This window comes from Rhamphochromis sp. 'chilingali' (genome assembly GCF_963969265.1).
Source record: "Rhamphochromis sp. 'chilingali' genome assembly, chromosome: 16".
NCBI classification, from domain to species: Eukaryota; Metazoa; Chordata; class Actinopteri; order Cichliformes; family Cichlidae; genus Rhamphochromis; species Rhamphochromis sp. 'chilingali'.
The window spans coordinates 5,644,918-5,716,613 of NC_137943.1; the positions used below are offsets into that span (position 1 = coordinate 5,644,918).

The window sequence follows — 71,696 nt, forward strand, 5'->3', positions numbered from 1 at the left end:
AAATTCATAATTATAATAAAGGTCAATCAAATGGACCAATATGGCAAGGCCATGATGATCCACTTGGTAAAATAAATCCGCTTGGCATCTTTCTTGGCCTTAAGACAACAATTCTGATGGCTAAAGATCCAAACGGGACACACACAAGTAAAAAACAAACAAAAAAAACAACAACAACTGGGCTCGTCAGGCTCTCTTCTTGGCTGCAGTGGTTATTATTATGTTTACATGCTTCCAGCTCCCGTTTTTGCTCGATGACAACTTGTACTTTTCGACTCTCCTTTTTCTCCCACCTCGCGTTCACAGACACATAACGAGTATGGCAGTCCATTCTCCCTGCAGCACGGACTACACTGCCCATGATGCTACATTCTGCATTCTGCTTATTAGCTTAGCACAACAACAACAAAAAAGGCGCTCTCTCACCCAGGAAACACGCAGAGTGAGAGCGTCACCCTGTAACCATGGCAACCGCAACGCTGCCGCCTGGAACTACTGTCAAACAAAACCGAAACAGTCCTGACCTGCCACAATATGAAACAGGAAAGTACCGTGTACTCCATTTATTTCAACAAAGTAACTGTTGTCGCGGACCACTGGAGGGCTCCACTCACACCCAGTTCTCAGGAAGTGTTGTTGCTGTGTTTTGGAGGGAAAAGTATTCAGTTGTGTGGTGATGAGTAATAAACCAGCAGTGTTAATCGAGAGCTCTCATGTCGTCTGTGTTTACCTCCACATTGGTGACCCCTGACTCGAACATGCTGCAGTCCGATGGTGGCACTGACTCCGCTCTGGATCCATCAGCAGCCGCCAGCCCTCTGCCTCCGGCTGCAGCTACGTTTGCTGTAGCGCTCGAGCTGCCGGACTTTTGGCTTCACGATCCAACGTCGTGGTTCGTGCACGTGGAGGCTCAGTTCGCCCTTCGTGGCATCTCGGCTGACGACACGAAATATCACCATGTGGTGGCTTCTTTCGACCCTCTAGCCATCCGTCGTGCATTGACTCTCCTCCGGGACCCACCCACCCAAGGGAAGTACGCCGCCCTTAAGGAGCTGCTTCTTCGGCGCTATGCCCTCTCCGACGCAGAGCGAGCAACTTAAAGAAGTCCAGACGCTTTTCTTTGCAAGCTCCTTTGACTACGAAGGATTATCACTCCCTGGCTGAGGACGCAGATCGTATTCTCCTGGCTACCCGCACTTTCCACGATCTCGACCTGGTTCCAGCCTCGCCGGCGGTGCCTTCCACTTCCCCGCTGACCTGCCCAGACGTATCCGATCCTTCGCTGACGGCAAAGATCGCGGCACAGCGACGCCACGGACGGGACCTCTGTTTCTACCATCAGCGTTTTGGCGCTAGAACGTGCCGCTGCCAGCTGCCTTGCACTTTTCCGACCCTGGGACACGGGCCCCGTCAGCGCGCTGTAGCGGCCACGACCGCTGGCGACAAAGAAAAACTGCTCTTCATAGAAGAAAAACTGCTCTTCATAGAAGACTTGCGCTCTGGGAGACGTTTCCTGGTCGACTCCGGCTCCCAGAAGAGCCTCCTTGCCCCGTCAGGAGCCGACAGTTTAGCAGTGGGCTGCGGACCGCAGCTTATTGCGGCTAATGACTCTCCCATCGCAACGTTCGGGGAAAGGTTCGTGACTGTTTATTTTCATGGTCAGGATTTCCAATGGACCTTTGTTGTTGCCGCTAGCTCTGTACCTATTTTGGGCGCCGATTTTCTTTGTGCCCACGGACTGCTGGTCGATGTCGCTAACAGACGCTTAATCGATGCCCTGTCTTTTTATTCAATACCCTGTTTCACTCGTGCCATCGAGCCCCTGAATCGGGCTAATTTAGTGACTTCAGGGAATGTTTTTCAGCGTTTGCTCTTGGAGTTCCCTTCACTGACTGTTCCTAATTTCTCGAACACGGCAATGAAGCATGGGGTTGAACATTATATACCGACGGTCGGTCCCCCGGTGTTTGCACGCGTGCGCTGCCTCGACCCCGCGAAACTCTCCGTCGCTCGGGAAGAGTTTGCTGCAATGGAGCGCCTCGGCATAGTGCAGCGCTCGAATAGTGCCTGGGCTTCTCCGCTACACATGGTGCCCAAGTCAGACGGTCAGTGGCAGCCGTGTGGGGATTTTCGCCGTTTGAATAATGTCACGGAGAACAACCGTTACCCCATTCCCCACATCCAGGATTTTTCCGCCCACCTCGTCGGCACCTCGATTTTTTCTAAAATTGACTTGGTGCGGGGGTATCACCAGGTTCCCGTGCGCGCCGAAGATTTCCCCAAAACTGCCGTTATTACCCCTTTCGGCCTGTTTGAATTTTTACGCATGCCATTCGGCCTGAAAGGCGCCGCCCAGACTTTTCAGCGGTTGATGGACTCTGTCTTGCGCGGGCTGCCTTTCGTCTTCGTGTACCTTGACGATATATTGGTGGCCAGCTGTTCTGAGAGTCAGCACGCGTCCCATCTACATCAGGTTTTCCAGCGCTTGGCGGCACACAGCCTGATCGTCAACCCCTCCAAGTGCCAGTTCGGCTTGCCGGTTCTGGATTTCTTGGGCCACCGCATTTCTGCTGATGGTGTGGTTCTGTTGCCAGACAAGGTTCGGGCTGTCTCGGCTTTTCCGCGTCCCGCGTCCATTAAAGCGCTGCAGAAGTTCTTGGGGATGGTCAATTTCTACAACCGCTTTCTCCCCAGAGCTGCGCACCTGCTGCAGCCTCTCTTGCTGCCTTGAAGGGTAAAAGAGCTAAGGACCCGATTGATTGGCTCCCTGAACGCATCCAGGCATTTTCTGGGGCCAAGACCGCGCTGGCTAACGCCGCCCTGCTGGCTCACGCCGCCCTGCTGGCTCACCCGTTTCCGTCAGCGGAGATTGCGTTGACCTCCGACGTGTTGGACGTGGCGTGGGCGCAGTGTTAGAACAGCGGGTCTCCGGTGTCTGGCAACCGCTCGCTTTTTTTAGTCGCACGCTTAGGGACAGTGAGCGCAAATATAGCGTTTTTGACAGGGAGTTGCTGGCCCTGCACCTCGCGACGCGGCATTTTCGTTTTTTTCTCGAGGGTTGGAGCTTCACCGTGTACGTCGATCATAAACCCTTGACATTTGCGATGTCCAAGGTCTCTGATCCGTGGAGCGGGCGCCAGCAGCGCCAGTTGGCAGCCATTTCCGAGTTCACAATTGACATTCAGCAGGTGGCTGGTAAGTCCAACTGCGTTGACTGTCTATCCCGCGTGCTGGTTTCTCCCGTTTATGTTGGCATAGACTTTGAGACTATGGCCGCTGACCAACAGGCCGACCCGGACGTCCTTGCCCTTCGGTCTGCGCAAACAGACCTGTGTGGAACGGCGGGCCTAGCCTGCTCTGTGACGTTTCCACCAGCCGTCCACGCCCTGTAGTTCCCCTTTCGTGGCGTCGTCGCGTTTTCGACTCCGTACACGCCCTCTCTCATCCAGGTGTCCGGGCCTCGGTCAAGCTGGTCAGCTCTATGTTTGTTTGGCCGGGCCTTCGTAAATCGGTGAAAGACTGGGCTGCCGCGTGCATCCCATGCCAACGTGCTAAGATCCATAGGCACACACAGGCGCCGCTCGAATCCTTCCGCGTTCCAGGGAGGCGTTTTGATCATGTACATGTGGATCTGGTTGGTCCTCTGCCGCAGTCACAAGGTTTCACGCACCTTTTGACTGTAGTGGACCGCACAACCCGCTGGCCCGAGGCAGTGCCTCTGGCATCCACTACAGCAGCAGCAGTGGCCAGGGCATTTTTGTCAACATGGGTTTCGCGTTTCGCGCCGACATCACCTCAGACAGGGGCCCCCAGTTCGTTTCCGAGCTTTGGTCTGCCATGGCTGACGGCCTGGGGGTCAAGGTCCACCGGACCACTGCGTACCACCCGCAGGCCAACGGGATGTGCGAACGTTTCCACCGGTTATGTGTGGCGGACCACTGGAGGGCTCCACTCACACCCAGTTCTCAGGAAGTGTTGTTGCTGTGTTTTGGAGGGAAAAGTATTCAGTTGTGTGGTGATGAGTAATAAACCAGCAGTGTTAATCGAGAGCTCTCGTGTCGTCTGTGTTTACCTCCACACTGTATTCTAAATACCACCTTTTTAAACGGTACATGTAACGGAATACAGTTACTCATATTTTGTATTTTAAATACGTAACGGCGGTACACGTATTCCGTTACTCCCCAACACTGTGTCTCTCTATATACTGGACTGTAGCGGAGATGACAATAAAGTTTTGTTTGACTTCAGCAGCGAGCAGGCGCACCGAGGAAAAACATCGGTGCAAATTATAAGTCTGTATCATAATGTCTGCTGTTTCTGTGTTTGTTGTTTTGTTTTTATTTTGTTTTATTTTGCCAGTTGGTTATTAGACGCCGCCCCTCTCCTCCCTGTGCCGCAAGCATATAAGCTGTGGGGCATGGCCACATATCCACATCCACAACTCCACAACTGGGGGGGAGGTGTCGTATGGATTATGTAATGGAGTAATATTATTTATTAGTGATTGAAGAACACAGAAAAAGAACAACCATAGGTTTCTCTTCAGCACTGTAGCCAGGATGACAAAAGGTTTGAGCTCTGTTGAACCAACCTTTAACCTTAACTAATAATGAGTTCATGAAAAAATTACCCATAACCATCTCACAGACGTAACACTGTGTACAGCTGCTTTAATACCATTGATATTTATTTACACTTTTTTTCTACAATTGATCTTCCTGAGTTAACTTCAGTAATTACTTCCTCCAAACCATCAACGTGTTACACCCCATTCCTACAAGACTGCTCAAAGAATTAATTAATGTTCCAATCTTAAATAGGGTCAACCTATCTCTATTAATCAAATAGGTAACATAGGCCTTCAAACTGGCAGTAATAAAAACCATTACTTAAAAAGCCATTACCTTTACACAGTGGTCTTAGCTAATTATAGGCCAATCTCCAACCTTCCTTTCACATCAAAAATTCTTGAAAGAGTAGTTTTCAAACAGCTAGCAGATCATCTGCAGAGGAATGGTTTATTTGAAGAGCTTCTGTCAGGTTTCAGAGCTCATCACAGCACAGAAACCGCTTTAGTGAAGGTTACAATTGATCTTCTTATGGCCTCTGACAGTGGACTCATCTCTGTGCTTGTCCTGCTAGACCTCAGTGCAGCGTTCGATACTGTCGACCATAATATGTCAACGTGATTAGAGCATGCTGTCAGTATTAAAGGCACCTCACTGCAGTGGTTTGAATCATATCTGTCTAATAGACTCTAATTTGTTCATGTAAATGGAGAGTACTCTTAACACACTAAGGTTAATTGTGGAATTACAATGGTTTCCTAACTAGGACCAGTTTTGTTTCTGTTATACATGCTTCCTTTAGGCAGTATCATTAGAAGGAATAGGATACAGTTTCACTGCTATGCATCTGATACCCAACTTTATCTGTCCATGAAGCCTGATAACACGCACCAAATGCAGCAATGTCTTAAAGACATAAATTACCTCAAATTTTCTGCTTTTAAATTCAGATAAAGTTGTAGTTTTTGTACTCCACACTAACAGTCTTAGAAATACAGTATCTAACCAGATGTTAACTTTGAGTAGCATTAACTTGGCCTCCAGTAACACTACGAAGAATCTTTGATCAGAATATGCACATATTAAAAAAATACGTAGGACTGCTTTCTTCAATTTTATCATCTTATCCATTCTTTCACCCTTAAAATAATCTCTAAACTTTTAACCTCTCATTCGCTTCCAACTTTTTTTCTTTTGCTTTTCCTTCTTTTTTTCTTTCTTAACCAAGTCCTATTTTGGTAGTCTCTTTTTTGTTTTCTTTGGTATAAATATAAATAACCTTTAAGTGAGTGTAATTGCAACCCAAAGATTTTGATCTCCATGAGAGCCCTTCTCTATCGTTCTTTTGTTTCTTTGTTTAAAGTTTTAGCTCAGTGGTATTTTAGAATGTGTATCTAGATACCACTGTTATCTTTAAACTAGACATTATGCATTGCATGTTTAAAGACTACTCTGTCAGAAGAGAGCATCCTTAGCATATGACTTCTACTGTGAGTGTGTGTCTATTTGTGTGGTCTCCTTGCTTTCAGGCGTTTAGAACAAGTCATTCAAAGTGGTACAGAACACACACACACTAACGCATTCACTCAGTTTGGCAAGTCTGTAGTGTATGTGTATGGGCGTCTTTCTTCTGCATCCTGCTCAGTGGTCACTTACCACACACACTCCACCACCACATCAACATGATGGTTATATAACTTTTGATGTCATCTCCACTGATGTTCCACTGAGTTTTAGTGGAATATTCCTGCTCAGAATTTATGCATTTGAAATCAGCTTGGACTTAATGTCATTCACTTATCTTTAACGTTTTTCAAACAATTTTTTTTTCTAAATTTCATTTCTTTCTTGTTACAACTTTGCTGTGCACACACATACTTTTTCAGCTGGTAAGACTGTAGAGCAGAGATAAAGAGCTGGCTGAAATGAACCAGATTGGAAGAACAGCGGCAGTGAGCAGTGCATCACCCTGTTTGTACCCATGTGTGTTTCTCTAACATGTAGCAGGTCTGATGTGTGTCCCGAGCATTTCCAGTTTGAAGTTCAACAGCATCTGGCCCAGGGTTTATTTTCCATCCTGTGTTCCTTCCAGTGGCTCTGCTGCTTCCAGGAAAATTTAATCATACCTCACAAATAATGCCCACAACAGGATACAGAGGCACACAGAGAAGGAGAAAAGTGAGTCAATGACACTGAAAAACGTTTGAATCGTTTTATTATAAATGTACAAACTCCTAGTTAAGCAGTCAAAATTCTTGCCCTTGTCCTATTTTGGTTGTAAAAAAAAAAAATACCCAGACAAGTTAAAAATTATTTTACCACTTCTATCAACAATGGGAAATACATTAAAAGGACAAACAATAAAAATTTTTATCACAAAGAAAATAACAGGCAATTACTTCAATACAAAATCTGAAAAAAAAAATCACTGGTTATACTGGTTACATGGGGCATATCATATGCAAATCTGCTTTCATTAAGCAAAGAATTTGAAAAGCTGTATTTGCTGTATTTGAGGCTGATTTGTGTAATTTTGACTCTGTGTAGATTAAAGAAAGTTCAAAATAAATTTAAACTTGTTGACCTATTTCTTGTTTTTTTTCTCTTTTAAGTCATTAAAGATGTATGTTGTACAATCATTCCACTCTGTAAAAAGAGCAGTTCAAAGACATCTTGAAAAGCCCCAAATTACCATAACATTCATGGTCATTATGAGTAAATATAAACCTCTGCCCAACTTACAGTCCCTTACTGTTTCCACATCCACTATAACCAAAACAATTGTTGCTTCTGATAAATCATTTTGCCCAGAAAAGGTTATAAGACCATTTCCAAACAAAATGAAGTCACTCTACGGTGAGAAAGATTATTGATGTGGAAAATATTCAAGACATTTGCCAATTGTCCCAGAAGTTAACATCCCAGCAATTCCCCCTAAGGTCAGATCATACAGTGCTCAGAGAAATTGCAACCAAAGAGCTACATCTCAGAACCTACAAGCCCTAATTAGTATGTTAAATGTTACAGTTCATGACAGTGAAATAAGAAAACAATTGAACTAGTATGGATTGTTTGAAACACTGCTGCCAGGAAAAAGTATCTTCTTCTTCATGTCACCCAAGATACAATACAATTCTGCTTTTCTTGTCTGCAAGTGCTGTGTCCGACAGTTACTGACTTAAGTGCGTGCACATCAGAGCAGCAACCCAGTGACCACACAGTGTTTAATTTATCCACAGTCTTTTCGAAACAAAACACAGACGGAATATCTGTTCAGTTTTCATATTTCTTCCATCCTCGGCTTTGTTTTGACTCACTGGACAAACTAAATTGCCAAATATTCATCTAACCATCTGCCCATTATTCTAAATAAGCAAAAATGACATCATACATCATCTGATGACCATTATCCCATGAGTACAGTTTCTTGTCCAGTGGACAATAAGCCAGCTGGGAGTTATGTGCATGCATGTTTGTGAACGCCAGGCTTGGCACTGTGTGCGTAAGCGTGTGAGTGTCAAATGCGTAGGTCACGTTTGCATAGCGACGCTCCATACTATCCACTGCATAAAGCACACCACATACCAAGAAGCTGTTACCGTAACGACCTCTTCTGAGACCTGTGCGAAAGGTCTGTATTGGCTGAAGGTCTCGAGGGTGGAGGTGGATTAGCAGGATAACTTCCTGGTGGAAGCCCTCTGTGTCCAAAGCAGGGTAAAGCAGCCACAGGCCGGACTCATCTACCGCAAACTCAACCTGCAAAATACACAAGCTCAAGTTTGTATGACTTTTGCATCTTAAAATAATTTTAGACTGCAATCTTTCAGGTTGTTGTTTTGGTTTTAGAACCTAGAATTTTACTGATCTATTCATTCCCACTGCAGTTATTCATCTGCAGCAGGCAGCTGTTTACATACTGTTCTTAGCTCTCCAGACAGCAGATTAAGGTAGATTAAGGTAGTCCTTGCTGGTGGAGATCAAAAACAGATTTAGAGAATCTTTAAAGAGATTTTAAAGAGTTTAAAGAGAGCCTGACTGGCTGACTTTTCTTTCTAACTACAGTTGAGGCCAAAATTATTAGCCCCCCAGGAATTTTGGAACATTTTGCTAAACTTTTGCCCAACGTTTGCAGCATTGATGAAACTTGATACATTCAAACATTCACCAGTGCGATTTAGTAGCTTTCGGTACATTTTGTAATATAAAATACCTTTTTAGGTTTGCTTCATATCAAATATAATAAAAAATGGGGAGGTCAAAAATATTAGCCCCATGTGAATGTTTGCTTTCAAAACGCCTAGAGTAATTAACCAGTCAGCTTTGAAACCACATCTGTGCAGTCAACTGGCTTCCTAACAACATTCAATTGGCATAAAAAGGGTTCAAGGAACAGGGCATGAGAAGAACTACTGTTACTGGCCATGCCAAAGATAAAGGAAATAATTCTGGAGCTCAGAAAAAAAGATAGTAGAGGCTCATGATAAGGGGGAAGGCTACATGCCATTTCCAAGCAATTCACAGTGTCTAGAACTGCTGTATGTTGCATCATTGCCAAGTCCAAGGAGACAAATTCTGTAAGAAACAAACCTGGCCGTGGCCGTAAGTTCAAGATTTCAAGAACCCTGGAGACGAAAATAGACACAGATGTCAGCAAGGAACACCTGCCAAGACGATTGTTACTGACCTGGCTTCTTCTGGAGTTGATGTTTCAAAGAACACAGTTGTGACGGCTATTTATCATGGTGAACTTCAGGGGCATCATCCCAGAAGAACACTTTTACTCAAAGAGCTGCACATCACAGTCCGACTGAGGTTTGCCAATGAACATTTGTAAGGTAAAGATCAGTTTTGGAAGTGCTTTGATCTGATGAGACTAAACTGGAACTGTTTCAGCACATAGTTGTTGCTTATGTTTGGCAAAGAAAGGCACAGGCCTTCAACCCCAGGAACACAGTTGGGAACATCCTGCTGTGAGGCTGTTTTCAGGCACAGGGAGCCTTGTTTGGTTGCATGGCATCATGAAAAAATAAATTATGTTGACATTTTGAAAGAGAAAATGCAGAAATCCGCTCATAGTCTAGGCTTAGGTTGTCGCTGGGTCTTCCAACAAGGCAATGACCCAAAGCATACATCAACATTAGTCCAACAGTTCCTCAAGGGTACCAAAACCAAGATCCTGGAGTGGCCCGCACAGAGCACAGACCTCAATCCTATTGAGAATCTGTGGCAAGTGCTCCAAGTGAATGTCCATGCTTGGAAACCATTCAATTTGGATGAGCTAGAACAATTTGCAATGGAGGAATGGGCCAAAATCCCTCAGAAGACCTGTGCAAACCTAGTAATGACCTACTCTAAGAAATTGTTGTCAGTTGTGGCTCAGAAAGGGTACAGTATATGACTATTAATGGCCATGGGGCTAATAATTTTGGATGTCTCATTTTTGCCCTTTCTTGTTTTAATTTGGTGTATCAATAAAATATCCTAATTAACCTTAGTGGACATTGTTGTTTTGGAAACAGATACACTATACAAAACAGAGACTTGTTGTTAATGGTCATTTTCACACTAAAATCGCACACACACATATAAACATCCACATTCCAACATATACACATCCACATTCCAATGTATGGAACATACACCCACTGATGTATATAAATAAAGACCAGGGCAGTGGCAGAGCGCGAGTGCCTGAGCCCTCACTCCCGTGCGGGTGCTCTGTGACTGCCCTTGCTGCAAGTAAAACTGTGTGTTTCTCCTCTCTGATTCTCAGCTGAAGAAGTGTCTTAGAATACATCTCTTGACAGAAACAAACCACAAAAGTGATCAGTTTAGTAATTTATAATGTTCCCACACATAATTTTAATGATGCTTGAAAGACTTCTAAATGTTCTTGTTTAAATCATTGAGTACTTCTTGGGCCGTTATTTAAAAATGAAAGTAATGAGTCTTACTTCAGTCTGTGTCTTGTGAATTTGCTCCTCCAGTAAAGCATCGTGCAGTGTGGTCCACGCAGCCACATATCTGTGCCTCAGGTCATATCTGATAACGTCCCTGCTGAAGGCTCGATTATAGTAGAAAGCTCCATTAAACACAACATGGCCTGTTCCAGTGAAACTGTAAGGTAGCTTGTATGAATTACTTGTCTGACCTGAACAGGAAGGACACACAGAAAATAGATATGCACAACCTTAATGATCATCAAACTAAGATATGTCCATCATGTAGAGAAAATATTTTACTGCAACTGATTGATTGATTGATTGATTGATTGATTGATTGATTGATCATACTTTATTCATCCCGAGGGAAATTGGGTTAATAAACATTGCAACGATTTTTACCTTAATTAATAACAGTATTTCAAATGGTTAAAAATTTATTTTGTTTTCTAATAACACTAATGTTGAGACTAGATTATTTTTGTTTATAATGTTATGCAATAAATCAGACTGTATTTTATATTTCATATTTGGTTTCACAATTATCCTCTCATTTGTACTGTCTTATAATTAAAAGACCCGCCTCCACACCCTTTAAAAAACAAACTTGTTTCCAGGCTGTGGATGATCTTTGTCTTTGTCAAGAAATTTTTTAAAACTATTTCAGCTTTTTAGAAACATCTTGGTTTCAAGCATCCAATGAAGAACAACAAATATGATTTTTGTCAAAGCCTTGTGATTAAGTAATCGTCATTAGGATATTGAGCTAAGTAATTGTCATTGTAAAATTTCCCCAAATTGAGAAGCCTTATTTTCTAAGGCAGAAAATCCCTGCAATATCCAGGAGAAGACAAATATTACATGCTCGTGCATCAAAATGATGTTCAGGCTAACTTTTCATCCAGATGCAAAGGCGAAGGCAGTTTTACATCACTGCAAAGGGACAGCTATGGTAGATGAATGCCCTTTCCTGAGCCTGGTTCTGCTGGAGGCCCCTTCTTGTTAAAATGGTGTTCTTCCTTCCCACCGTCACCAAATACTAGCTCATAATGAGCCGTATGCTCATCAGGGTTCTCTCTAATAGTGTCTATTACATGGGCCTTTCCTTACAATATGAAGCACTTGGAACAACTGTTGTTATCTACTGGCACTACACAAATAACCATTAATTTAAACTATTTTTACGTACTTTATGAAACCTCATTTAAAATGAAATTGGCAACCAAGATTTAGAGGATTAAATATAAAGATCATTTGATTGTTAAGTATCTAAACTTTAACTCCTAGACCTGGTAATATTGAAACACAGGTGCTAAAATGAATTTCACAAGTGTATAGCATTTTACCATACTCGTGTTCAGCTTGAAGGACCTGATTCTAATCCATGAATATTTTTCTAACACATCCATTGTGTGTGAAATATTGTTTCCTGTTTTTCTGGTTTTTTACTTTTACGGATCTTCATGTCACTGTTTGTTCTGTCGTTCAAATATGAAATGCATTTGTCAGTGGAATCTGTTCTGATTGCTAAAACATTGATAGAACTTTTATGAGATTAATTAGGGTACCTGACACTGTTTGAGATTAGAAGATAATTTTTTTCACAAACACAAACCTCTGTACCTAATTTGAAGGTGTCCATGTCTCGGAACTCCAGTAGGTTGTTGCCATAGTGACCACTAGTGAGGTAGATGACGTTCCCATGACCACGAGCATCTCTCATCCAGGCTCCATCACTAAGGCCATAAGTATTTTTCTGGACCGGTTCAGAGATGCTGGCTACTGTGTCCTTACACACTCCTGTAAAAATACACATTAGGTGTCAGTAAGGATACACCTACTACCAGATGAGGTATTACAATACGCCGATCAGCCAAAATGCTATAATTACACCTTTCTAGTAATTATTTTGTCTGTCTAATATCTATAAGACTAAACAGTTATGTTGAAAAGGGAAACTATTGATAGAGACCAAGACCACATTTTTTTATCAGGCTGGGAATCTGAAACTGAAGGCATTTTAACACAGGATTTTGTGAGATCTCCCTCAAGTGGCCACTGGAGCCCTGGAGGTTACCATTTCATTTTTATGAAATAATCAACATTATTAGCTTCATATGGAAATGAATAGGTTCATTAGTCTTACTCTACCTGGCTTTTTGGTAACCACTGGTTGGTCAGCGGGGCTCTCTGTCCAGCTGAGGCGGCTTTTGGTTCTTGAATGAGGCGCTGAGGTGGGAGCTGCACCAATAGGTGGAGTGATATTGGTGTCTGAGGGTGAAGTGGTATACTGGCTGACAGGCGCAGTGGGGTGAATAGCAGTTCTGGTAGTTAAGGATTTTTGGGTAGTTGCCGTTGGGTTTGGAGTTGTTGTGGAGGAGCGAACTGGTTGGGTTGCAGTTATGGTTTGTTGGCTGGTAGATGGGGGAGCTGTTGGTGGATGGGATGGTGAAGATCTGGTCAAAGGTATGTCTTTGAGGTCTGGCTTTATGGTAGTTTTTGAAGGCCTGTTAGGTGGCAGCTGCTCAGACACCTGCAAATCCACTGATGATTTTGTGGTTACAGAAGCTACAAGACAAGATAAAAGAAGAAAGGGCCTTTCTCTGTAATTTTTAAAATAAATTTTACCTTTGATTAAATTAAAAAAGCCTTTAGCACATAACTTGAAAGCATTGATTTTACAGATCAATGCAATAGACTTACTGTTCTGTGCTTTGCCTTTCTTATCCTCCTTGTAGCTCTCTTCCTCTGCCTTGTAAAAGGTCACACCCCTGATGACAACAGTGTTTTTGTCTTTCATTTGCTGCTTTGGCTCTGTCTTCTCTTTGATCGGCTTTCGTGTTTCTGTCTGATTCCTGATTGGGTTCTGTTCCTCCACACCATCTTGCTGGTGGTTTGTCTTCAGCTGGCTGTCATAATTCTTCTGTAACAGAAAATTCAGTCTCGTTTATAATGAAGAGGGACTATCTATGCATGATAGCAATCTTCTAGAAGAGTGCACAGCATAAAATCAGACAAGAGTTTGTCTTGACTTGTGATCTGTTAAGATGCAGATTTTCACAAGGTTTTTACCTGCTTGTGGGCGTAGGGAGCTGCTCCACTTTTAACTCTTGAGCGCTCATCATTCAGTTTCTTTTTTTTCGGCTGGATCTTTTTTTCTTTATCCTTTTCCCTCGCTCTTTCCTTTACACGTTCTTTCTCTCTCATTCTTTCAGTCAAATTTTGTGTGAATGCCTTGAGTTCAGAAAAAGACACATGCAGGGTCAACCAACTATTTCAGGTGACATCACTTTGCACTTAGTCTGGACTCTGTGAATATACAAATATATATTTTTAGAAGTCTGGATATTCAATTCAATTTTATTTATACAGCGCCAAATCACAACAGTCAAGACGACTATCTTACAATCAAGACGACTATCTTACAATCTATTATTGTAAGGTAGACCCTACAATAATAAATACAGAGAAAAACCCAACAATCATAGGACCCCATATGAGCAAGCACTTTAGCGACAGTGGGAAGGAAAAACTCCCTTTTAACAGGAAGAAACCTCCGGCAGAACCAGGCTCATGGAGGGGCGGGGCCATCTGCTGCCACTGGTTGGGGAGAGAGAAGTAAGACAGGATAAAAAGCATGCTGTGGAAGAGGGCCAGTGATTAATAACAGGTATGATTCAGTGCGGAGAGGTCTATTAAAACATAGTGAGTGAGAAAGGTGACTGAAGAAGAAATACTTAATGCATCATGGGAATCCACCAGCAGCCTACACCTATTGCAGCATAACTAAAGGAGGATTCAGGGTCACCTAATCCAGCCCTAACTATATGCATATCAAAAAGGAAAGTTTTAAGCCTAATCTTAAAAGTGGAGAGAGTGTGAGTATGAATGTTATCTGTCTCTCTGGTTCAGTCCTGTGTACCCTGCCTCTGACCCTAAACAAAATCACAGAAATATTTCTTTAATAGTAAAACTTCTATGGCTTAAAGACAATACCAACTATATATTTTTTTTCAATTAATTGTAAAAATAAGCTATTCCAGTATTGCAGTACAGCCATCCATGTAGGGGTATCATATTTCAAGGAAATGTCCAACAATCATATTTCTGATATTTAAAAAAAAAATGAATACATTTTGTTGATTTTTGCGGCTCACAGACAACAAACTTTACAAGTGTAAGTGAGTGACGGGCATTTGCCATCCTTCTTTTCCAGTGAGCTACTTGCAGCATTATAGTACAATAGTAGTGACACAGTCAAATGTAAACGCAAAAGTAGCCAACGTGTTTTCCTTGGAAATTTTAAGTAAAGGGAAATTGCAACAATGTCAAGAGTTTAGAGCACATAACTGGTATACTAGTATTGCCCTAAAGTATATGATATGGCACAGTTTAACATCCAAGCACAGTCAAAGAGCAAGCTGACAGAGGATATGAAGAAGCAAAAGTGTTTAGTTTTACTATTTGTTTGTGTTAGCAGGTCTGTCTACCTTTGCAAAGCTTCTGCATTAAAAATATATACATGCTCTACATAAGAGTATGTACTGTATACAAACTATCAGTTTTGATTTTTAATAGGTGATTTTTGGACAACATGTACTCACCTTCTCTATGTTGTCCACCCTGGTCAGTAGCTTGGTGGTAACAGAATGGAGCTTTAACAAGTCCATTCCATACAGAGAGACTTCCAACAAGTCAATGATAGTTGCCAGCTAAACAAAATCAAGAAATTGTTTTTTTTTTAAATTATTATTAGTTAAACATCTTCCTGCTCAAAACTAACTTAACAGTGTATCATCAGTAACCAGAACACATGTATATGTTTCTACCTTGATGTCATCTTTGCTCGCTTCCTGTAGTTTTTTAAACCTGTACTCTCCCTCGCAGGGATTGACAGCGGAAGGTGGAGCCATGCACACACACTTCTTGCAGTCTGTTCCTTTGGTAATTGTCTCTACAGTGTAAAAATCCCGAGATGGTGATTTTAGGTCACTTTCATGGACATGGCTGCAGTCGGATCGCTTAATTGGTCGAACAACACAGCGACACACACAGTCGGACCCTGAAGACACTGTTTTTACTTTGTCGTAATCTCCCAGCAACTGAAACAGAGGCAGAAAGTTGTCTTTCTCAGTATATTTTTTCCACAATATAGGCCAGATAGCAGGAAACCTGAATAAATAGTGAATGTAAAATTAATAGTATATTATACTATACTTATATTATAATTTATTTAGCAGAAATGCAGGAACTAAAATCAGAAAAAGAGTTGAAATGTCTGACGATATGCAGCTGCAACAGTGGTGAGCTGTGTGGAATGAAGACAGCTATAGGCATTTACAAACAGGCCCTCTTTGGTTTGGACCACTTACAGTTTGAGGATATTACATAACCAACCACCAGGGGGATGCAAACTTTTACCATAGTGTACACTCACACACACACACACACACACACACACACACACACACACACACACACACACACACACACACACACACACAGCTCTGGGCTTGATTTACCATGACAGTATGAGGTAAAAGGAAATTTCCCGTATAGTTAAACTTTTGGAATCGCTGTGTCAGAAACAACCCCTGAAATCCAACTCAAGATGGAAAACGAGAGGTTCAGGGTTCACTGTTTAAAGCAAAGTAAGTCCTAACAGCACAAGTGCTGTGGGATCTCATGTGGTTTTCCCTTGGTGAGGTAGATGGAAAGTTTTGCTGAGGTACTAACTGCTGTTACTCAGTTGAAGTCTCCTGGAAGAAGAATTAAGCAGGTCACAGGTCATGGATTGAAGTTTTAGTTTTTATAATTTGCATAAAAGAGCATGGCTTTGCAGAACTTTACTTCAGTTCAGTCAAATGTAAAAATAGGTCAAACAGCACATCATCTTGTGCTTTTAACTTTTAAAACGTTTTAAATTTGATAACTGCCTTAATTATTAAAACTAGGAATTTCTGTTCTCCAAACTCATTCGCAGTATGTGAATATACATAAACTTCTTTGTCAGTGTAGTTTAACATAGAATACAATTAATCATAAAAAGGCGCACATTATAGTTCACAAACCTGGCTTATTATATTCTCTTGGTTTTCCAGCTCGTCCTCCAGAGGCTCGACAGTGGGTTGGAACTGTGGAACTCTCCCCTGAGTGGCTTTCTCCGGGAACTGGTGACTACCCTCTGCTTTGCTTGTGGAGTTGGCATCTTTAATCGGCCTCAGCTCGTCGGTTTCAGCTAGCAGCATCTTCTCCCGAATGCTTCCGTCCACCGCCAGGCTTCTTACAGCACAGCAGAAAATCAGCAGTGAAAGTCCGCGCCACATTTCTGCACAGCAGCTAAGGATAAGAAGGACTCTGTATACAAACTAGTCTTTATCAGGTAGTTGTAGCCAAAAATTGCGGAGCAAGTACGAATGAATAAACACCCACGCATCAAACGGTGCAGTAAATTACTTCACTAGAAAGTAGGCTTATTGTCCGGGTAAAAACGAGTCCATAAAACGGTTTAGCTTGAAAAAAAAAGTACTCAAACTTAAAAAAGAAAGAAAGATCTCGTGTACTTGTTATTTTTTTTTATGAAGACTCGTATTAAAATAATTGTTGTAAAAGAAACGAATTAAAAGCTAAAATAATAATAATAATAATTTTTTAAAAAAGGTTGCTTTAACTCGGGTCAGTGTGACGTGTCGCCGGTGAGCTGAATGGCACCGACGGACCTCAACACCGGCCCCAATCAGAACTGGACTAACTGCGCTCGAGCCTGAGCCTGAAGTGGGAGTGGGACAGATGGGCGGGGAGGGAGAGGGGAGAGAGAGAGAGCAGAAAGGCTCCAGGTTGAACACTTAACATTACACACAGCTTACTGCAGCTTGCCAGCCAATCAAAGTAGCCTAACTGGGCACTGCAAAGGTCCCGAGCGGTTTATCATGTCACAACTGTTTTTGCTTTACCAGTAAACCTCACGGTATGTTCACGTTTAATAAGGTTCCCATTAAAACCGATGTCAAACAATTTTCTTACTATTAATGTCTCGAAATATACTACAAGGTATTTAGTTTAACCAGAATATCTGAAAACGGATCTGCTTATTGTAACAAAAACTATTAGAAATATAGAGACTTTTTTCAAATTATATTTTAATATTTATATAAAAATACGTCATATCGTATATGAAAAATTATACAAACAAGTTAAACTATTGTATCATTCCTAACTCTTTGTGTCTTTCATAAACACATGGCCATTAGAATGTCATCAAATATACACCCATCCGTTCACTTCCGCTTATCCATTTCAGGGTTGTGAGTTGGACTCACGAAAATGATGTGCATGATGAAAAGGCACTTTCGCTGTAGTAGGGAATTGTGCTTTTTGTGATTGTCTTCCATGTACATGCTGTTCAATGATGTTCATATTAAGTATGGACAAAATTCTAGGTCAGTGTTTGAAAAAGTAACCCCTATGAGCCACAAACTCATAAGACTGCAAACAAACTCTAAGTGTTCTGTACAAAAACCCAGTTATAAAGTACACCAAAAGCTGAAAGTTATGTTTTGTTGTGTTAGCTAAATATTGTGGAAATCACAGTGCTCATTAAAATGTGTTTAGAATTTGCAAATTGATGATGATTTATCTAAAAAATCATGTTGTCGCCTACATAAGCTGCCTTCATAGGTTGACGGTATTGGAATTGATTAAACTGGTCCTGTGTTTACTCCTTGTCAGAGTGTGAATAGCCTAGCTCTGGCTGAGCATAGAAGCCCCACCCTGGCTGAGCATAGACGCCCCACCCATTTGATTTAAAAGAGGAGGGGCTTAAAACAGCTTGTTTCAGACACTCTGCAACAAAGCCGGTAAAAGATGAAGAAGTTTATTTTTTAAAAGCTACTCCTTCACTGTCCAAGAATAAAGCCAAATTGAACTTTAAATAAACATAATACAAAATATAATCTTTAAGAGATTTAGTTAAATTTGCTATTATCTGGAAACTGTATATTTTGAAATGTAGAAGGTTAGGGTCTAGACTTTCATTGGTTGCTACAAAGGTACTTTTTTCATCTTAGTATATAAGGTTGACTTCAAAGTTTTACAGATTCAGCAGAGTTGAGAAAGGTTCAAATAATTATTACTTAAATAAGTTCATTTTTCCATTTGCCGTCTTGTTCTTTTGGTCACTACCCACAGTTCTAGCTCAGAGGTGGGGGCAGGAACATAGACTGATTAATAACGATCTCTCCGTGAACTGCCACAGATAACCCAAAGATGAGGGACTAAATGCTTGTTATCTTTTCTAACTTGTTCAATAAATGCATCACATAAAAAAATACTTATGTTGTTAGGTAAGGGTATTATGTTAAACATGTCACTCTTGTGCATACCAGCAGATGGCCTTGCAAGGATGGCTGTGACACTTGGGTACAATGTTAAAGTTGGTAGGGGCCGCAGTGACAGATTCCACCTCACATTTTGCTGGCCCCGCCCCACCTCACCACACACTGACTCACAGAGCACAGAGGAAATGAGTTGAGCAAAAGCCTCTTGACACATCAGAGCAGCTCATTCAGTTGACATGTGTTTCCTATGTGTGTTGTGCGCAGATCCTTAAATAACCCCAGTCACCTGTTCTTAACAACCTTCAAAAGAAAGAAAGTAGACATCATGGGAGCATCTTCCTCTGGCTTGCTGGATGAGGCCAAAATCAGCTACATCAAAGGTAACTAAGAAATCACTTTTCTTTTTCAGAGCAGCTCAGAAAAACTTGAATGTCAGTTTTCTAATCCTAAGAAATAGAAGGGAGAGAGTAAAAGTGAAACAGAACCTATAAATGTATGGGCACAATGATAGCAGCTACTTTGGCTTTGTAGTAGTCAAAGTAGTAGCAGTAATAAAAGCAATAGATGTGGTTATTGCAGCTGTATCAATGTAGTAGTAAATTTAAAAATAAACCAAACTGCTACTTTTGTTCGATTGCTTTTAGACAGCATAAATATATTTTTATTAGTCTTCTAGTTGCTAACTTTTAGCAAAAGGCTGACAGGAAACCTGGTTAGAGGTGCGGTGTGTTACAAGGGTCCCCGGAATAATGGGTTGACTGGGGAAATTGCGGTTATTTTGGGCTGGGTACCAGCCTTGACCACCAAGCTAAGAGTGTGACAGTAACCAAGCAAAGGACATTATGCTTTAAAGTCTAATTAAATTATATCTATTTTAATGAATATTTTAACTTTAATAGAAAAAAGTAACAAAACTGATGTGCTCTGTAAATGTTTTTGCTTATTTCTCCATGTGTACATTCCTATACATGTTATCAGCACAGTCACATCCTGTCACTAATCTCCCTTGCAAACTCAAATGTAATTACAGCTATTTCCAACTATTATATTATTATGGGTTGTCAGATCTCTGTCTATCTATGTGTGTCAGTATGTAAGATGAAAGTCAGGCTGGATAGTGGTCTCATACTGTAAACAAATGATTATGATCAATCTACACTGAAGACACCGGATTAAAAACCCGGAACCACAGTCAAAACCCACTTACACACCAGCGTACACAAGCAGGACTTTTGTTAAATTCGGCCACATGACAAATTACTTCACACCTGCACACTGTGGTATTGTTTATATTTGGCCTTTGTATATGTGTGAGGTAGTTGATATATCCTCTCACCCTTTTCAGACATGTACATTATTTCTTCAAATATGCCTGTCTTGTTTTACCTCTCCAAGATTACTTTTTACTTACCATTTATTACTGTTTTTTTTTCCCGCCGCCTGTCCCGTTTGGTTCTTTTGCCATCAGAATTATTGTCTGAAGGCCAAGAAAGATGCCCAACGGATTTACTATACCAAGTGGACCATGGACCAATACGGCCATTGGTATTATATATATATATATATATATATATATATATATATATATATATATATATATATATATATATATATATATATATATATATATATATATATATATATATACAGTGGGGCAAAAAAGTATTTAGTCAGCCACCGATTGTGCAAGTTCCCCCACCTAAAATGATGACAGAGGTCAGTAATTTGCACCAGAGGTACACTTCAACTGTGAGAGACAGAATGTGAAAAAAAAAATCCATGAATCCACATGGTAGGATTTGTAAAGAATTTATTCATAAATTAGGGTGGAAAATAAGTATTTGGTCAATAACAAAAATACAACTCAATACTTTGTAACATAACCTTTGTTGGCAATAACAGAGGTCAAACGTTTACTATAGGTCTTTACCAGGTTTGCACACACAGTAGCTGGTATTTTGGCCCATTCCTCCATGCAGATCTTCTCGAGAGCAGTGATGTTTTGGGGCTGTCGCCGAGCAACACGGACTTTCAACTCCCGCCACAGATTTTCTATGGGGTTGAGGTCTGGAGACTGGCTAGGCCACTCCAGGACTTTCAAATGCTTCTTATGGAGCCACTCCTTTGTTGCCCGGGCGGTGTGTTTTGGATCATTGTCATGTTGGAAGACCCAGCCTCGTTTCATCTTCAAAGTTCTCACTGATGGAAGGAGGTTTTGGCTCAAAATCTCACGATACATGGCCCCATTCATTCTGTCCTCAACACGGATCAGTCGTCCTGTCCCCTTGGCAGAAAAACAGCCCCATAGCATGATGTTTCCACCCCCATGCTTCACAGTAGGTATGGTGTTCTTGGGATGCAACTCAGTATTCTTCTTCCTCCAAACACGACGAGTTGAGTTTATACCAAAAAGTTCTACTTTGGTTTCATCTGACCACATGACATTCTCCCAATCCTCTGCTGTATCATCCATGTGCTCTCTGGCAAACTTCAGACGGGCCTGGACATGCACTGGCTTCAGCAGCGGAACACGTCTGGCACTGCGGGATTTGATTCCCTGCCGTTGTAGTGTGTTACTGATGGTGACCTTTGTTACTTTGGTCCCAGCTCTCTGCAGGTCATTCACCAGGTCCCCCCGTGTGGTTCTGGGATCTTTGCTCACCGTTCTCATGATCATTTTGACCCCACGGGATGAGATCTTGCGTGGAGCCCCAGATCGAGGGAGATTATCAGTGGTCTTGTATGTCTTCCATTTTCTGATGATTGCTCCCACAGTTGATTTTTTCACACCAAGCTGCTTGCCTATTGTAGATTCACTCTTCCCAGTCTGGTGCAGGTCTACAATACTTTTCCTGGTGTCCTTCGAAAGCTCTTTGGTCTTGGCCATGGCGGAGTTTGGAGTCTGACTGTTTGAGGCTGTGGACAGGTGTCTTTTATACAGATGATGAGTTCAAACAGGTGCCATTCATACAGGTAACGAGTGGGGGACAGAAAAGCTTCTTACAGAAGACGTTACAGGTCTGTGAGAGCCAGAGATTTTCCTTGTTTGAGGTGACCAAATACTTATTTTCCACCCTAATTTACGAATAAATTCTTTACAAATCCTACCATGTGGATTCATGGATTTTTTTTTCACATTCTGTCTCTCACAGTTGAAGTGTACCTCTGGTGCAAATTACTGACCTCTGTCATCATTTTAAGTGGGGGAACTTGCACAATCGGTGGCTGACTAAATACTTTTTTGCCCCACTGTATATATATATATATATATATATATATATATATAGGTAGATAGATCGATAATCTATGAGTATATAACAGTAAATACTAAATATTGAATATTATTGTGCAGCTTTAAGTGTTTTGTTAACTGCGTTAAATTAAAAAAAAATCTCCCTGGAGTCCAGTGCTAGGGCAATTTCTATACCTTACCTTACGGTTGTAAGTTTTTTGCTCAAAACATTAAAAAAAGGTTAGGGATGACTATCAAAACAGTGAGCTGACAGAGATATTGGAGTTATGTCAGCCTGATGTCTTAGTGGTCACACTGCTTTCCCATAAAAGTCACAATGAGAGACTTGCTGGGCTGGATTTGAATGGTGAATCGCCTTGTAACCATTTACAGCCATTCATGCAGTGCTGTGTTCTATGCCTTTAAGTGCTATCTAACTACAATGACATTCTCACCTGTGACCCTTTAACTCACGTAGTTATATTAATAAACGAGCATGCACAACATTATAATTCCACATGTATCTTGTGCATTTTATGCTCAGCTCAATAACATCAGGATTATTTTCAACAATATGTATATAACAGTGTGGTGTCTCGCTAACTCTTAATGAAATTTAAAATAACACTTACATTTGGTCCATGCCTGAATGTCAGACAGACTTTAACATGCTGAACAAGCTAGCTAAGTTATGTAGCCCATATCTGAAGCAGGCTATGAAAGACATTGGCCTAGCAATTTAAACATTTGTCAGTATAAAAATATTGACAAGTGCAGCTTTAATATGTACATTTCCATCCTTAAAACTAAATTTACCATTCCCAGTTACTCTGCACTTGCAATGGTTTCCTTCAGTGAAGGGTATGTATAAGTTCAAACACTCGTTTTGAAATTAGTTTTTAATATCATGGAGTTTTTAATATCTGTGTAACAATGCACACAGAGAGGAAAACTATGCTGATTACTGTTATAAAAGAATACACATGTAAATATGTGTCATTATGAAAAAGATTGTTCTAAACAAGTTTGAGTAACATCAAACATTATAATAATCCCAACAACAAGCTGTGTTTCTGTATGCATCCAGGACTGGTTGATGGTACATTCCAGAGCTTCAGTGACTTTTACCGTCAGCAGTACTCTGTAGCCTACCTTGGACACTTACACCAGGAGGTGGAGCCTAAGAGAGAGGGGAGGGGGTTATTGCTTACACGGAGGGTAAGAGTTAAATCTTTTCAAACTCAATTCGACTACATATATATTTATGCATGTTGATGCAGCTGGAAAATTGGTCTAAATTTCTAATTATGTTAAAGTTTAACCAGTGTGTGCTTGTGTGTTTGTGCACTGTACAGCCTCAGTATGCTCCTGAGGAGGTGCTGTATGAAGGGAGCATTAAGTTCTCCAACTGGGATGAGCAGCTAAAGAAATGCAGAGAGAGATACATAATTCTGCGAAGAGACTACAAAGCAGAGATACATGATAGCATGGAGGTAACACACAGATTAATACGCTCACACACAGCACGTGAAATTTGCAGTCTAAATGATTTGCATCCTGTGATGAACATTGCTATCTGTGATTCCAATTTTTAGACTTTCAACCGTGGATGTGTGGCTAAGATGGTCCTCCAGCTGACGGGGGCAATTGTTTTCACCAAAGATGACGAATCAAGAGCTCACCTTGAGAAAACCTGTGCCGGAATATTGAATGGTATTTTAGATGTGCAACAGCATGACTGATACTACTCATAGTTTGTCTTCCCAATGAAGATATGATCTGCTTTAACTCAGCATCTCTGAAGTCAGTTAATGAAAATGAAACGACTGTCAGTAGGGAAATGCTCCATGATGAGGGTATGAGTACAGCAAACTGAGTAACACTACAAACGTAATCATTTTAGTACAGATAATTATTTATATATGTAGAACACCTCACACAAGACAACAACTTGATAACAAGCAGGTTTTAATAAAGAAGTGTAACCTTCAAGGTTTTCCGCTGGATTTAACAAATTCCTGACCGTTCAAAACATATTTGAAGTTTAGCAAGCTGTGATAAAAGGCGGAAAACACCGCAGCCATTAGGATGATTACCAATCAGTGATGCTGACTGCTTGTGTTTGTGAATGTCTAACACTGTGCCACATTGACTTATGGTATAGCATTTTCTTCTTTCCTTTCATAAAGGATCCACCAGTGCAGTCCGTCATTTGTATTAGAGCCTAGATTGTACTAAATTCTTCTAGAGGGAGAGAGATATTTTGAAAATGGAAACAGGAAACATCGAGGAAAGTAAGATTATACAGTGATACACGCTATCTATCAACTGTTCGAAACCACTTGTAAATGTCCTTGGTTTTTTTGTGTTTTTTTAAGAACATTTAAATAAAAAAAAGGGTTATAATATTGTAAATGAAATTTACAATAATGAGGTGTCTGAAAAATCAGATTGTGTTGACCCGTTTAAGTGTCAAACACAAGATTTTATACAAGAGTGTGTACTACTCCTCTCACATAACAGGACAATTTGATCAGAATAGAAGAAAATGTGGAAAGTTGCTAAAGATGATCAAGCTCAACAGAATCTCTAATGAACCTCAAATTCACATGTTCAGGCTGGGTTGGAATTTGATTTCATAACAATCTGTCAAATCAAATACCATGATTCATCATTATTAAGTAAAAAAGGTCACCAGTATCTTTGAAGATGTCCAGTATCTGATAGATTCGATTTTAGTCACTTAATTACATGATAGATAATTTACTAAACAGTCAGAGGCTTATGAGTGTAACATAAACAAAAGCTTCTTTGTTGGACACAAATTAATAGAGAATACAGTCAAACCCACATCAGTAATTTTGTTTTATTTGTGTTTCCAGGAGGAAAGGAGGACTCTTCTTCTGCAGTCGTTAATCCAGATGCATTTGCTGTGCATCTCCACTTGGCTTACACAGGCCACACCTGCTTCCTGTTTCAACAAGAGGAGGAGCGAGATCACTTCCTGTCTGGCCTGAAGACCTGTATTAGACATCGCAACCTTGGTAAACACTCATATGTATGCTTTTGCCGTGGCCCACTTAGCCTTGCTTCAGATGTGCAGGGTAATAACACAAAATAAAGACAAAACAATGTCAAATGCCTGCTTGCACAATCACTGCAAGCTAAGAAATTCCCTAAGCAGTCAAAGCCATCACACGTGTAGATAATTTTAAAAGATGAATCGCTCGCTTTCAAATTATTTGAAATATCCAATTTTTTTTAAAAAAAATGACCAGACCCATCAGTTACCTCACTTTTTCTCCCCAAAGGTCTTTAAAAGGTCTTTATATGTTGGTATGACCAAGTGCAATTTGTCTATGTGCATGACTTCTAATTTCTGAGGATGTCCTAGTTCAGAATTATGTGTTTTCATATCAAATGAAAACAGTTTTACAAAGTATGCATCATTCTAACTACTACAAGGTCAACAACAAGTTTGGGTCCATTTCTTGCTCAGTAGCTCTGAATTTTTCTAACTCTCTCCTAAGCTGGTAGTCCTTGCTAATATTTTTGAGCTAAGAGCTCAAAAGGATTTTCAATATTTTGTCATGGTGTGCAGCGCTACATGCTGTTGATTAAATCCAAATACTTTTTACAGTTGTCTAATATCAGATGTGAGTGTAAAATATTTCAAATTGTTGTAGCAGAGTCCTGCTTCTGGTTGGCTCGTCTTTAGTTTGTCATTCATGTTGTGACAGTTGCCCGGGTGACAGATATAAATATTAATGCTGCTGACTTCCTGTGTGGTTAGCTAGGATACAAACCAAAAAACAAACCCCTTCAACTTTAAGCAATAAGGTTGCAAAAACACAGCACATCATATCTGCACAAAGATATCCTCAGCAGGAAATAGCACACAGATGGCCGCCACTGTCTATTTCACTTTAGATGTGTAAAGCCACAGCACTTACAGTGATGTTGATTTTATTCATCTCAAAGTGATATATCAACCTCTTCTTCCAATAACCATATCTCTTCATTTAAACACTTCCTTGGAATTTTAAGTCTTTGACTTTTTTAAACATTTGATGATGTTCTGGTGTCCCTTCAAAAAAAAAAGCTAGCCTACCTGAAGTACTTCTGCCCCCACTGTACACTTGTATGATATATAACACATAATGTTAATTTTAGATTATTGCAATCTGCCAGTTGTGGTCAGATGTTTACATAAACTCATGAATGCCATGAATAGGCATGAATATCTTGTTAATTTAGGGGGTTTTAATTATTTTTTTTTTTCATTTGAGTTACGAATTTGTATTTTCTCTAATCCACACAGGATCATACAGGCTGAAACACACATATATGCACTCATATCCTTATAAATAAAACACAACTTGAACAGGTAGTTGTTGACAGGCTTCTGGCAAATTGTGGTTGGATATTTGACCACTCATCTTGGCAGAATTAGAAGACTTAATTTAAATTGGTATGGTAACAATATTAAACAATAGTCTGTCCAGTTTTTACCCTGCCCTTCACATCATGGTAGCTAGGATAAGGCTTTTAAAGGAATGGAGAATATTTTTGGCCAGGTTTGCAAATTAAATTAAGAGAGTTTAAAAGTATCATGTGGAGGGTATTTACAGATGTCTAAATATTGGACTTTAGAAAGAAATTTTGCAATCATTATTGAAGATTGTTTGGATAGCTATTATTTTTAGTGTTTGTGCATACAAACTAGGTTTTACATAGTCTTTTCTAAAATTAGGAAACCTGTCAGTAGCTGCAGTGAGAAAAAATGCACACTGTTTTGTGAATTTAGCAATGACACAGATGCAGACTTGGTATGTTAGTCAGAGCAAATTCAGGGGTGATAGGTAGTGATGGGACTACCTATCATTTGAAACACAGAACTATTTCTATCCATCCATCCATCCATCCATCCATCCATCCAAACCAACTGAGCGAGTCCTTGGGTCTACCTCCTTGCGGTAGGACATTTCCGGAATACCTCACCTAGGAGGTGTCCGGGAGGCATTCTAGTCACATGCTCGAACCACCTCAAATGGCTCTTTCTGATGTGGACGAGCAGTGGCTCTACTTCAAGTCCCTGGTCGAGTCTTCCACTCATTGAAGAAAACTCATTTCTGCCACTTGTATATTTAACCTCATTCTTTCAGTCACTATCCAGAGCTCGTGACCATAGGTGAAGGCTGGAGCGTAGGATTGATGGCTTTGCTTTTATGCTCACCTCTGTCTTCAATTCAATTAGATTTAATTTGATTTCAATTTAAACAAATCACAACAATAGGTGCAAAAAATCACTCAGTGGGTTGAGGAGTATAAAAAAAACATGCATCATATTCAATTCAATTCAATTCAATTCAATTCAATTCAATTCAATCTATATAGTTCCAAATCACAACAGAAAAACCCAACAAGAATCATACGATCCCTAATGAGCAAGTGCTTCAGCAACAGTGGGAAGAAAAAACTCTTGGAACAGAAAGAAACCTCCAGCGGAACCAGACTCGGAGAGCGGTGGCTGGCTGGGGGTGTAGAGGGGAAGACAGGACAAAGACAAGCTGTGGAAAAGAGCCAGACAGGGTTTTCGGAACAAACTGTTAAATGTTCAGTTTCTATGCCATATGTCAGAACAAGATCTAGAATGTCATTAAAGTGGTGGGTGGGTTGTTTTATATTTTAAAAGAAGCCAATTGACGCTGTAATTTTTAGTATCTACATGGATGTTAAAATCACCCACAACAATTATTTTATCTGAGCTGAGCACATAATTTAGATAAAAAGTCTGAGAAATCGTTCAGAAACTTAGTAAGGCCCAGGTGGATGACAGATAACAACAAGTAAAACTGTTTTTTGCTATTTCCAGCTAAGGCTAAGAACCAGGCTTTCAAATTAATTAAAACTCTGTCTGGGTGTTTGGTTAATTAACAAGTTGGAGTGGAAGAGTTTTTGAACACCACTCAGACTCAGACAGTCAGGGTTTTCAAACAGGGGGCTAAACGGGGTCTCCAATTCAGTGATCCTGGCCTCCAGAGCTGCAAATAGGCATTTAATTACAAGTATCATTGTTACTAAAGTAGGCCAAGGAGTAAGTAAACATCTGACACAATGAGCAGGAAAGTGCAGGAGGAACAGGTGAAAAGACCATGCTGCTAGAGAGTCTGCTATGAGCTAATCTAAGCGAATCCCTAGAGACACATTTAGTGAATACTGTCAATATAATTAGCAGATCAATCAACAGAGAATGGATATTGTATAAAGTATGTGAAGACTATACTTTGAGATAAGATGTTGTCTATATGTTTTTAAGTAAAATCTATGCTATCTAATCAAAACTATATCTTCAGTCGATGTCAGCAGCATCCCATGTGTAAAATGTCTCTTCCTCTCCTGAAATATCTGATGGTTTACCAGAATCGCTTTGAGGCTGACCAAAAGTCAAATAGGAAATGGCCGCATGCTGTTTTTTTTTAAAAATTTATTTATTTTTAATTTTTAGCAGGATATGATTCATGACTTTCTGTTCCTTAAACTTCTGCAGAAAAAAAAATCTGAAACAGCTCAAGGGAAACTACACTACAAGACATGTTTTTTAGTGAATTAGCAAAAGAAAAAAAAGAAAAAAAGAACAAAAAAATTAGAGATGTGAAAATGGTCAGATGTGTTGTAATGAGAATGGAATATTGATGTCAGGGATCCACCGAGGATACAGGATCAGCACAATTTCTACCAAACTAAAATGACTAATGACAAAATACTAAGAATTAAGTATTTTAATACTTACCACACTTGTAGATCATTTTAAGCCACGGGTGTTCTAATAAGAATGGGATACTGATTTCAACTTTCAAAAATAAAGGGACAGGATGAGCATGCCACCAGATTCTTTCAGAATAATAACAAAATCCCTACTTCCTGCAGACCCGTGGTGTAATTCATCATATGAGAATCAAGCATATGCACGAGCCCTCCGACTCTACCGACAAGACAAAGGATGCTATGAATCCTGGGAAATGCTGCTGGGCACTGAGGAACAAGTTTGTACACACACACACATTAAAACTTTAAGCCTGTCTGTGTTCTTCATTTCACTTTAGTTCAATTTATTTTTATAGTGCTAAATCACATTAATAGTTATCTCATGGCACTTTTTTTTCTAAAGACCCTACAATAACATGCAAGAATTAGAAAACTCCAATAATCAGATGTCCCACTACGAGCAAGCATTTGGTGACAGTTAGAAGGAAAAACTCCCTGAACCAGGCACAAGGAGGGAAAACCTCCTTGTGCTGCAACCAGTTAGAGTGTAGGGAAGGGAGACAGCAGAAAAGACAAACTGTGGAAAAAAGACAGAGATTAGCAATAATTTATGATTAAATGCAAAGTGTTGTAAAGACAAAGCCATAAACAGTGTGCTTGTGTATGTAGGTGCTTGCCTCCCAGGTGATGGAGGAAGTGTTGCCATGGTTACACAGTCAGCTTCAGTCCAGGATAAAAGGCAAGAAGACTGAAAAGATACGGCAATGGCTCGCAGTAAGTAAAAATATGACACCAAGTCTCTGCAAATTCTGAGTCTATCTATTTATGAAATGTTCCTGTTCAGGATTGTTTTAGTACTATGTCACTCGTTTAGCATGTATGCGTAGCATTTAGCAATATTCTAACTAACACTACTGAATGGTACGGTAAAAGATGATCAAAGCATTAAGCAACATTCACAGGAATTATCATCTAATCAAGCAGTTCTGAGCAGCTTGCGAACATATGAGGTAATGAGCTGCTTTGTAAGATGTGTTTAACAATATATTTATATTTAGCAATACATAGGGGTATTTCTTTTACTACACTTTTTCTCCATGGCCATTTATGCAAATTAGAACAATGTTCAAAAATGTAAACAAATATTTAGATAGCTGTCTAAAGATAATGTAATGTGTCATTGGCATATTTAAATATAAACCTTGTATTACAAAAGTCCCTATTGTAATCAACTGGGGATCTTAAGCAAAAGTTCCTTGTTATGCTGCCCCCACGTGGTCAAAAAAATAGCATTTTTTAAAGTGAACTTCAAGACTTTTTCTTTCTTTAGAAATGATATAATCTGATACCATACCAATCTGATCTTCTCAGAATGCTACCTAACTTATCAGAATTAAGGGAATTATCTGACAGCAAGTATCTTTGAACTACAACACTATTATCTTTTACCCCGTGTTCCAACAAATTGTGTGTGGCAGTTTTAGCATCAGTTTTTAATCTCTCTGTTGCACAGTGTATTAATTTGTTCGTATGTATAGACAGTGCAAGCAACCCACACGTTGGTGCTGGAAAAGCTGACTGCAGGTCTGGAGGCTCTGAAGAAGGAGTGCCGTGAGACAGCATCAGACAATCAGGCACTCATCAGATCCAATCTGGACCAGATAATGTCCTCTCACTTGTTCCTGGAGCAAAAAGTCAGAGGTACACATTGTTTGACTAATCTCATCTGAAAATGCCTAGAAAATGAGTGACTGTTTTTAATGGCTAAACTCAGCTAAATCCATATTAAGCTACAAACTGAGCGTCTAGCCATGGTTCAGCTTTTGTGCACATTTTGTGAATCTGTATCTGTTTCAGCATGTGTATGTGAAGAGGCAGAGAAAGTGTGCAGTGAGTCTGTAGCACCCTACATGTCCTCCATCCTTGAAGCACTTACCGAGAACATAAGCGGAGGTATTCTTGGGATGCAGCGCACGCTGAAAACACAGATGGATTCGGCCTTTTTACACAAAAACGAAGGGACACAGGAGACAAAGAAGGTGAGAGAGGACTTGTTTTTAGTTACCCTAAAGTATTTGTGTGGCAGCCAAAATAAGAGCTGTTCCAATTCTCCAAATACTGAAGAAAGAAGTTTGAATGCTGCCTTTATCGTTTCCTTTAACATAGGATACAGTGCACCATCCTTTATGAAAACGGAGGTGAAAACACTCCCATAATTTACTACAATGGACTATCTGACAATTATGAACACAGTCGACATAAGTGGAGCAGATCATGTAAATGTTATTTGTACAGTAGCTGCATTTTCCATTTCATTCCAAACCTCTTGATATATTTACAATTTTTACCAACAGTTTGTTAAGCTCAGAGCTGAATATCACCAGGAGCCTCTAAACACTCAATGTGAAGACTGAGTGAAGAGTTTGAGGTTTTAGCAGTAACAAGAGCAATAGCAACTTTGAGCCATCCATGCAAAGTGCAGATTACGAATTCATTCTGATAACATCACCCCTTCTAAAAGTAAACTCTCCTAGTAGCAACTATCACAACCACAATGGGCATAAGACATGATTTTATGGTTTGTTTGTTTTGGGTTTTTTTGCATTTGATTTCATGCAAGATGTTAGTAAATGTTAGTAAACCTATGGCCACGAGCTGTGGGTAGTGACCGAAAGAACGAGATCCCGGATACAAGCGGCAGAAATGAGCTTCCTCCGAAGGGTGGCTGGCCTCTCCCTTAGAGATAGGGTGAGAAGTTCGGCCATCCGGGAGGGGCTCAGAGTAGAGCAGCTGCTGCTCCACATCGAAAGGAGCCAGCTGAGGTGGTTCGGGCATCTGACAAGGATGCCCCCTGGGCGCCTCCTGGGTGAGGTGTTCCAGGCATGTCCCACCGGGAGGAGGCCCCGGGGCAGACCCAGGACACGCTGGAGAGATTATATCTCTCGGCTGACCTGGGAATGCCTTGGTATTCCCCCGGATAAGCTGGAGGAGGCGGCTGGGGAGAGGGAGGTCTGGGCCTCTTTGCTTAGGCTGCTGCCCCCGCGACCCGGCCTCAGATAAAGCGGATGAAGATGGATGGATGGATGGATGGATGTTAGTAAATCTGGCCATAAATGTTCCTTCTTCTTTAAAGTGCCAGCCTTTGTAATGAAGGGATATTTTTCACAGGCTGTTCTCATTTACATAATCTCCATAAAACAGAACACAGTGTGGCATTTTGTACTCCATCTTCCTCATATTGTAGTTTCAACACAGCTGGGACATTTTCATTAAGGTTAGACTTTTGGAAGGCACCCATTGTGCCGCTTTTGTGCCATCTTGAAGAGGGTCTCATTTGAAATCAAGAAACACAAGATGTTTGAAGTTGAAGATGTCTGAAGTTTTTGCTTGCCCAAATTTTCAAAAGTGCTGACAGAAAGCATTTGCTCTATTTCTTTTAGGCCTTGTCCAGTCTACGATCAATGCGTCTAGATCAGTGCTACAAGCAGGTGGAGAACCTGACAGAGAAACTCGAAGCCTTAAAAGAGCGATTTGGATTGAGCAGCATTCATAAACTGGTTCACTATGCAAGTCTGGAGATGGAGCTGGTATGAAGCACAATCTTCAGTATAGACATGGCCTCTCAAGGAGCCTAAAAGTAGAAAAGATTGACGTGAGCCGTTTTTTAGTGTTTGCTGTGTGTGTGTTACAGTTGCTGGACAGTGCTGTCTACACCTTGGAACAGTTCCTCCAGTCATCAGCCAGACTGCAGCCCACTCAGGTTCCTGTTAAGTTGAACAGGGCTACAGAAAGAGTGCTGAAGGTAAATAAGTTAATTATTTTGAATTAAATTTTTATTTAATAAAAAATCTATCATGTGTGATCAGAAGATTTCTGAAGGAACTGTATAGACCGTGTATTTTAGAAATCCAAATAAATGAAAGATATGTGATTTTCATAAAATAAGGAATAAATATGCTTAGATACACCATTAAAATGTTACACACTGAAACAAAATGATGTGTGCATTCTAGTGGGAACCCTGGACTCTGGTCCCAAACCCTAAAAACATGTCTTTGTAGCAGGTGTAGTGCGCAGCTTGTTAAACCTGGAAAGCCCTGAGAGACTATTTGAAATCTACAAAGAAAAAGTATTTGTGTCACTGACAACTTGTGTTTTTATGTGGGTCAGTTGCAAATTGACACACTACAAGTTCAATTGCGGATTCAGACAGCAAAGTAAACTAACCTGTCACAGTGATAAGTAACTTGTTCCTGTTTTCTAGTGTGCCCCACAAATACAATACAATCTTTGCTCAAAAGTGAGTATTACAAAAAATCTTGCTTGTGTGTGTGAGTAGCAGCTGGACTATGACAGCAGGGTAGTCCAGAGGAGGCTGTACGAGGAAGCCCTGCTGGAGATCACTCTGCCTACTCTCACCAGGAAGATGGACAGCAAGTGGAAAACTGTAGGTCAACCTGCTGCTACTTCACTCTGTCTGACTCTATCGTGTGTTATTGATATTTTATATTCTACAAAGCATGGACTGTCTGGTTTTCTGTGTCTAGGAGCTGCAACAGTTTGAGCAGTACATTTTTGCTGACTACAGCAGTTTTATCCTGGTTCATAACATTTACGATGATGTTCTGAAAACCATTCTCAGCAAGCAGATAGAGACAGGTAAATATTGATCTTGATATTGATCTTTGTTTGTGCATTGGTATAGATTTTGTTTCTTCTTTTTTCTGGTATTCTCTCCTAGGCTACAAGGAGACAGGTTACAAATTAAACGAAAATCCTGGACTCATTTTATTTACATGGTTTTACCTCAGAGAGAAGCATCATTGTGAATCTATAAATTGTAAGGATTTGGTCACTTTTACCCTGTCATGAAGCATCTTCAACCTATTCTTGGATGACAGTGCATCCAAGCCCATTCATCAGGCACAGAGAACACTCATTTTCTGCTTCTAAATTGAAACTGAGGTTATTGTACACAGCCCAGAAAACCTTAGAAATATGGTATCTAATCAGATTCTTGCTCTGGATGGCATTACCTTGGCCTCCAGTAACGCTGTGAGGAACCTTGGAGTCATTGTTGACCAGGATATGTCCTTCAATGCACATATTAAACAAATATGAAGGACTGCTTTCTTCCATTTGCTCAATATCTCCACAAGTCTCAGAGTGACGCTGAAAAACTAGTTCATGCATTTATTACTTCTAGGTTGGACTACTGTAATTCATTATTATGAGGATGTCCTAAAAACTCCCTAAAAAGCCTTCAGTCGATCCAAAATGCTGCAGCAAGAGTCCTGACAGGGACTAGAAAGAGAGAGCAGATTTCTCAGATATTGGCTTCGCTTCATTGGCTCCCTGTTAAATCCAGAATTAAATTTGAAATCCTGCTCCTCACATACAAGGCCCCATCTTATCTTAATGACCATATCACCCTTTTAGAGTACTTCGCTCTTGCACTGCAAACTTACTTATGGTTCCAAGAGGATTTAAAAATAGTAAAAAAGTAGTACATCGTACTTGTATGATTAGGCTTAAAACCTTCTGTAACAAACCACGGCAGACACAGCAGACCTGGTGACATTTTTATGCTCTTAAGCATCCTTTATTAACTCTCACACGTTGCTATTCACACCACAGCCAGCTTAACATACCGACAACAACAAGAACCACACTCAGGACCCAGTAGTATTTAAGCAGGGTGGTGTGATGACCCGATGCAGCTCCAGTGCGTTGGCTTCTCCTCCAGCTGTGCCACAACCACGCCTGCCACACTTTCCTTTTTCTAAAGCGTATAGTTAGACAGTAATCAGGTGACCCTGAATCCTCCCTTAGTTATGCTGCAATAGATGTAGGCTGCTGGGGGATTCCCATGATGCACTGAATATTTCTTCTTCACTCACTATGTGTTAATAGACCTCTCTGTATTGAGTCATACTTGTTATTAATCTCTGGCTCTCTTCACAGCATGTCTTTTATCCTGTCTTCCTTCTCTCACCCCAACCAATCACAGCAGATGGCCCCGCCCCTCCCTGAGCCTGGTTCTGCCGGAGGTTTCTTCCTGTTTAAAGGGAGTTTACCTTCCCACTGTCGCCCAAGTGCTTGCTCATAGGGGGTCATATGATTGTTGGGTTTTTCTCTGTATTTATTATTGTTTATATATATCTTACAATTTGAGTGGTTTGGAAAAACGTGCTTCATATCTAATTCCATTCAATTTAGTTCAGTTTTATTTCTATAGCACTGAATCACAACAACAGTTGCCTCAAGGTGCTTTATATTGTATAGTAAAGTAAAGTAAAGTAAAGACTTAACCTTCCTGCCTTCTTGGGACCTTTTTGTGCCACTGCTATGTGTTAAATGGCTGCCATTTCCACTGTGTTCAGTGGAATATAACCAAACTTGCCACAGGATAGTTTTTACCTGTCAATGTTAATATTCCAGTGTGAATTCCTTAAATCAGCCTAAAATGGCTGAGCAGCAGAAATCCCCACACCCATCACCCTGGGGACCATTTTCTGCCCATTGACTTCCATTATAAACGCTATTTTTCAACCCCAAATTATCATCATATGATTTTATTTTTTCTTCTTTTCTTGGATGTCAATGAAGACTCAGGGCCTTGAAGTTTTAATTTTTAAATTGCAAAAAAAATGCAAAAAAAATAATGGCAGGTCAAAATGTATGTTGGTGCCAATCTTTGGTCCATCTAAAGGCCTACTTATAATGACAATCACATATTACTTCAACTGGTTTTTTGTGGAAATATTTAGTTTCGTTTTTTGGTTTTTGGGGCTTATAACACAGGGCGCTCATGTAATAACACTGGGATTTGAAGGGTTAAAACAACGAAAATATAATTAAAACTTTACATGAATATTTCAGGGAGAAGTAGTTTTACAAGGTTGGCTAATTTAAAGTGGAATAAAATATGGATATATGGTCTTTTTATGGCGTGGCTGAGAATGGTCCCTAGGGTGATGGGTGTGAGTTTTTTAAAGGATGGCAGGAGGGTTAATAATACAGAGAATCCCAACAAAAATCATATTACCCCCCCCCCTATGAACAAGCGCTTTGGTGACAGTGGGAAGGAAAAACAGCAGAATCAAACTCATTGAGGAGCAGCCATTTGCTGCGACAGGGTGGGGGTGTGGGGAGGAAGACAGGAAGAGAGCCAGAGATTAATTATGACTAATATTTGAATGCAGAAACCTGTATAAAGACATAGTGAGAAAAAGGTTAGTGAAGAATAAACACTCTCCCCAGTGCATCAAGGGAAGCCCCCTCCCGCAGCTTAGACCTAAGCCTGATCTTTACAAGAGGGTGTCTGTCTCTCCAATCCAAACTGGAAGCTGGTTCCATAGAAGAGGGGCCCAAAAGAAGGCTCTCCCTCCCATTCTACTTTTAAACACCCTAGGAATCACAATTAAGCCAGGAGTCTGAGAACAAAGTGCTCTGTTGGTGTGATACGATAACTATGAGGTTTTTAAGATAAGATGGGGCCGGTTCTTCAAGACCTTTTACGTGATAAAAAGGTTTTTAAATTCAATTCTGGATTTAACAGGGAGGCATTGAACAGAATCCAGGATGAGAAAAATATGCTCTTTCTTTGTGTAATGGGGAAGGCTTTAGGACCCAGGGGACTCAATGGAGGGCATAAAAGAGGGCGTAGTAACAGGTGCTGACGATTCCCACTGACAAGCGGCTGTGAGTAATGGATGCGTGAGTAGGTGAAGAGCCGAGAAGTTTAATCGCCTACGACGCAAACTGTGGTTTTAAACCTCTATAGATGAGGTTCAAGTAGTGATTTCTGTGGAAGAAAAGGCCAAGACAAATCAGGTGTGCAGCAAATACAGTTGCCTACTCGAGGGCAGGCTGCACATGCGACCTTGTCACTGTTTTTTTCCTCCTTCTCTGTATGGTTGTGTTTTGTTGGTTTTAGCAGGTCACCGTTTTTAATTATTTTTGTTGTTTTATTTCGGGTTTTGTTTATTTTTATTGGGTTGGTGCAATACTAAGCGGGCAACGTGCAATCCCTGAGTGGGGCTCATACCTCGGGGGAATGAGGATTTTTTAGTGGTGCTCTGTGTGTGGATTTGCCGTGATTAAGGTTTATTAAGAGTGCTTTTGTATTACCACCGTCTATTGCCTGAACTAGCACTTAGTGCATGCTATAAGTGTTCGGTTGGGCCTTTTTATGTTTGAGGTGGATTTGTCTCTTTTAGAGTGACGAGCACCTGGGACCGCCAAGGAGGAACAAACCCTCAGGTGATAGCTTCGTTGCTGGCAAGGTTGCACCGCTACTATTTTTTTGTTGTAGCGATGTTTTAGGTTTTTTTTTCTTTTTCTCAAAACTTTGGTGTCTTGTCATGTTAATAAATTGTTGAACATCTTTTACTGATATTGACCCTCTTGTCCTGTTTATTCTGGATTCGATCCTGTGAGAGTTTTTTTTGGTCTGAAAGTTCGTACTAGTCATAAGAGAGGCCCACAGTGGTTACTTGGTGCCTTATACCACGCTACATTAATTGGCGTTGTCGACAGAATCTAGGTCATATCAGTTACGGTGTTTGGTTTTTATTTTGACGGTGGCCCTGCTTATTTTAGGAAGAATATTAAAGGAGAGGAGGGAAAGAAAAAAAAACAGTGACATTTTCTACGGAGGGGAAGCCAACGCTTGGACTGCTGTGGGGATAATAGACCTCCGTCGCCGACCTTATGGATGACGTACAGGCCCTTTTGGAGCAGCTGCAACAGCTAAAAGCAGCAAATGAACAGTTGAGGGACCAATTACAGGAACGTTCTCCTGTGACTGGCCAAGTGCCAGACCCAGTGCCAGGTCCATCTACTGTGCCCTCAAATATGAATTCAATAAATGAAGCTTCCAATGTGTGTTACGTTTATGCACCTCGGGAGCGTAAATGCCCAAGGTTCACCGGTAAACTGTCAGTGGACTTGTTAACGGTTGACCAGTGGGTGGAAGAAGTACATAGGTGCTTGGAGATTCGTCCTATGTCAAGAGCAGCACAAGTGATGTTTGTGATGGACCATCTTGATGGCAGTGCCAAATCGGACGTCTGTTTTCATTCGAGTATCAGCAGAGACACTCCTGACAAGATCTTTGATATTTTGGTCGAGAACTATAGCTGCACTCAGTCATATGTAGCTGCCCAGCTACAGTTCTTCCAGCGCACCCAGCGAGAAGGGGAATCTCTGCGAGATTACTCTCATGCTCTTAAATCTCTAATGGACATTGTAAGCTGTAAGACACCAGGTGGTATTCCAAATTCTGACATATTGTTAAGAGATCAGTTTACTGAACATGTCCATGATGATATGCTGCGTAGAGAGCTGAAACAGCGGGTCCTCCAAACACCAGACCTGTCCTTTCTTGCCCTACGCAGTATTGCCCTTAAGTGGGCTGATGTAGGGAGGCAGGGAGGGAAAACTAGGCCCCGAGCCTATTCCTGTGATACGAATTGCCAGGTAGTAGAGGGAGTTAATGCAGAGATGCATGCAGTCACCCTCGGGTCTAATGATGACATTCTACAGATAAAAGAGTGCCTTCGTAAACAACAGGTTCAATTGGATACGCTTATGAAGCAGATGTCGGTCCATTTCTCACAGCCGTCTCAGACTAACATCCCCTCGATCTCTCCCACCACTGGGCCCTTTCGTTTCCAGGCAGATGGAAAGCCAATTTGCCATCGGTGTGGTAGGGCTGGTCACATTGCCAGGTTCTGTAGGGTCAAACATCTAGCCACGAAGAACAGTGGTGGGTCTCATGCTGACGCACATGCACACAGTCAGGTTGTGGAACAAGGCCCTGAGTCTCAGCTGTCGGGAAACTAGGTCCCTCTGGTGCAGAGAGCCAGGCATCGGGAACAGGGTTTGTAGGCTCAGCTGAAGTTGCTATGGGAGATCCCTCTCGCTTAATTGGAAATTGTCCAGTGGTGGAAATAGAAATGGGGGGTGTTATAGTTCCCTGTCTTTTGGATACTGGGTCCATGGTCACCACTATTCGAGAGAGTTTCTTTGAGAAGCACTTTAGGCCGCAGGGGGTGGGGCACTTAAAGAAATGCCAATGGTTACGCCTCAGGGCAGCTAATGGGTCGAAAATCCCCTATATAGGCTACATGGAGCTTGATGTGACTGTTTTTGGCGGCATCCTGACAAAAATGGGCGTGTTAGTGGTGGAGGACCCTCGAGATGGTAGCGTTCAGCAGCCACAGAGTGTGCCTGGTCTCTTGGGGATGAATATCATTAGCCGTTGTTACCACCTACTCTCGGAACAGTTCGGCCCTCGTCTGTTTGAATCCCCTGCCCTTGAAAATGCCAGTAAGACGTGGAAAGAGACACTTCATAAGTGTCAGCGCATTGAGGCTTTGAATACATCCGGGTATTTAGGTAAAGCAAAAGTCTATGGTCGAGCTGTTTGTGTCCCTGCTGGGTCGTTGAAATGGATACGCACTAGTTGCCCCTCTGCTGCTAATATTAATTTCCCATCAGTGCTCCTGGAGCCTATAGCGACGGGTAATCCCCTGCCGGGGGGCATCTTGGTTTCTCCGGCCCTCATTTCTGTTGAACAAGGTGTGGTTGACATTCCGGTGGTTAATGTGGGAACTGAGGATGTTTGGTTACCGCCTTGTACACAACTAGGCGAGTTGCATCTGGTTGACCCCCCATCATCTGGGAACCCTGTCGTTATCGCAGAGTCTGAGGACTCCACGCTGCCGATAACGATGCACGAAGTGACCGTACAGGCGCATTCGCACTTTGATGTTTCTGAACTCTCATGGCCTACTTTGTCCAATGAACAGGTCCAACAAGGAGTGTCACTTTTGCAGAAGCATTGTTCAGTTTTTAGTCATGGGGAGGGAGATTTAGGATGTACCACATTGGTGGAACATGAGATCCCTTTAATGGACGATGCCCCAGTGCGACAGCGGTATCGTAGGCTCCCACCTTCTCAGTATGAACAAGTGAAAGCTCATATTAAAGATTTGTTGGATCGGGGAGTAGTGCGTTTAAGCAGTAGCCCTTATTCTTCCCCAATTGTGGTGGTTTTCAAGAAAAATGGGGAGATTAGGCTGTGTGTTGATTACCGTTTGCTTAATGCCAAGACACGGAAAGATGCTTATCCCTTACCCCGTATTGAGGAGTCATTAGATGCCCTGACGGGAGCACAGTGGTTCTCTACATTGGACCTTGCAAGTGGGTATAATCAAGTACCAGTGGCCGAGAAGGACAAAGCCAAGACTGCTTTCTGTACCCCTTTTGGGTTGTTCGAATTCAATCGAATGCCATTTGGGCTTTGTAATGCCCCTAGCACCTTTCAGCGGCTAATGGAGCGGATTTTTGGGGACCAAAGTTTCCAGTCCCTCTTATTGTACCTGGATGATATCGTGGTGTTTTCATCCTCTTTTGAACAGCATTTGGAGCGTCTTGACTTGGTCTTAACGCGGCTGAAAGAGCACAATCTAAAGTTGAAGCTGGAGAAGTGTCACTTTTTCCAGCCAGAGGTTCAATACCTCGGGCATGTGATATCGGCTTCTGGGGTGGCGACCGACCCCTCTAAGATTAGTGCAGTGGCTGGGTGGGCGCGACCGACTACTTGTATAGAGCTACAGTCATTTTTGGGATTTGCCTCATATTACCGGCGGTTTGTCAAGTATGCTGCCCCGCTTCACCGGCTGGTGGGCGAGCTGGGAGGTACCAAGAAGAAACGTAGAAGTGGTACCAGTGGGCCAATGGGCCAATGGGTCACCTTTGGAGTGAGGAATGTGAGAATGCATTCCAAACATTAAAAAGGTTGCTGGTTAGTGCCCCAGTATTGGCCTATGCCGACTTTGCTAAACCTTTCGTCCTTGAGATAGATGCCAGTCAGGCAGGGTTAGGGGCAGTACTATCCCAGGAGCAAGAAGGGAAGAGACGGCCAGTTGCTTTTGCTAGCCGGGGCCTGCGACCTAGTGAAAGGAATATGTCCAATTATAGCTCTAGAAAGTTGGAATTTTTGGCTCTAAAATGGGCTGTCACTCAAAAGTTTCGGGAGTATTTGTTGGGAAATAAGTTTGTCGTGTTCACAGATAACAATCCTCTCAGTTATTTGCAGACTGCTAAATTGGGAGCTGTAGAGCAGCGATGGGCCTCAGAGCTAGCTGTGTTTAATTTTGAGATTAAATACAGGCCAGGTCCCAGCAACCGCAATGCTGATGCGTTGTCACGGCAGCTACACCCACAGAGTCCATCTGGCCTGCTTCCAGGGGTGAAGATCCCACAGACAGATGTGCAAGACCAGACAGATGTGGGGCAGCTGGGAGATGCTGTTGCTGCTACGTGTAGGGCCATAGGTGCATTTCCATCCCGACCTAAAGCTGACTTAATATCCCTTCAAGCTGCCGACCCGGTAATTGGCCCTTTCTTACAGTATTGGGAAAGTGGGAGGCTGCCTACTAAACAGGAAATGGGAAATGTAAGTAAGGGAGTGAAAAAGTTGTTGCAACAGTGGCCCAGAATCAAGTTGAAGGAAGGTGTCTTGTATCGTCAAGTTCAGACACCTGGTAATGGCAAAGTTTTGCTTCAACTGTTGCTACCCCAGTGCTTGCAAATAGAGGTTCTAAGAAGTTTACATGATGATCATGGTCATCAAGGCATTGGACGCACTACCAGCCTGGTGAGAGAAAGGTGTTTTTGGCCTTTTATGGCACGAGACATTGAGAAATATTGTCAGGAGTGCGATCGTTGTGTCTTGGCAAAGGCTGTACAACCAAAGGTTCGCACATTTAGGGGGGGTTTGGTGGCCGCTAAACCCCTGGAAGTCATTGCCATTGATTTCAGTGTTTTGGACAAGTCTAGTGATGGGCGTGAGAATGTACTTGTGGTCACTGACGTGTTTTCGAAGTTCTCTCAAGCATACCCTACAGTAGATCAACGGGCAAGTACAGTGGCACGGGTGTTAACTGAAAAATGGTTTTATATCTATGGGGTCCCTAAGCGTATCCATAGTGATCAAGGAAAGAGCTTTGAGGGAGATTTGTTGAAACGTCTGTGTCACCTGTATGGCATAGACAAAAGCAGGACCACGCCATATCACCCTGAAGGCAATGGACAATGCGAGAGATTTAACAGAACACTCCATGATCTGTTGCGCACACTCCCTACTGATAAGAAAAGAAAGTGGCCGCAATACTTGCCACAGGTATTGTATGCTTACAATACCACAGAACATCAGTCTACTGGTTTTTCACCGTATGAGCTTATGTTTGGCCAGAAGCCCCAGTTGCCTGTTGATTTCCTACTGGGGGCTTCCCAGTCGGAATCAATGTCTAGATCTGCGCAGGAGTGGGTGGAGGAGCATAAACAACGTTTAAGCTCGGTTTATGTGCATGCGAGAGAACAACTCCAACAAGCTGCAGAGAGGAGAAATAAACATTTTCAGCCCACAGTTATTTCCCTTCTCCCCCCAGGTACTTTGGTTTATCGGAAAAGTCACCCTTTAGGCCGCCATAAGATCCATGATGCCTGGGATTCTACGGTGTATGTTGTTGTGCAGAGTATGGACAAAGAAGGCAGGGTTTATAAAATACGCCCTAGAGATCATTCAGGCCCTGACAAAAACTTAAATCGGGCAGAGTTGAGAGTAATACCTTTGGGTACTATGGCACCTGCTCCAGACCAACATCCCCTCGCTGACCCAGGGCTGGTACTTGAGTCACCCCAGCAATCAATATCGGATATACCAGATGATGACAGTGAGGTGGGTGGAGTTATACTCGCCATGGCTCCAAACCCACCCAGAGATCAGCTACCCTTGGTATCGGTTTCAGAGCCTGTTGGTGAAACTAGGAGTCTAGGCCTGAGCAACCTGAACCCTGTAACCCTAGTTCCAGAACAGCCAAGGGAAAGTGGGATTGATAATAGGGAGAATGTTCCAGAGCAGGACCCGGGAAGAGTTCAGGAGCGGCCTAAAAGAAGTACAGCAGGAAAACATTCAAACCCCTTTAACCTCCCGCGGTCAGTAAATTCGACGGTTGTTTTTCTCACCGGTGATTCACAAAGTTCCCCTGTCCATAATGGTTTGCCCCAAAATGTATTTAGGCCCTGGCAGTAAGTGGTCGCCGGGACGGTGACCTTTTAAAATGAGGGCAATTGTAATGGGGAAGGCTTTAGGACCCAGGGGACTCAATGGAGGGCATAAAAGAGGGCGTAGTAACAGGTGCTGACGATTCCCACTGACAAGCGGCTGTGAGTAATGGATGCGTGAGTAGGTGAAGAGCCGAGAAGTTTAATTGCCTACGACGCAAACTGTGGTTTTAAACCTCTATAGATGAGGTTCAAGTAGTGATTTCTGTGGAAGAAAAGGCCAAGACAAATCAGGTGTGCAGCAAATACAGTTGCCTACTCGAGGGCAGGCTGCACATGCGACCTTGTCACTGTTTTTTTCCTCCTTCTTTGTATGGTTGTGTTTTGTTGGTTTTAGCAGGTCACCGTTTTTAATTATTTTTGTTGTTTTATTTCGGGTTTTGTTTATTTTTATTGGGTTGGTGCAATACTAAGCGGGCAACGTGCAATCCCTGAGTGGGGCTCATACCTCGGGGGAATGAGGATTTTTTAGTGGTGCTCTGTGTGTGGATTTGCCGTGATTAAGGTTTATTAAGAGTGCTTTTGTATTACCACCGTCTATTGCCTGAACTAGCACTTAGTGCATGCTATAAGTGTTCGGTTGGGCCTTTTTATGTTTGAGGTGGATTTGTCTCTTTTAGAGTGACGAGCACCCGGGACCGCCAAGGAGGAACAAACCCTCAGGTGATAGCTTCGTTGCTGGCAAGGTTGCACCGCTACTATTTTTTTGTTGTAGCGATGTTTTAGGTTTTTTTTCTTTTTCTCAAAACTTTGGTGTCTTGTCATGTTAATAAATTGTTGAACATCTTTTACTGATATTGACCCTCTTGTCCTGTTTATTCTGGATTCGATCCTGTGAGAGTTTTTTTTGGTCTGAAAGTTCGTACTAGTCATAAGAGAGGCCCACAGTGGTTACTTGGTGGCTTATACCACGCTACATTTGTAGTCCCTTGTCAGTACTCCTGCGGCAGCATTTTGGATTGACTGAAGGCTTTTCAAGGTGTTTTTAGGACAGCCTGACAATAATGAATTTTCTACTCCGTGTAGAAAATTCCCGTGTAAAAAAAATGGGTTCTGAAAACCTGTACATCCATTAGGCAGCTGACAGAATGAAGTGCTCTGTCCTATAATGAAACCTGTGACAAATACTGAATATGAACTGGAACATTCCTGTTTGGTCCAAACATAAATTATGATTTTGTCTCTTCCTCATTATCAGCTGTCCAGGATGCAGCTAGTAAGAAAAGCAACAATCTCCTGTTGGACACTTCAGATCTTGCAATTAGTCAGTACAGTTTGCTGGGACAGACGCCTCCAAACTCTGCACCAGACAGCCCATCTGTTCATGCCCGACGGTCCTCCTCAGCCATGCCCACTGATGATCAAGAAACAATTTCTGCAGTGGAAGAAAAAAGTCAGACAGTTGATGTTTGCCCCCAGAGGAAGACAGAAGGTAACACTGATAGTGAATGTGACCAGACACATGTCTCTGACCAGAGCACAGTGCTTCTTTCTCCAGTTATTATCGTGACACAACAGTTGGATGAAACTGGCAGCAAAGAGGACCTGTTCCTGAAGGAAACCATAGAAGTTCAGATCACAACTGATGCATCTTCTACAGCAACAGAGCCAACAATAGCAAACAGATCAGACACAGATGCAAATGTTACATATGAAGTCAATGCACCCAAGTTATCTGCTGAACAAGGACCGACCATCCCAGACTCTCTGGAGTCGTCCCCTCTGGTCTCACCTCAGACAACAGAGATCCAAGTTCAAAGTGAACCTGCTATGCCTGACCTTTCAGTCTCAAATCAGCCATCAGAAGAGGATTCTTCCATCCAGCCTGCCTTACCATCACACCCACCTGATGCAGATAGTCCAGTACAAATCAGCCTCGGATCACTAAGTGAGGCAATTGCTTGCAGTTCCTCAGAACCTTCTGTTATGCCAATGATGGGACAGCAGACCACTGACAGAGCAGTCTATTTGACAGGAGAACTTAAAGACAATTGGGAGGTGGAGAGAGTAAAAGAGGAGAAACACAAAGATGAAGCAGAAATTGAGGGGCGTGAGACAATTCAAGCACGGGAAGAACAGAGAGAGAAAGAAGAGGTAACAGAGGAAGAAACAGGTGAGGGGCAGATGGAGATCCAAACAGGAGGTGAGCCTGCTGATGACAGCTCATCTGGATCACCAGTGGAGACCACCACTGCCTTAAACACAGAGCAGAAAAAGAATAAAGAGATGATGGAGGAAGAAGTGCCAAGCAGTGAACTCAGGATTGAAAATAAAAAGGATGAAGATGAAGCAGTCACAGAGAAAGGAGATTCTACAGAAGAAAAAAAAGAAGAGGATACACCAGTAGAGAGTGCTAATGAGCTACCTTCGGACAGCGTGGCTTGCATCAGAGAACTTGTGGTTGAGATTATTGAGATAGAAACAACAGTCTCCCCTGTTGCTGACAGTAGCAACAATCTCTGAAACAAGCATTAAAACAGCAAGAGCAGTTCCAGACCAATGATTCCCAACCAGATAAAAGTCACTTCAATAAGCCTTACATTTTCTAATTATTCCAGACAGAAATTTGTGCTGATTTAATTAATGTGCTGTGTTTTCATACAACAGTAAACTGAAAAATGGAATAGTTTGTCATTCTATTGTAACTCTTTTGTTGCTTTTTTTGATTCTATATTTTCTATAACAATTGCATTGAATCATCCAAATAAAGATGTTAAACTTGTGATTTTTTTTTTTAAAAAGTCGCTTTAATAATTCATTTGATTTGGTCCTCTTTAACCAATAAGCTCCAACTAATGCACGGAGATCTTTCTGAGACCTTTCTAAAGCTGTTGTGGCAGGCATGTAACCACTCCTGGGGTGTACCAGGATGAATATTCAGTTGGATGGTCAATCAAGCACAATGATAAAATGACCGGCAAACCATTTGGTAATAGTTTTGGCACTATGAGAAGGTGGAAAGCCCTGCTGGAAAGGAAATCTGCATCTCTATAAAGCTTGTCAGTAGACTGAAGCATGGAGAGCTCTATAATCTCCTGGTGGACAGCTGCGATGGCCTTAGATTCGAGAAAACACAGTGGACCAACTCCCACCAATGCTAGCAAGATGACATGCAAACCACAAAACAGACTACCTAAACTTCACACTGGTCTTCAAGCACCTTGAATTTCGTGTGTCAACACACAAGGTGACACACATTTGAAACACGAAATTTCAAATGAAATGCAAAGTTGGTTCATGAATAGTTTGATATTCCAAATATGACAGTTGTGCCTCCTTTAAGTGTTGGCTTACCTGCATGCCACTCCAGGAACTGTAAAAAACAAGATTGATTAAGATGAAGATTGAAGTTTTGATTTAAAGTCATGTCTGTGAAGGTTCTCAGTCATCCAGGTCATCGTAGTCAAAGGAGCTTGCAAAGAAAAGCGTCTGGACTTCTTTAAGTTGCTTGAAGACGTTTCACCTCTCATCCGAGAAGCTTCTTCAGTTCTAAGGTCAAATGGTGGAGAGTCCCAGATATAAACCTAGTGGGAGTAACCCCCCACAGAGGGACAAAAGGACCCCCTGATGATCCTCTAATCGCCTGAGCCAAGGTGTGAAACTGGGTTTGGGTCCCAATCAGCCAGAGTTTCGGGTGTGTTCATTGTGAAACCTGGCCCCACCTTATCATGCGAATTCCTGAGGTCAGATGGCCCAGGATGTGAGTGGGCGTTAAGGCGTCTGGGAAGGGATCTTAAAACTGGATTATAGATGGCAGAGAGTTGGTGTCGTAAACCCCCGCCTCTGTTCAAAGATGGTCGCTCACAGTGGACATAGATGGCTTCTTTCACTCCTCTTTCAAACCATCTGTCCTCTCTGTCCAAAATGTGAACATTGGCATCCTCGAAAGAGTGACCTTTATCCTTAAGATGCAGATGGACTGCTGAGTCTTGTCCTGTGGAGGTGGCTCTTCTGTGTTGTGCCATGCGCTTGTGAAGTGGCTGTTTGGTCTCTCCAATGTAGAGGTCTGGGCAGTCCTCGCTGCACTGTACAGCATACACCACATTGTTAAGTTTGTGTTTTGGCGTTTTGTCTTTCGGGTGAACCAGTTTTTGTCTGAGCGTGTTGCTGGGTCTGAAATACACTGGGATGTCATGCTTGGAGAAAACTCTCCTGAGTTTCTCTGATACACCGGCTACATAGGGGATGACAATGTTGTTGCGTCTGTCCTTCTTATCCTCCCTCGCTGGTGTCTGGTCTTCTTTTCTGTGCCTCTTTGCTGACTTTAAGAACGCCCATTTAGGATAGCCGCACGTTTTGAGTGCTTCCTTTACATGTGTGTGTTCCTTCTTTTTTCCTTCAGGCTTAGAGGGAACATGTTCTGCCCGGTGGTGTAATAATAATAATAATAATGGATTGGATTTATATAGCGCTTTTCAAGGCACCCAAAGCGCTTTACAATGCCACTATTCATTCACTCTCGCATTCACACACACTGGTGGAGGTAGCTACGTAGCCACAGCTTCCCTGGGGCAGACTGACAGAAGCGAGGCTGCCATATCGTGCCATCGGCCCCTCTGGCCAACACCAGTAGGCGGTAGGTGAAGTGTCTTGCCCAAGGACACAACGATCAGGACAGAGAGCCCGGGGATCGAACCGGCGACCTTCCGGTTACAGATACGCTTCCCAACCCCCTGAGCCACGGTCGCCCCAGTAATTAGGGTCCTAATTACTCCAAGTTTGTGTTCTAAAGGGTGATGGGAGTGCCATGGGCTCCCCCGTGTCACCTATTGTAGCCAACCTTTACATGGAGGAAGTGGAAAGGAAGGCTCTTGGCTCTTTCAAAGGAAGAGTACCCAGCCACTGGTACAGATATGTTGGACGACACCTGGGTCAAAATCAAGACACAAGAAGTGGAATACTTCACTGCGCACATTAACGCTGTGGATAAAAACATCAAGTTCACCAGGGAAGACACAAAGGACAACTGTTTGCCGTTCCTGGACTGCGCTGTGCACATTGAAGAGAACGGCAAACTCAACATCGAAGTTTACCGGAAGCCCACACACACGGACCAGTACCTCCTCTTTGACTCCCATCCCAGGTTTCACAATGAACACACCCAAAACTCTGGCTGATTGGGACCCACGCCCAGTTTCACACCTTGGCTCAGGCGATTAGAGGATCATCAGGGGGTCCTTTTCAAATTCAAATTCAAATTCAAATTCAAATTTTATTTGTCACGTACACAGTCATACACAGTACGATATGTAGTGAAATGCTTAGACAACTGCTCGTGACCTAAAGAGAACAAAAAAGGAAAAGGCTATGAATAAGATAGGAAATAAATATGAAAAATTAAAAAGGGTAAATTTAACTAGGAAGGAATAAAATATAAATTAAGGTTAAAAATGAAATAACTGTACAACACAAATTAGAATGAAGGGTAAATTTAACTGGGAAAGAATAAGATAAAATATATAAATTAAAGTTGAAAATAAAATAACTGTACAACAAAATACACAATATAGAACTATATAAGAATGTATGAAGAAATATAAATAAATATATACACAATAACAGCAGCTGTACAAGTATTAACCGGAAATGAAGAATGTAGTGACCAGTGTTGTGCAATCCACATTATGTCTTGTGCAGTGCAAATATGCTTAAAGTGATTTAAGTGATGAAGTGAAAACAATGTACAGAATGTCCAGTGTGTGTGTAAGAACTATATATGTGGGTCAGTACTGTGTGGTGGTGTGATTGAGAGACCATATCGCCTGCGGGAAGAAGCTCCTCCTCAGTCTCTCTGTGTTGGTCTTCAGGGAGCGGAATCGCTTTCCGGACCTCAACAGAGAGAACAGTCTGTTGTTGGGATGGCTGAGGTCCTTCACGATCTTCCTGGCCTTGGTCCAGCACCGCCTGCTGTAGATTGAGTGCAGGTCAGGGAGCTCGGAGCGGATGGTGCGCTCAGCTGACCGCACAACCCTCTGTAGAGCTCGTCTGTCCTGCATGGTGCTGTTTCCGAACCAGGTTAAGATGTTTCCCGCCAGGATGCTCTCTATGGTGCACGAGTAAAAGTTCCTGAGCACCTTGGAGGGCAGTTGGAAGTCTCTCAAGCGTCTGAGGTGGTAGAGACGCTGACGGGCCTTTTTCACCACGGTGTTGATGTGACAGGACCATGACAGGTCCTGCGTGATGTGAACTCCGAGGTATTTGAAGCTGTCCACTCTCTCCACTGGGCACTCGTTGATGACGGGGGTCTGGTAGTTCCTCTCCTGCTTAGTGCTGAAGTCCACTATCAGCTCCTTTGTCTTACTGACGTTTAGAAGGAGGTTGTTCCTCTGGCACCAGTTCTCCAGATTCCTAATCTCCTTCAGGTAGGCCGTCTCGTTTTTGTCCCTCTGTGGGGGGTTACTCCCACTAGGTTTATATCTGGGACTCTCCACCATTTGACCTTAGAACTGAAGAAGCTTCTCGGATGAGAGGTGAAACGTCTTCAAGCAACTTAAAGAAGTCCAGACGCTTTTCTTTGCAAGCTCCTTTGACGATTTAAAGTCATATTTGCTTTAACTAGTAAATTTTAAACACACTATTTTAACTTTAAGATGACTTTGCCTTCTCAGCCTACTGCCAGTAGACTGTTTATACTTTATAGAGCAATCAAGACATTGGCCAAGTCATGTGTGGAAGACCCTAAATCTGAGACATAATGAATAAGTCAATCAATTCTTTTCTTCCTGACGAACATTTGAACAGATGCATTGTACATTTCATCTTTTAATCACATTGAATGCAAAAGGCATACATATTTTTATTGTTTTTATCATAAAAATGCAAACAATAAATGTCCTGTTGATCTAAATTTGAATTATAACTTAAAGTCTGTTTAAATAATTAATTAATCATTTAATTTAAGTTGTATTTCACATATTCTTGTGCAGGAAATAGATGTATAAAGGCCAGCATTTAAGAAAACTTTGATAACCACTATTGTTAAGTGACATCCTTGGACTACTCTGAATAAAAAGCTTATATTTTATGCTGGTAGATTGGTTTTTGCAGCTTAATCTAATTCAGCATCTCTTATGAATTTTTCTGTAGCTCAGGCGGTAGAGCAGGTCATCTACTGATCGGTTGGTGGTTCGATTCCTGGCTTCCCCTAGTCTGCATGCCAAATATCCTTGGGCAAGATACTAACCCCAAATTTCTCTCCGATGCATCCATCGGAGTATGAGTGTGTGTGTGAGTTAGTTACTTAGAAAGCACTTAGAAAAATGTGCTTGTGCGAATGGGTGTGAATGGGTGAATGCACAAGTTGTGTAAAGCGCTTTGAGTGCTCAGAAGAGTAGAAAAGCGCTATATAAGAACCAGTCCATTTACCATTCTTCCTGCAGTATTTTAGTAATACGATCAGATGATACATAATTGTTTTGTTTGTTTGGAGATGGTGGAGGATTACAAATACCCTAGTGCTCAGCAAAAGACTCATTCAGCCATGAAGCGCCACACAATGCCACAGGAAAACATTACTAACTGTAGCCATTAAACAAAGCAGCTGCTTTGTAATTCTCAAAGATGCAAAAATACAGCTGAAAAACCGAAAGCCTTGATAACAAAGGTCTTCACCCCAAAACTGGTGTATTGTAATAAAAACTGTGATTATTCATTCTGAACCATTCTTAGACAGCAATAGGTCAGCCAACTATTTAAGAAGTAGTAACATAGTATGTAACCAGCTAAAATGAGGTTTGCAAATGTGAACAGAGTTGACTACTAGTGGCATATTCCTTTTATATTAATTGGAAGACATTGTATGCACTAGATTATATGTAAGTAAGTAAGTAAAATTTATTTATATAGCCCTTTTTATAGATAAATAAAATCAGAAATAAGAATAAAATAATAATAAAAACAATAAATAGAAAAAATAAAACAACTTAATTAAAAGCTTGTCTGTATTGAAATCTTCAGCTGCTTTTTAAAAGAGTCAGTGGAGTCTGTGCAGCGTAAAGACAATGGACAAGAATTCCACAATCTTGGTGCCACTGCCTGAAAAGCCCCATCCCCGTGTTTTGAACCTATTACACGAGACCAAAAGCAACCTCTGACCTGAAGACCTAAGTGCTCGGGAACTGAGTGGGAGCTGAGCACTCCTAAAACTCCTAAAGAACCTAGACTGGCCCTGCTCTCATCTGTGAAAATTACCAAATACCTCCTGCCCTCAAAGTCTTGTGCTTTTTCCACAAACTAACCACTGCATGAACAAAACTGACAATGAACAGATTGTCAGTTCCAGTGTGTGATATGAACCATATCCCACAGTGTCCTCTAATGTTGTAGTTACAACCGATGTGACAACCAACATTTGTTTTTATGAAACACTTTTGTTTAACACAAAATAAAATTAACTTAATCAGAAACGTTGTGCAAGGTAATTAAGTTTTAAATTATATTTTATAAATAACTAATTAAATGTATGTATGTATTCATTTTATTTTTCTGAAATATAAGTGTAAAAAGGAGCACTATATTTCATAAATATATAGTACCAACAACAGTCGCCTCAAGGTAGTTTGACACTAACAGTAATAGGCTTATAACATATCAGAAATATATTGTGGGCCTAAACCATTCGGTACTTTGTAAACCTACAGGAATATTCTAAAGTCTAGCCACTGGAAAGTCACACTGCCCCAAACAGACATTCCTGTTGACAAAACAGGGAAAGAGTTTTTGTATTTTCACGCTTACATATTGGGATGCTGAACATGACTGTTACTGGAAGATTGCTTGTACAACTTGTTATAATTTATCTTGCTAATTAAGTCCATCCATCCATCTTCTTCCGCTTATCTGGAGCCGGGTTGGGGGGGCAGCAGCCTAAGCAGAGAAGCCCAGACCTCCCTCTCCCCAGCCACCTCCTCTAGCTTGTCCAGGGGAACACCAAGATATAATCTCTCCATCGTGTCCTGGGTCTTCCCGGGGCCTCCTCCTGGTGGTTACATGCCCAGAACACCTCACCCAGGAGATGCCCATGGAGGCATCATTGTCAGATGCCTGAACCACCTCAACTGGCTCCTTTTGATGTGGAGGAGCATTGGCTCTACTCTCCCCTCCTGGTTCAGCCCCTCCCGGATGGCTGAACCTCTCACCTTGTCTCTAAGGGAGAAGCCAGCTGATAGGTTTGTAGCATACACCTATTTGCTGGAACGTTCAAGACAATTTACTACACAGCAAAAAGCAAGACACAAGTAGGCAAAGTTCTTTGTGTTACTCATGAGGGAGACCTGCCTGGAGCCAAGTGTCGTTCCACCCATTTGACCTCCATCAGACTCTCAGCCAGGTTCCCCATAGCACTCCTTTTATTGTGGTTACATGAATATGCATAGGTACATTAACATATGACATTTCATATAGGTATACATGTGGACAAAGAATACCTTGTGTGTGTGTGTGTCGTGTAAGTATGTGTGTGTGTGTGTGTCTGTGTGTGTGTGTGGGCGGGGGGTCAAGATGTGACCCCGTGAAGACTCCCCAAAGCTGGTGCCAGGAGTCTAGCGTATCTGAACAAAAGGCCCTTACACTCAGACAGATATACGTGTGTTTGCTATACCATATATCAGCAAGAGAAGATACTACCTCTCCTAGGAGGTGTGTGATCTATTTTTAATTTATAAAGGATAAAAATGTTCCTCTCTAGACCTATTTCATAAAAATCATTCCATTAAAACATTTAAAAAAAAAAAAAAGCTACCTGACCTCGATTTATTATTTCATTGCATTGTCATTTACAACATTTCTTTGTTATTCTTGTTTAAAAGTGTTTTACAAAAACAAGTTAATGTCTGATAATTATAGATAGATGCAGAATTGATTTTCCTGTAACTGTGAAAATAGATTTAAACTAAATATGACAGGTTTAGTGTAGATCGTGGATGTCAAACTCCAGTCCTTGAGGGCCAATGTCCTGAAACTTTTAAATGTGTCCTTGCTGTGACACACCTGAACAAAATTAGTAGGTCTTTAGCTAGATTTTAAAGAACTTGACTGCATAATAAGGCAGCAATTCAGCCATTTGATTCATGTTAGAGCAGCTCATGAGTGAATGAACATGGTGCAATAAAAGTACTTTCAGAAGTATTGGGTTGGCTGTAGCTAAGGAGCAGTAGTACAGCAGGTCAGCTGCTGACTGGAAGGTTGGTGGTTCGATCCCTGGCTCCTCAAGTTTGTGTGCCAAATATCCTTGGGCAAGATACTAGATACCACTTTTTTTATGTCCGATACTGATATCATAAATTTGGATATTGGCCGATACCGATATGAATCCGATAGTGTTTTTTAATCAATAAAACTGTTTTTTTAATATCTTGCTGAATTTTGTATAAGTTCATACTCAAGTTTAAATAAACAACAACACTAAAGCTATTCTGTTATACCTGTATGCAAAAAAGTACACTGCACCCAAAACATTTCATAGTTCAATACTAATCAATCTAATAAACTTAAACCTACTCCATCCTCCCTATTCTGGTATTTTAAAGAGTAAGCAACCTAACTAATAGGGTTGCAAACTCCCAGCAAAAAAAAATAAAATACGGACCCACCCCCCACCTCATGATGCTTAATCGACGTAATCAACTTTAATTTGATGCAGGGTGAAAAAAATGCACAGAAATCAATTATTTTTCAAGAATAATTAAATAGATTCAACATCTTTCTTCAAAAGAATTGCAGACTGCACAGATGGTACCTTCCCAAAGGAAAAAATACTAGCTTACTAGGGTATATTAGACTGAATAGTTACTATATACAGTAATGGACTTCTATACATTTTACATCAGATTCAGATAATTATTTATTAAAAGCTAGATATTTTAAATGAGAATAAGAATGAAAAGTATGTCTTTGTGCCCCCTTTTCCCTGTTCATCCCCTATTGGCCCCCCTGGCTAAACTTTGCTAGATCCGCCCCTGCACAGTTACCAGCCATCAGCTGCGTAGAAAAGGATCCTGGTCTAGAAAGTAATATTAAATAAATTCTAACAACTAGTGATGGGATTTCCGGCTCTTTTTAGAGAATCGGCTCTTTCGGTTCGGCTCACTAAAAAGAGCCGGCTCTTTCGGCTCCGAACCGGCTCTTCAGGTTGTTTTGTTGCTTTAATTAATTTATTATTAACAATAATATAAAATTATGCACAAAAGAAATTACTAATGTAAAAAAAAAAAAGTGGTTTTATTTATATATGTTTATATATAAATATATGCGGTGGCCCCTAGAGACAAAACACGTACAAACTCCAAAACACATTTCTAGCATAAGTGATCTAGGTAGCTCTGAACTTCCAAACCACAGCTACCTAGATCACTTAAATTACACAATTGAAAGCATATGTGTATTGTTTGTGTATTTATACACAAGCATTCATATATATAGTCAAATATATATGGGTGATCGTGGCTCAAGAGTTGGGAGTTCGCCTTGTAATCGGAAGGTTGCCGGTTCGAGCCCCGGCTTGGACAGTCTCGGTCGTTGTGTCCTTGGGCAAGACACTTCACCCGTTGCCTACTGGTGGTGGTCAGAGGGCCCGGTGGCGCCAGTGTCCGGCAGCCTCGCCTCTGTCAGTGCGCCCCAGGGTGGCTGTGGCTACAATGTAGCTTACCATCACCAGTGTGTGAATGTGTGTGAATGGGTGGATGACTGGATATGTAAAGCGCTTTGGGGTCCTTAGGGACTAGTAAAGCGCTATATAAATACAGGCCATTTACCATTTTAATAAAAAAATTAAAAAAATGTTCGTTTACCTGTTATTACCACACACCAAATCCGGTTGTTGGTACTTGCTGGGTTGTGTAGCCACTAGGTAACAAAAGTTCAACACTGCCCCTAGCATCCTGGAGTACTTCTGTTGTCTTTTGTACGTGTTTTGAGTTTTTATGTGCTTCTGAGTTTTTATGTGTTTGGAGTTTGTACGTGTTTTTACGTGTTTTGGAGTTTGTACGTGCTTCAGGGTTCGTACGTGATTTGAAGTTTGTATGTGCTTTGTCTGTAGGGGCCATCGTCAATATACTTTTATTTATTCACTACACATAAAATGTAATAAATAAATCATAATACAAAACTCAACTATTCACATTTCAACTTTTAACTACTTAAATTTTCAGCTTTTTCCTTTTACAAATTTAAAGTGAAACAACACAAAACACTGCAAACCACAACACAATTAAATATAAATTATAATATGAAAACAAAAAGAAGATGCATATTCTCTGTCATATGGACCTGCATGAATAAACTTTCCGAATCCTTTATCATCTGCAACTGAAAATAGTTGTGGATGATTACTATACCTTTCTAATGTGACCTTGTTGTCCCTGGCTCTCTTTCTCTCTCTCTCCCTCCTGCTCTGTTCCAGTGCTACTGCTACCGCCCCTCCTCCCGCTTCCCAGCGTAAAGCACAAGGCTCGCATGCTGAGTGAAGTGGGAAAAAAAGTGCGAGAGAGAGGGTGAGAGAAAGAGAAAAAACAAAAACAAACTTATGGTAAAGTAAACAAAAACACAAGTACATATGTGCAAATAGGACTAAAACCAATACTGTATGTAAAAGTTTTCTTCAAACAGACCATCTTTTCCATATGTGGTTTAATCAGTGCCATTTAATATTAATATGCCACCATGTATTTAAAATATACATGTTAAACCATGTTATCAAAGTAGGCATGTTATATTTAGCTTCTTTTTTTAGAGTTTGTTTTTGTTTTATTTTTTAAGTGCATGTTCACAGAGACAACTCTTTTGAGATCTCATTGCTGTTAAAAAACACCCAGAAGCATTATGAGGAATACCCAACGTACACTCTTGTTTCTATTTAAACAGCCATGAGAAATGATGTGCTAGGTGACTGATGATCATGGATGGGTTTTTTTGTGTTTCTTTTTGAAACACATTTTTTCAGTTCACAGCTATCTTTCCTCAAGGAAAGGATTTCTGGCCTCATTTTATGAACACTGCATTAAGTGTGGTCTGACAGGACAGATTTCGATTTAGCAAGTCTGTGGGGTAGCAGGTCAGAAACATCACATAAATGTAGTGGTTAGAAGAAGAGCTCCCCATAATACTGCTGTGGTTTTGACATCTGTTATAAGCCAAATTTCAAACTACAATAAATCTTAGGGCGCTTTGAGACTGGGTTTGCATTTTTTAAATATTAATTTGTATGTGATGTACATACACTTTGAAATGCATGCAGAAAACTAGAGAACAATGGCAAAGACTAAGAAAATGAACTAATGGCACAGTACCACCTGGGAGTGCTACAAAAAATAAGAAACAAGCATCGTTTACCAATTTTCCTTCTTGGGAATTGTATTTGAAGTCATTGCTGTTTCTTACAATTTAAATCATTAGCCAATGAGATCATGAAAGACATGACGAAATTTTATTTTTCAGCTTGTAGTAACAGAGATGGAAACAGACAGCACTTCACTATTGCACATCAATATAAAAAAAACAACAACAACAACAAAAAAACAACAACAAGGGGGCAGGGGGACAGGTGTTTAAAGCCTTTGCAGTTTCCTAATTTCTAATAATGCTAACATAGAATTTCACTTAAGGAGCTGAAGAATTTCACAGTTTAAAAAAAAATGTCAATGCGGCTCAGCAGACTATAGCCTGCTCTCCTCTCTGCTGCAGACTTAAGGTATACCAGCGGATCACAGAATGATTTGAACAAACTGTCAGCAACTACACTGCCCTGCAGGTAATGTAGGCACCAGGCTTTTATCTGTTGGTCAGCATTCAGCTCCTACATCAACTTGGACCTTTTAACAGTCACAAATTTACTTATGCAACATTTAACATGAACTGAAATCTATCCCCGACTAATACACAAGGAGGAAGTCTTTTTGTGGAGATCCAGACTAGCTGGCCAGTGTGAAAGCACCCTAGGCTGTAACAACAATGTTCCCATTTTACAGTGACATAGATAAAAGAAACATGCTGTAAACTCATTAAATAAATGTCACATGTTGACATGGTTTTGAAGGAGCCAAAATGAAGGATCTCAAACAGTTCAATAAAGACGCTGAATATTTTTGTATAAATATTAATTATCACATAAGAAAAAAAAAGAAAAGCAAAACCTACCAACATACAGAAGCAAATTTTAAAGAAAGACGTAACTAGTTCTGCTTGAGATGATTGTAAATAGATGAAATAGCTAAGTGAAAATTGTATGCAATCTGCAGTGTTAGTGTGGTCTGTATTATTAATTTCAGCATTTGAAAGCACTGTCTGAATAACTACAACTATTCTTAACATGTCAAGATGAGGCATATGAAATGCTACACTGCAAGGGGCTGTCACTTTAATAAATTAAACAATGAGAGTGGAGTTGTAGATAATGTGTGAATATGCACTTGGTGGAGAGGAATGAAACAAAGACGATGTGAACAAAGCAGACTCAAAGTGTCTATGAGTACTGATAAAAGGGCTGCTCATCGGGTCTGAAGCCATAGGCCGTGGCTGGTCGTGCAGGTGATGAGCTGGTCTGGTCGAAAACATCGCCAATGTCTCTGGTAGACAAAGTTACAAAAAAAAAAAAAAAAGCCAATTTAACAGTATGAAAAATAAAAATGTGAAACACTGGACTGGGATTTTATAGTGTGGCAAAAGAGGTGGAGGCTTTGATTGCCTGAATTTAAAATTCAGTAAGCTGTAGAATGGCTAGAATGTTTCTGTCTCCTGTTAACTCACCCTGCATGGTGCGAGTCTCCATTCTGCGGTTGCAGGTCACTGAAGAAGTCTGGGCTGACTGAGCCATCTCCTGGAGTTATTCCATCTAAAAGATTGAAGAACACAACAATAAACCAGCAGATACATTTAATTTAAAAAGTGTAAACAGACTAAAAGTCTAAATTTCAAGTTCTAGCCTATTTTGAGTCCCTGCTATGTAGTTACTTACCTGTAAAAGTCAGTTTTTGCTTTTGATGTTAAATGTGAATTTACTGAATGCAATGACATTCAGTACAAATAATAATTTAATAATATCACACAGAAGACATCTCTTCTTATTTCCATCTCTTAAGAGAACCGTCAGGTGGGTTGTTTTGTTATTTCGATTTCGATTATTGATTATTCATTCTGTGAATTTTGTGTGATAAACTGGAATAAAAACAAACAAAAATGATAATTTATGCCTAGAACTGCCAAATAAGTCATTTTGACCCCAGAGAAATGTAAAACACTAATCAGTACATACTTGGCTGTATTGTGTGTAAACAAAACAAACACATATACATTTAGATAAGAATGCTGCTATATCATGATCAAAAGCTAGTTAAAGATAAATAACTATTAGCACAGGCGCTGTAGCCAGAGTTTTTGCTGGTTGAACACAACAGAGACCTGAGTGTTTGTACTAATCCGCACAACAGTGAAATCCAGAGAGGAGCAGCCAAATCGGATGGTTTTAAGGGGTGAGGACTGGGTGAAGGGCTACAGATGGGGGGAAAGTGGATGGTCGGTGTGGGAAGAGGTCCAGTGGCATAAAACAGAGGTGGACAGATTGATACATTTTCAGTATTCTACGTTTACAATAATTTATTTATTAAAATTTGGTTTATTTTGTTGTAGCCGATTGTATGGTAAACTTTTAAATGTAGTCAATGAGCTATTTCACAGTGAGTTCCTTGTTATTAATAGCTTCATTATATTTGCTTTGTTTAATTGTGGACACTAAAATATATTTTACCTTTACAATCTGTAATGAAATAAATCACTAGACAACTTCTAAAAATTCATGTTAAATGCTTATTTTGTCAAATCCTAATCATTTATAAAAATTAAACATCAACTTCCTCAGGAAATGATTTCCTTGCCATTTCTGCTGCTGTTATGGGATGAGGTCAAAATGACAACCTGCCAGTCCCCCCCCCCCCCCCCCAAAACAAACTGTCAAGTCTTGTTGGGAAGGTAAAATTTACTGTCAGGCTGGTCAATTTTCCTGTTCTACATGCACAGCTGAGTCTTTGCTCAGTGTACCTGCACTGTAGAAGAGATCAGTCCGGTCATTGTCGTTATCATAAAGATAAGGCTCAGACTCATCTGCTTGCCGACTCTCAACCATCTCCAGCCACTGGTTGTTGTGGAAACGGAACTTCTCTGACTGAATTTTCCTGCCCCACTCTTCGTCATATTCCTTGGAGGAGACAGACCAAAAATATGAAGGTGCATTTCTAGTCCTTATTTTAGAAAACAGACATCCATCAGTAGCACATTGTTAACTTACAGCAATAATATCAAGGGTGTTGTCACACACTTTTCTAATTTCTGCATTCTTGTCATGCATCAGATCAATGAGGTAAGCTGGAGCCTCTACAAAGAGGGTTAAAGAAAACCCACAGAAATCCTCAGATAGTGCTGTAAGACAGACAGACATATATACATACACACATACAGAGAGAGAGAGCGAGAGAGAAATGAATCACAACCTTGGCCAGCCGCTTGAAGAGGTACACCAGAGAGACCAAAGGCAGGAGAATAAACCAGCTGTTCTCCACAGAACCATCCAAGGTGTACTCTCAGTAGCATTGGAACAATATGAGAACAGCACCACCAAGACAGGAGACAGACCAATACTGGAAGTGCATATGTGAGAACGACCCATAACGGCAATGCTCAGTGGCTAGTGGATCTGAGGGCAGACCACAGCAACCTTCCTGAACAGGATCCAGTAACCACCACAGTGACAGACATCCAAGAAAGGGTCTCCAATATCAAGAGTTTGGACAGCACCAGGCCCCGACATGGTTCACGCCTACTGGCTGAAGAAGCTGACTGCACTCTGGCGGCACAAATGAACCAGCTGCTAGCCAATGAGAGACACCCAGAATGGCTAACCGAAGGCCGGACAATCCTGATCCTCAAGGACCCCCAGAAGGGACCGGTCCCCTCCAGCTACCGACCAATAACCTGCCTCAGCACCGCGTGAAAGCTCCTGTCAGGCATCATAGCAGCTAAGATGAACAGGCACATGGGTCAATACATGAGTGGGGCACAGAAAGGAATTGGCAAGAATACCAGAGGTGCAAAACACCAGCTACTGGTAGACAGAACAGTCAGCCGAGACTGCAAGACCAGACTGACCAACCTGTGCACTGCCTGGATTGATTACAAGAAGGCCTATGACTCAATGCCCCACAGCTGGATACTGGAATGCCTAGAATTGTACAAGATCAATGGGACCCTAAGAGCCTTCATCAGGAACTCAATGGGGATGTGGCGTACAACACTAGAGGCCAACTCCAAGCCCATAACACAAGTCACCATCAAGTGCGGGATCTACCAAGGAGATGCTCTGTCCCCACTGCTGTTCTGCATAGGCCTGAACCCCCTCAGTGAGATCATTAACAAGACTGGCTACGGATACCGACTACGGAACGGAGCAGTTGTCAGCCACCTCCTGTACATGGATGACATCAAGCTGTATGCCAAGAGTGAACAAGACATCGATTCACTGATCCACACTACCAGGCTATACAGCAATGACATTGGAATGTCGTTCGGACTGGAGAAGTGTAGTCGGATGGTAACAAAGAGAGGGAAGGTAGTCAGAACTGAGGGGATTGAACTACCAGAAGGCAACATTGCAGACATAGAGGACAGTTACAAGTACCTAGGGATCCCGCAGGCAAATGGGAACCATGAAGAGGCCGCTAGAAAGGCTGCAACCACCAAGTACCTGCAGAGGGTCAGGCAAGTCCTGAGGAGTCAGCTGAATGGTAAGAACAAGATCCGGGCCATCAACACGTACGCCCTGCCCGTGATCAGGTACCCTGCTGGGGTAATAGGCTGGCCAAAGGAGGAGATAGAAGCCACTGACATAAAGACAAGAAAGCTCCTTACCATGCATGGAGGGTTTCACCCCAAGTCCAGCACCCTGAGGCTGTACGCTAAGCGGAAGGAAGGGGGCCGGGGACTGGTGAGTGTCAGCACCACAGTCCAGGATGGATGGCCCCAACTGACCGAGTGCTCAGTGAATACCTCAGGCAGCAGAAACCCAAGAAAGAGGAGGAAGACGAGGAACCATCATGGAAGGACAGGCCCCTGCACGGTATGTACCACCGGCAGATAGAGGAGGTGGCTGATATCCAGAAATCCTACCAGTGGCTGGACAAAGCTGGACTGAAAGACAGCACAGAGGCACTAATCATGGCAGCACAAGAACAAGCTCTGAGTACAAGATCCATAGAGGCTGGGGTCTATCACACCAGGCAAGACCCCAGGTGCAGGCTGTGTAAAGATGCCCCAGAGACAATCCAGCACATAACAGCAGGGTGCAAGATGCTAGCAGGCAAGGCATACATGGAACGCCATAACCAAGTGGCCGGCATAGTGTACAGGAACATCTGTGCCGAGTATAACCTGGAAGTCCCGAGGTCAAAGTGGGAGATGCCCCCAAGGGTGGTGGAGAATGACCGAGCTAAGATCCTGTGGGACTTCCAGATACAGACGGACAAAATGGTGGTGGCTAACCAACCGGACATAGTGGTGGTAGACAAACAGAAGAAGACGGCCGTAGTGATCGATGTAGCGGTTCCGAATGACAGCAATATCAGGAAGAAGGAACACGAGAAGCTGGAGAAATACCAAGGGCTCAGAGAAGAGCTCGAGAGGATGTGGAGGGTGAAGGTAATGGTGGTCCCCGTGGTAATCGGAGCACTAGGTGCGGTGACTCCCAAGCTAGGCGAGTGGCTCCAGCAGATCCCGGGAATAACATCGGAGATCTCTGTCCAGAAGAGCGCAGTCCTGGGAACAGCTAAGATACTGCGCAGGACCCTCAAGCTCCCAGGCCTCTGGTAGAGGACCCGAGCTTGAAGGATAAACCGCCCGCAGGGGCGTGCTGGGTGTTTTATATAGATATATATATACATATATACATATATATATATATATATATATATATACATATATATATATATATATATATATATATACATATATATATATACATATATATATATATATATATATATATATATATATATATATATATATATATATATATATACACACACACACACATATACATATATATACACATATACACTGAACAAAAATATAAACGCAACACTTTTGTTTTTGCTCCCATTCCCCATGGGATGGACGTAGAGACCTAAAATTCATTCCAGATACACAATATAACCATCCCTCCCAAACAGTGGTCACAAATCAGTCCAAATGTGTGGTAGTGGGCACATCTGCTATATTGAGATAATCCATCCCACCTCACAGGTGTGCCACATCAGGATGCTGATCTGACATCATGAGTAGTGCACAGGTGTACCTCAGACTGCCCACAACAAAAGGCCACCCTGGAATGTGCAGTTTTTTGCACTATTGGGGGTCTGGGGACCCAGAACCGGTCAGTATCTGGTGTGACCACCATTTGCCTCATGCAGTGCAACACATCGTCGCATGGAGTCTATCAGATTGTCAATTGTGGCCTGTGGAATGTTGGTCCACTCCACTTCAATGGCTGTGCGAGGTTGTTGGATATTCGTGGGAACTGGTACACGCTGTCGTATACGCCGGTCAAGCACATCCCGAACATGCTCAATGGGTGACATGTCCGGTGAGTATGCTGGCCATGCAAGAACTGGGACATTCTCAGCTGCCATCTGCCCTGAACAATGTGAACCATGATTCATCCGTGAAGCGCACACCTCTCCAACGTGCCAGACGCCATCGAATGTGAGCATTTTCCCACACAAGTCTGTTACGGCGAAGAGCTGGATGAGGACGACGGGCATACAGTTGAGCGTCCCTGAGACGGTTTCTGACAGTTTGTGCAGAAATTGTTTGGTTGTGCAAACCAATTGTTCCAGCAGCTGTCTGGGTGGCTGGTCTCAGACGATCTTGGAGGTGAACCTGCTGGATGTGGAGGTCCTGGGCTGGTGTGGTTACACGAGGTCTGCGGTTGTGAGGCCGGTTGGATGTGCTGCCATATTCTCTGAAACGCCTGTGGAGACGGCTTATGGTTGAGAAATGAACATTCAATGCACGGGCGACAGATCTGGTTGACATTCCTGCTGTCAGCATGCCAATTGCACGCTCCCTCATTGCTTGTGGCATCTGTGGCATTTTGCTGTGAGACAAAACTGCACATTCCAGGGTGGCCTTTTGTTGTGGGCAGTCTGAGGTACACCTGTGCACTACTCATGATGTCAGATCAGCATCCTGATGTGGCACACCTGTGAGGTGGGATGGATTATCTCAATATAGCAGATGTGCCCACTACCACACATTTGGACTGATTTGTGACCACTGTTTGGGAGGGATGGTTATATTGTGTATCTGGAATGAATTTTAGGTCTCTACGTCCATCCCATGGGGAATGGGAGCAAAAACAAAAGTGTTGCGTTTATATTTTTGTTCAGTGTATATATCTCAAAGACGGAAGGATACGGGTGTCTTTGATAATCACATCTCGTGTAGCTTGGTGAAACACCATTTGATAGAAGACGTAGACAATCTGGCATACAAACTCATCGTCCTCCTGCTGGGCTATATTAAACAAAGGAGACCCATGATAAGCAGTTTATAGACCAAGGACACAGGAAAGTTATATGTAATACATTTTTGGGGAAACCACTGGTATGCATGTTACCGTTCAGTAGCTCAATAAGTGCAGGAATAATGCCAGATTTAGCTAACATGACGGCACAGGCATCATCCATGGATACCGTTCCGATCATTATGACCACCTCCAGGATGAGATCATCCTCTGCTGAACCTGAAACAGACAGAAGGAAGTGTAGTTTTAGAAAGTTATTCCAGTCAAAAGAGAGCAGTTAAGTTAACCATTTTCTGACTTTTTGATAGTTTTGCAGTATTTATTTAGCACTAGTTATAAACAACTGCTTTATAGTAGAACAAAGAAATAAACATCTTTAATATGGGAACAACAAATACAATGTTAGTGTAGCTGCCGTCATGGGCAACTCTCGCATTTAGGTTCCTTTTATTAGATATTTAAGGTTGAAACAATAATTAGTTGAAATATTAATAAATAAGAAATAAATAGTAATTCATGTTTCGTTGATTAGATTTATATGTTTAAATGTGTTATTTGTGCTAATTGTGCAATTAGATAGGAACCTTTTCTAAAGTTCCGTCTGTTGTTGCTAAGAGGGCATTTTTTTGGCTGTCACACTCAGCAAGCTAATTAAGAGAAGAGCCACGAGGTTTGCACATCTACAGAAAGTTATAAAAGAGTTGGATCTCCCCACAATGTAAAGATGAAAGTTTTATTCCCTTTGAGTGAGGCCAATGAGGTAAATGTTTTATTTTGTTTCTTATCGTTGTATGTAAATACGCGAGTGTTGCGTGATATTCCAGTGCAATTACCGCAGTGAGAGCTGTAATGTGTACTTTATTGATCCTTTTTTTGGAATGTTTCGTCATATATAATGCTTAAGAATATTCATCTAAGTTTGTATTTCTTTTTAGTTCTGACGGCATTGTATCGGCTGTGGTTGGACATCATTACATGTTAAGACATGTCGAAGAATCCTCCTGTCTGAAATAAATGTCAGTTAAAACGCAAAGAACAAGTTGAGCTTTATTAAGACTCGAGGGGAGTAACAGTTAGTTTTTTCTGTGAAAAGAACTATGGCCAAACCATAGCAAGTTTCCTAGTACTCTCTGTCCCAACAAGTGCACAAATTCCACTATATTAAAAGAGATGAAATGAAAAATTATGTGAAGGCACCTGGTTTAAGTCTGTCTTTAAGGTAAGGTACTAGATTATACTCCTTCAGCACCAACTCCCAGTCCAGGTCAGGGATGGTGAGGTTGGCTAGAGTCCCCAGACACTCCAGAACCCAATCCTCTTCTTCCTCTTCTTTAATCTCCGCTGCCAGGTCACCAACATAGTCCTGACAAAGCAAGAAGAGAATTTACACAATTAAAAACAAACAATCAAAAAACAAAACAAACAAACAAACAAAAAACAAAAACACCCCACCTCAACCATCCTGAAAACAAGGCTGATGTTTAGGTCAATACTGATCACAGCAATTTCCGTACACAATGATTATTAAATAATGACTGATAATAATGATAATTTTAGTTTGTAACGTTTTCTTTATTGCATATAACTCACTATGAACAGTGATTTGATTTGGCCATCATGTTGTGAGATGTTTCTGATCATCTTCATGAGGAGGCAGTCTTTCATCTTCAGAGCTCTTTTCATAAGCATCTTCAATCCATCTCCTAGGAATGGAGAGACACTCAGAATAATCTCTTCCAAAAGCCATACAGACATCTGGTACCTGTGATGGTGAGGCAATGGTCTAACTTGTGCAAAAAGTAAAATACCTTCACACATGAGTTGTGCATTCTTCTTGTTTGCAGCCAGGTTGATGCAGATGGAGATGAGCTCAGTTTCAATTTCCTCCTCACCATGCTCGTACAGCATTTGCATTAGCTACACACAAACACACAAAATTGTACCTAAGACTTTAGAACTCAGGCACTATGAGTGTTCAGCTCAGTGTACATTTTGTACCTGTGGTATGCAGTCAGTATAAACAAACATGCCCTTGAACCGGTCATCCATGCTGATGTGGTACAGGATACGCATTGCCATCTGTCTGTTGTTCTCATCCCCTGAAAACACACACAATAACGATGATACCATTACCATGTTACAGTTTTGCATAAAATGCCAAGGGTTCACAACAGCTACACTGCAAGGCTATTAACTATAAAAGCAAAACGCAGAGATAAATGCATTTCCCAAATCTGGGATATATAAAGAGCATCTTTCATCTGGTGCTAAGCTAGTGCAAGATTTAAACCAAGGTTTTTGTGTTCATTAAAGAAGTTCCCTAACTGAATTAAGTGGCAAGAAGTTGACTGAAGAGGCAGTTGAATCCAAAGAATCTCAAATATACAGTAGCTTTAAAAGCAGGCTGTAAACAGGACACAGTTTGAAGTAGGTGAGTTTAACCCTTTATTTTAAAGCTACCTGTGGCTTTTTTTCTAGTTTGGTTGTCATTAATTTAGTTTTAAATTCCATTCCAATTATTCCTTTCTTTGTTCTACTCAAACAACAAGTGAATCTCTGTACCCTACTAATTCATTCCAACTTGTCAGAATTGCTTGAACTGAACTTTCTTTGGTCAACAGCAGATTCCTGCAGTCACCCGTAGTTTGAAGACGCAACTTGTCTGCACACACCTACCATTTACTCGCAAAGCTGCAGTGAAAGGTGGAAAAGGTGCAACCAAAAAGGGAAAAACAGAGATCATTTGATGGACTGAATGGAGACTGAACAGAGATCTCCCTGTGCGGGCAACAATCTCCGTTTATCGTTTGGGTTGCATTTTTCAGTTTGATCACAGCTGAAGAGGAGATTTTCAACATAAGCATGAAGTGCTTTTATAACACCAGGAGAATGTGAACAATTTTTATTCAGGATGTAACAATCCACAGTGATGATTGTGTGTCGACTTATCAGCAATACTTAAAAAGCTGTAAGCTACACGTTTGTTCCCAGCAGTCACTTTGCTAAAAGTACTGTGAATGGATCGCTATGTGCTGCATGCTATTAAACTAGCGTGCATCATTACCTAACAGGACAGTGAGTTTAGGTAACAGGCCAACTTCTACCATCTTGGCTCTAAGTCCAGAGTCAAAGGAGAGGTTGAGCAGCAAACGTAGAGTCAAGTTTAATAAGTCTTCATGTTTACAGGGAACCAGGCGAGCCAACTGCTCCACTGTATCCACCTCAGCCTACAAATCAGAGACAAACACAGATTATAGCAAATCTAATGATGGTAAATTCAGCAGAAAATAATTTATGCCACCGACAAGAGCTGAATGAACATCAAGGGCATCACAATAAACGAAAAAAGACAAATTCAGAAATCCAAAGCAAGGATTACTATTATTCTACTGTTTACCTACTTTCCAATATTAGAAGCTAATAGCTACATATTATGTGGAGCTTGTCAATAAGACACTACCATTTACAGCCCCCTCCCCAAAAAAAAAACCAACCTAACCTCTGCACTACAGAAGACTTACAATACTGGAAGACAACTGACTTACAGAATATTTCCCCACAATCATTACCAGAGGAAGAAGGAATAACAATGCAAAAACAATGCAAACCGGGTCCCCCCCCCTATTTTTAAACAAAGGATGTAGAATAAAAATAAATGAAGTTGACTTGGTTAACAACAGATCTCTGTAACATAAAAATGATCATCAGGACTGTTTCTCCTATGCTCCTGGCAAGCGTTATCGAATCTGAAAGTCTTGTTTCTACCACCCACCATGTCATTCTTATTCTCAAGAAAGATGGAGAGTTTTTTAAGGAAAGAAACCACCAGGACAAGCAGCTCCTCATCATCACGTTCAAGAACTTTGACCAACAAGCCAACAATGTTTTTATTCCTCATCTTCAGTTCTGTCCTCGTATCCTCAGCAAGGTTCAGCAAGAGGTAAAGAGACACTAAGAACCAGAGAAAAACAGGCCAGCAGAAGTGAGGAGGAGAAACAGAAAATTAGAGATGATATAGTAATTTCAGTTACATCTGATCAACAAAAGTTCTGAATGAGGAGATTAAAAAAAAAAACAAAAAACAAAAACAAAGCCTACCTCTGAGCAGCTGTTCCTGCTTAGCCAAAAGGCCATGGTATTTTCTGAGAGCCTTGTCCTGGTCTCGTCTCAGGGAGCCATTCTCTGGTGCAGACTCACGTGCGCAAAAGAACATTAAGGAAAACATTATTTTTGCTGACTTAATGAGTACATTCTCATTAAGTCAGCAAAACTATAAAGGGAGAGAGCAGAAAAGTAAGCAAAAAACACCAATAAAAAGGATATAGGCCTTGTTTTTCTTGCGTAGCTCCTCACGCCATGCGTCGTATCTCTTCAATTCATGTTCGACCACACTCATACACAGGGCGCCTATTTTATAATGACTCACCACCCCGTGAAACTGGGAGAAACTGGAGGAGGAAAGGTAAGAGGATTAAACACAACAGTAAGAATAAATGTGATGGAAGTGAGCTGCTATGTAAGTGTGTGTGTTACCTGGAGAAGCAGAAGAATATATAAATGATGATGGTGGCTAGGTCTACACTCTGCTTCCAATCCTCCCTTAGTACTCTGGCCAAAGCACCAAGAGCTGTCTCTATTAGGAAAGACAAGGGAAGTTTTCACATCATAAGTACAGCAGATAACGGCACAATAATATATTGTGATATAACATGTGCCATCTAACAAATTTTCAGTTAGAAAAAGATACTTGGGGCAATAGAGAACCTATTGAGCCCATTTCCAGGAGCAGATTTTTGGTCTTTGAGTCTTAAAGTAGCTTTACATGTTTCGCAGTTCAAAATCCTTAATCCTTAGTCATATAGTCTGTGTAGCCCATAACTTTATTTTCTGTCTCATATTTGCCGTTTTATGGGGTGCCTGTTAGCTCAGTGCGTTGAGCGGACGACCACATGCCATGCGGCTGAGAGCAGCTAGCCTGCGCCCACTTACAGTTTATCGTGGAATATCTAGGACAGACATTTCATTAAAATCCTGAATTGATTTTAAATATAAATTTATTTTGCCCGAAACGCCAGAATCTCAGGTTAAACCTTACAAGATTTCAACAACCACCAAAGAGCTAAAACAGTAAATGGGAGCAGGTACACGGATTCTGCACAAAGACGTAAACACAAAGCGTGGACCCGCCGACGCATCACAATCAGTGAGATGTCGCCTTTCTCACCCAGCGGCACAGACACAGACACGGTCAGGGCTGAAAGCAGACAGCTCACTGATTCTGATGTTTCAGTGGGTCCATGCTTTGTGTTTACGTCCTTTTTGCACTAGAGTCTGAAGCTGCAGGTTTTATTTCTCTCCAAACAGAGAGACATATCTGTACCAGCCACTGGTACAGATGTGTGGACGACACCTGGGTCAAAATCAAGACACAAGAAGTGGAATCCTTCACTGCGCACATTAACGCTGTGGATAAAAACATCAAGTTCGCCAGGGAAGACACAAGGGACAACTGTTTGCCTTTCCTGGACTGCGCCGTGCACATTGAAGAGAACGGCAAACTCAACATCGAAGTTTACCGGAAGCCCACACACACGGACCAGTACCTCCTCTTTGACTCCCATCACCCTTTGGAACACAAACTTGGAGTAATTAGGACCCTACACCACCGGGCAGAACATGTTCCCTCTAAGCCTGAAGGAAAAAAGAAGGAACACACACATGTAAAGGAAGCACTCAAAACGTGCGGCTATCCTAAATGGGCGTTCTTAAAGTCAGCAAAGAGGCACAGAAAAGAAGACCAGACACCAGCGAGGGAGGATAAGAAGGACAGATGCAACAACATTGTCATCTCCTATGTAGCCGGTGTATCAGAGAAACTCAGGAGAGTTTTCTCCAAGCATGACATCCCAGTGTATTTCAGACCCAGCAACACGCTCAGACAGGAACTGGTTCACCCAAAAGACAAAACGCCAAAACACAAACTTAACAATGTGGTGTATGCTGTACAGTGCAGCGAGGAATGCTCAGACCTCTACATTGGAGAGACCAAACAGCCACTTCCCAAGCGCATGGCACAACACAGAAGAGCCACCTCCACAGGACAAGACTCAGCAGTCCATCTGCATCTTAAGGATAAAGGACACTCTTTCGAGGATGCCAATGTTCACATTTTGGACAGAGAGGACAGATGGTTTGAAAGAGGAGTGAAAGAAGCCATCTATGTCCACTGTGAGCGACCATCTTTGAACAGAGGCGGGGGTTTACGACACCAACTGTCTGCCATCTATAATCCAGTTTTGAGATCCCTTCCCAGACGCCTTAACGCCCACTCACATCCTGGGCCATCTGACCTCAGGAATTCGCATGTTAGATAAGGTGGGGCCAGGTTTCACAATGAACACACCCAAAACTGATGTTTTGATTGGGACCCACACCCAGTTTCACACCTTGGCTCAGGCGATTAGAGGATCATCAGGGGGTCCTTTTGTCCCTCTGTGGGGGGTTACTCCCACTAGGTTTATATCTGGGACTCTCCACCATTTGACCTTAGAACTGAAGAAGCTTCTCGGATGAGAGGTGAAACGTCTTCAAGCAACTTAAAGAAGTCCAGACGCTTTTCTTTGCAAGCTCCTTTGACTACGATGACCTGGATGACTGAGAACCTTCACAGACATCTCCAAACAATATTGACTGAACCAGCAGCAAAAGAAGATCCAAACTACGCTTCACATAAACATCGTCATGAATTCCCTCTTACTTTACTGCATTATTCGCTCGCTTATTAGCCACCAGTCTGCAGAATATTTTTAAGGCCATCTGCTATAAAATCCCAGGCCAGGAAAATCGCCTTCATGTTTTTCTGTTTTATCCTCAGTTACTTTGACACAAAGGCATCTTCTGTGATGCTTACGCCTTCGATAAAGTCTCGAAAGTGTCAGCTTTCTTTTTACAAAAATAAAAACATGGATATGTACTGATACGTGATCAGAATTATAATATTTGAATCAAATCGAATCGATTTGGGACCTTGTGAATTGGAATCGAATAGATTCTAGAAATCAGTGACGATACCCAGACCTATTCCTGATGGTTAGGGACAAACGCAACTGCGTGGCAGGATGCTGTAAATGGACTAAACTTCAGTCAGGAAAACAACTGAGATAATCCATCCACAATACGAGGTTAGTCATTAATATACTGCTGCATGGCATAAAGCTTTAAAATGAACAGTGGTAATAAAAACCGAGAGTAGCTGAAGGTGATCACTGCCTTTTTTAGGGGCTTTTTCAGATTAAATAGAACAAGATACAAAACATTAAAACATGTTAAAAACACAACAGCCTTGATAAACGCAGAGTAGTTTTGACCCAGAAGTAGAGTTCATATGTCATCACTTAAAAATTGGATATCCCACCTGCTGTGAATGTTTTAATGCAGTACAGTTGTTATTATTATCATCACTTGTCACATCCTGTTTATGACAGTTAAAATTAATAACATTGATATAAGAAACTGAGCCAATTTTGCCATACCTGGTGCACGGGGAAAATTATCAATATGCTTTTTGTGACATTTTTGTTTGGTGGTGTTCTGTGTGATTTTCCTAATGTGAAATAAGTGCCATGGCTCCAAAAGGTTGGGAAACACAGGTTTAGAGTGACCCACTCTTTCACTAATGTTTGTAAAGCAGACTGCATGGCTAGGTGTTCGATTTTATACACTTGTGGCAATGAGAATGAAAACACCTGAATTCAAAAGGGTAGCCCAATACTTTAGTCCACACAATATATCTAGCATCAAATACCATCATAACACAGATGTCAAAATGGAAGTATTCTAACAATAACCCAAAGAGACAACCTTCGAGTCGATACTGAGCACTGGTTAGGTTCAGTTATTTTGTAGTGCAGGAAAAAATGGAAAAATATGCTAAGAACTTGCTACTGCTCTGGAGAAAATGACAATTATATAGAGCACAAGTAAAGCATGCTGCCTTTAATTATTAGACAATTAGAGAATCAAATGTTCTTTCTGTATGCAGAAAAATATAGCTAAATAAAAATCAATCAAAAAAGGTAGTAAACAACGATGAGCTCTCAGGGTGCGTTTGTACCAATGATGTTACACTAACTTCATTAAATGGTTTGA

The 71,696-nt window shown here is 41.5% G+C and overlaps 3 protein-coding genes across 4 annotated transcripts in view; 1 reads left to right on the plus strand and 2 right to left on the minus strand.

The window, feature by feature from the left end:
- Positions 1–6,787: 6,787 nt before the first annotated feature.
- On the minus strand, positions 6,788–17,269 carry olfml2bb (olfactomedin-like 2Bb). The gene is made up of 9 exons (XM_080907861.1): positions 16,585–17,269; positions 15,343–15,615; positions 15,118–15,225; positions 13,586–13,747; positions 13,217–13,436; positions 12,665–13,081; positions 12,137–12,313; positions 10,526–10,722; positions 6,788–8,327 (listed from the first exon to the last, which is right to left on the minus strand). The coding sequence occupies exons 1-9, from the start codon at positions 16,837–16,839 to the stop codon at positions 7,932–7,934; spliced, it is 2,205 nt and encodes a 734-aa protein (XP_080763987.1). The 5' UTR covers positions 16,840–17,269; the 3' UTR covers positions 6,788–7,931.
- Positions 17,270–19,108: 1,839 nt separating this feature from the next.
- On the plus strand, positions 19,109–45,722 carry LOC308383248 (protein Niban 1-like). Its single transcript, XM_080861106.1, has 14 exons — positions 19,109–19,229; positions 23,169–23,299; positions 23,437–23,574; positions 23,677–23,794; positions 24,964–25,125; positions 29,012–29,127; positions 29,519–29,623; positions 30,388–30,550; positions 30,707–30,888; positions 32,290–32,436; positions 32,541–32,651; positions 33,189–33,296; positions 33,397–33,508; positions 44,187–45,722. The coding sequence occupies exons 1-14, from the start codon at positions 19,175–19,177 to the stop codon at positions 45,449–45,451; spliced, it is 2,913 nt and encodes a 970-aa protein (XP_080717232.1). The 5' UTR covers positions 19,109–19,174; the 3' UTR covers positions 45,452–45,722.
- A 10,664-nt stretch (positions 45,723–56,386) lies between these two features.
- The window catches only part of LOC308412775 (kinesin-associated protein 3-like), a 17,783-nt gene continuing 2,473 nt past the window's right edge, over positions 56,387–71,696 (minus strand). For both annotated transcript variants that reach the window (XM_080907342.1, XM_080907341.1), the window contains exons 6-20: positions 68,082–68,181; positions 67,857–67,996; positions 67,647–67,745; positions 67,321–67,499; positions 66,613–66,775; positions 65,547–65,647; positions 65,357–65,465; positions 65,139–65,251; positions 64,746–64,911; positions 63,642–63,767; positions 63,440–63,538; positions 59,262–59,347; positions 59,015–59,171; positions 57,728–57,812; positions 56,387–57,546 (exon numbers count right to left, since the gene is read on the minus strand). In XM_080907342.1, the coding sequence (XP_080763468.1) occupies positions 57,444–57,546; positions 57,728–57,812; positions 59,015–59,171; positions 59,262–59,347; positions 63,440–63,538; positions 63,642–63,767; positions 64,746–64,911; positions 65,139–65,251; positions 65,357–65,465; positions 65,547–65,647; positions 66,613–66,775; positions 67,321–67,499; positions 67,647–67,745; positions 67,857–67,996; positions 68,082–68,181 (1,826 nt within the window). In that variant the 3' untranslated portion in view covers positions 56,387–57,443. The remainder of the gene's footprint in view (positions 57,547–57,727; positions 57,813–59,014; positions 59,172–59,261; positions 59,348–63,439; positions 63,539–63,641; positions 63,768–64,745; positions 64,912–65,138; positions 65,252–65,356; positions 65,466–65,546; positions 65,648–66,612; positions 66,776–67,320; positions 67,500–67,646; positions 67,746–67,856; positions 67,997–68,081; positions 68,182–71,696) is intronic.

What these genes read in the sequence shown, in the direction of transcription:
- olfml2bb (XM_080907861.1), bottom strand. Translation starts at nt 16,839, where the DNA reads ATGTGGCGCGGACTTTCACTGCTGATTTTCTGCTGTGCTGTAAGAAGC. An exon ending in GAAAGGCAAAGCACAGAACA is followed by an intron (nt 13,082 to 13,216) that starts GTAAGTCTATTG and finishes CTTGTCTTGTAG; the next exon opens with CTTCTGTAACCACAAAATCA. An exon ending in AGTGGTTACCAAAAAGCCAG is followed by an intron (nt 12,314 to 12,664) that starts GTAGAGTAAGAC and finishes GTATTTTTACAG; the next exon opens with GAGTGTGTAAGGACACAGTA.
- LOC308383248 (XM_080861106.1), top strand. Translation starts at nt 19,175, where the DNA reads ATGGGAGCATCTTCCTCTGGCTTGCTGGATGAGGCCAAAATCAGCTAC. An exon ending in AGATACGGCAATGGCTCGCA is followed by an intron (nt 29,624 to 30,387) that starts GTAAGTAAAAAT and finishes TCGTATGTATAG; the next exon opens with ACAGTGCAAGCAACCCACAC. An exon ending in CAAGTCTGGAGATGGAGCTG is followed by an intron (nt 32,437 to 32,540) that starts GTATGAAGCACA and finishes TGTGTGTTACAG; the next exon opens with TTGCTGGACAGTGCTGTCTA.